General features: G+C 44.0%; 2 long non-coding RNA genes across 3 annotated transcripts; both read right to left on the bottom strand.

Annotated features, from left to right (window-relative positions):
- Positions 1-13,491: 13,491 nt before the first annotated feature.
- LOC140454328 (uncharacterized) lies at positions 13,492-32,791 on the bottom strand. 2 transcript variants are annotated; one of them, XR_011952662.1, is made up of 3 exons: positions 32,410-32,791; positions 26,988-27,094; positions 13,492-13,913 (listed from the first exon to the last, which is right to left on the bottom strand). It is a non-coding gene; the product is annotated as an uncharacterized lncRNA (long non-coding RNA). The 2 variants fall into 2 exon arrangements; XR_011952663.1 differs by lacking the exon at positions 13,492-13,913 and adding an exon at positions 14,466-14,641.
- A 1,929-nt stretch (positions 32,792-34,720) lies between these two features.
- Positions 34,721-56,564, bottom strand: LOC140454327 (uncharacterized). Its single transcript, XR_011952661.1, has 3 exons — positions 56,411-56,564; positions 53,867-53,966; positions 34,721-34,814 (listed from the first exon to the last, which is right to left on the bottom strand). It is a non-coding gene; the product is annotated as an uncharacterized lncRNA (long non-coding RNA).
- Positions 56,565-72,089: the final 15,525 nt, after the last annotated feature.

The raw sequence follows: 72,089 nt of genomic DNA, 5'->3' as shown, positions 1-72,089 counted from the left end.
AAGGCCTGTTTCCACACTATGGTGATTCTAATACTAAAAATTAGCCAAAGTGCCCTCTGTTCCTTCATCTAGATCGTTAGCTGTATAAGGTGAAATTTGGTGCTCCCAACACTGAGCCTTGTGGCAATGCTTGTCACTGACTGCCATCGTGAGATGGCAGATTTTATGCTTACTCTCTGTTGTCTTCAATCGATGCCAGCACGTTGCCTCTGACACCATGGGTCCCCTTTCTCTATAACCTCCAGTGTAGCAATTTGTCAAAGGACGTCTTGAGGTGTAGGTAGATAATATCCATTGGCTCTCCTAATCTGCTCAGTACTTCCTCAAAACATTCTAGTATGTTTGTCAGGCATGACCGCCCCTTGATGAAACCAGGCTAACTCTGCCCTATTTTACCATCTACATCCAAGTATTCAGAAATCACATCCTTCATGATGGATTTCAGAATCTTACTCACAACTGAGGTTAGGTTAATCAGTCTGTAATTTTCTGTCTTCTGCCTTAATCCCTTGTTAAACGGGGTGTCACGTTAGAGATTTTCCAGTCCACTTTGCCCTTTCCTGATTCTATTCATTCCTGAAAGATCACAACTAACGCTTGCACTACACCTTCAGCTATCTCCCTTACAAGGCTTGGATGTAGTCCATCTGGTCCAGATTATTTATCTGCATTCTGGCTGTTCAGTTTTCTAACCCGTTCTCTTTGGTGATGACCACCATACTCTGTTCTTCCCCTCACTCTGTTGATTTTTTGGGGAAAGTAATCCTGTCTTCCACTGTGAAGACTGACGCAAAGTTCCTCAGCCATTCCTTTGTTCCCCACCACGACCTCTCTGGCATAATTTCCAATATCTACTTTTGCCTCTCTTTTGCACTTTATATATCTAAGTGGCTCGCTTACCTCATTATTTAATTTTCTCCCTCCTGAAACATTTTTGTTGCCCTCTGTTGGTCTTTATAAGCTTCCCAATACTTTGGTTTCACACTGCCCTTCACCACATGATATACTTCTCTCCTTTGCTTTGATGCTATCCCTAACTTCCCTCGTCAGCCATGGTTGCCTCATCCTCCCTGTACCATGCCTCTTTGTCCTTGCAATGTATCTCTGCTGTGTCTCCTAAATTACTCTTAGAGCCTCCTACCATTGCTGTTCTACTGTCTTTTCTGCAAGGCTCCTCTCCCAGTCAATTCTACCCAACTTCTCCCTTATGCCTCTGCAGTTGCCTTTATTCAGCTGAAGTACTGTTGCCTCTGATTCTATCTTCTGCCTCTGAAATTGTAGTATAAATTCAACCATGCTATCATCGCTGCTTCCGCCGGCTTGCGTCAATTTAAGATCCCTTATCTAGTCTGCCTCTTTGCACAACACTAAATCCTGTATTGCCTGTTCCCTCGTGGATTGCACCACAAGCTACTCAAAAAAAATTCTTGTAGACATTTCATGAATTTCTTTTCTTACAATCCACTACCAATCTGATTTTCCCATTCCCCCCTGAATATTGACATCGCCCATGATCACTGTAACCTTGCTTTTCCTACACATCTTTTCTATCTCCTGATATATCTGATGGCCCAGCTCCTCACTACTGTTTGGAGGCCTGTATAAGACACCAACTGTCGTTGCTTGAACATTGTGCTTCCTCAATTTTACATATGCAGATGCTGCACCATCTGACCCTATGTTATTTCTTGCTATTGATTTAATTTCATTTCTTACCGATAAGGCAACCCCACCTCATCAGCCCACCAGTGTATCTTTTGGATAGGGTGCATATCCTGGAATATTTAGCTCCCAATCCTGATCCCCTTGCAGCTATATCTCCGTGATGCCCATCACGCCATACCTGCCAATTTCGTTCTGGGTCACGAATTCATTTACCCTATTCCTCATACTGCATGCATTCAGATATAATGCTGTCAGTCCCGTATTAACCATCTCTCTTCTCATTGTCATTCATATTCCAGTGTGCTTGAAGTTTGTTTGTTAATCATTTCTAGATACTCTATGCTATTTATGTCTGTGATGGAGATTTTAATAATCTATCCTGAATTCTGCACTCTTACCTCCTCTTTTAATTCAGGTTTCTAATTACCCCTATAACTGATTCCCGTTCCACCACTCCTATTCCATTTACATCTCTGTCTATCGCCCTAGTTAAGTGATTCATTCGGACTCTGGTCCCAACATGGATCCGATAAAGGCTGTCCCATCAGAACAGGTACTTTCTTACCCAGAAATGATATGCGTTTATTCAACACAAAATACAGGGTCAAAATGATTTTCTCGACAAACCAAAATATGAAATGTACAAAGAGATAAGATTGTTAAAATACACTCATGATATCGAGCTATATGAAGTGAAATGTGGATTACTAAACCATGGAAGTGGGGTGCAAACCTTTTCAGTCATTACTTGACCCAAAGCTGAGATGCTGATTTCCCCTCTGACAGTGATCCCCCTCACTGAGATTCTCTCGCTCATTCTCTCGCACAGTGTCTCAGGGGGTTATCAGTTCCTGCTACCATTGGCACAGTCCATTTAAATTAATCCACCTTCTCTCTGGAGCCAGTCAATTGGGCTATTGGATTCTGTTTAGCTGTCAGCCACTCAACTCTGTGATATTATAGAAGATAAATGATCTGGGATCATAACCAGTATCACCATGGTGCTCACAGGGTATGGCCCCCAAACAAAGAGCTTTTGGTTCTGGGGAAATGTTGAAATAAAACTTCCATGTTCTGTCTATGTCTCCTCATGCTGTCTCCTGATCTACCTAATTTCATCCCCATTTCACACCCCTTCATTTCTCACTCACCCTGTCACTCCGTTTTCTCTCCTCTCTGTTCATCTCCCTTCACATTCTTTCTTTCTATTTCATTCTCTCTCTCTCTCTCTCTCTCTCTCTCTCTCTATCTCCAATAACTCTCTCTGCTTTCTGATTGCATAGTTGGAGAGCTCGTGAATGTACGAAGGACTGAATGGCTTCCGTCTGTGCTCTATTAATTCCGTGGTGCTCTGACCCACAATAAAAATATTAGTTGCCTGTAGAGACAATCTGATTCAGTGAAGGACACAGGTCACAATCATCCATTATCTCTTTCTGTTCTCTGGTATACAGCGACTTCGAAATATCTGTTCAAATAAAATAGATTGAAATTCGAACAGTCGAGAGGACGTTCGCCAGATGATATTTCAATCAGGATTTAATAAACAGTTGCCACATACAAAATGTGGATTTGGCTGATAGCTACTCCTCCCAATTAACACCCCCTAGCTCCTGCCTGATACTGACATAACTTGCCTTACTCCAATTCCATAGCTTCTCAAAAGGTCCTGACTTATCCATGTTCTTAGCTATCTTAAAACTGAAGGAGTTTCCAAAATGATTCCACAATGCTGTCCCTGAAATGTCAGTCAACTGTCCAGGCTCATTAGCCAATACGAGGTCCAGTACGGCCCTTCCTGGAGTGGACTACCCACATACCGATTCAAGTAACCCGCTTGGATGCACCAAATTCTGCCCCGTCTAAGCCAATTGCTCTAAGGGAGTCCCAGTTAATATTGGGGATTTTGAAGTCACTCAAAATGACAACTCTGTTTTTATTACACCTTTCCATTACTGGTCCACACATTTGTTCTCAAAGCCTCGGTGGCTGTTGAACGGACTATAGTATCATCCGAACACAGTAATTGCATCAATCTTATTTTTGTACTCTACTCATATTGCATCAGTGGATGAGCCCTCCAGTACGACCTCTCTGAGTGCAAATGCAACATGATCCCTGATTAGTAATACAGCTCCTCCACCTCTTTTACCTTCCTTTATATCTCATCTAACACAACAATACCCTGGAATGTTGAACGCCCAGTCCTGTCCCTCTCCAAACTAAATGCCTGTAATAACTGCAACATCATGGTTCCACGTATTGAATCAGGCTGTAAGCTCATCTGCCTTACCCATAATAATCATTGCATTGACATAAACACACTTCAGCCCAATGCCATCAGATCCTGAGTCGATAGGATATACACAAGAAGGACAGGATGGACCTTAATTGGCAGCAATCTCCGATATGGGGATCATTGGGATTTTCAGGTCGGTAGGATGTTCGCAAGAAGAACGGGATGCACCTGAACTGACAGCAATCTCCTGGCAGGCAGGTTTGCTGTTGTCAAACAGGAGGGTTTAAGCTAGTGTGGTCGTTGGGGGGAGGGGGTAACAGTGGGAACCAGAGCAGTAGGTCCACAAGCACACGACTGAGGCGGGGTTGGTGACTAATCCCAGTACCACTAAGACCAACAACAAACAGACAGAGGTTACTGAACACAATGAGCCTGGCAGTCTGAAGTGCACTGATTATAATGTGAGGAGTATGACAGGCAAGACACATGAACGTGGAGCTTGGGTGAGTATATATCACTGCTATGTTAATATTACAGAGATTTGTTTGAGAGAGGGACTTGGGAATCCCAATGATACACATATTGGAAGTGCTGCCTCCTCGACCAGTTCTTTGCCCATGTATTTAACTCTACCTCCATCCTATTCCTAACCTCATTGGCGCATTGAATAATCTTGTCGCATGAAAATGTAAATATCACTTCAGTACAACTCCGGCAATTACGTTGTCTTTAGAATGGACAGACTTGACAATAAATACTTAAGAGTGAGTTCATTAACTGGGAAAGAGGAGTCCTCTGAATCAGTCCAGTGATTACAGGATCTGATATCTATCACCTCCACCAAACCTGCTTGACAACAACCTCCATTTTTCCAGAGCGGCGGGGAGAGGAGGAGGAGTGAAGCGAGGGCTGATGGGAAGGTTAGGGCTTAATTTATATCTGGGCTGTGGCTATACCGAGATATGACACGTATATCTCCCGAACGCCCCCCTCCACTAACCAGAAGAAAATGATCCTGTAAGGTAAGGCTTTTATATCTTATCCATCCTTTTCGTTTATTTAAGTGCATTGTTTGGTTTTAGTTCGTTCATATAAAGTTAAGCTTACAATGGCAGGGGACCTCAGACACGTGCCATGTGACTATTGCTTGATGTGGGAGCTTAGGAACGTGTCTTGTCGTTCCTGACTCTTACACTTGCAAGAAATGTGTCCAGCTGCAGCTGTTGTTTGATCACATGATGGCTCTGGAGCTGCGGATGGACTCACTGTGGAGTATCCGCGATGCTGAGGAGGGAGTGGATAGCACATTTCGTGAACTGGTCACTCGGCAGGTTAGGATTGCAGAGCGAGACAGTGAATGTCTCCAGCTACCACATGATGCAGAAATAACACATCCCCCGACCCACCATCGTTATTGTATTGAATTTGTGGTGTTTTTATTTTTAAATGTTTTTATATCTCTACTTATGCAACTTGTAACCAATAGATGAACAAAATTCAATTTAAGGCAGATTCATATTTCGCAGAGTCCCAATTAGCCAATCAAATCACATCCTTCCTTGTCAAACTTGCACATTATCATCTGAAAGAATTCTGCCAGACTGGTCAGCGAGACCTCTCCTTGATGAAGTCATGCTGACTCAGCCCTATTTTACTATGCACCTCCAAGTACTGCATTCCAAGGGCCCAGTTCTGCAGCGAAATATCCCAGGCCAAGCCATCTCCAGCTGCTTCATCAATGTCCTTCCCTCCATCATAAGTCCAAAAGTGGAAATGTACAATGACAAATGTGCAATTAATACCACCCACAACTCCTCAGTTTAAATTTACCATAGCACAATCCATTAGAGATTGGGCAACTTTAGATTTAGTCCTAGCAATGAGAAATTCTAATTGCCAGGCCCCAAGGGATCTTTCCATATCGCCACAAATTCACCTGCACTCCACACATATCATTTACTGCATCCGCTGCACCCGATGTGGCCTCCTCTATATTGGGGAGACAGGCCGCCTACTTGACGAACGTTTCAGAGAACACCTCTGGGACACCCGGACCAACCAACCCAACCACCCCGTGGCAAAACACTTCAAATACCCCCCCCCCAACTCCACCAAGGACATGCAGGTCCTTGGACTCCTCCATCGCCAGACCATAGCAACATGACGGCTGGAGGAAGAGCGCCTCACCTTCCGCATAGGAACCCTCCAACCACAAGGGATGAACTCAGATTTCTCCAGTTTCCTCATTTCTCCTCACCCCACCTTGTTTCAGTCCCAACCTTCGAACTCAGCACCACCTTCCTAACCTGCAATCTTCTTCCTGTCCTCTCCGCCCCCACCCCCACTCTGGCCTATCACCCTCACCTTAACCTCCTTCCACCTATTGCATTTCCAACGCCCCTCCCGCAAGTCCCTCCTCCCTACTTTTTATCTGAGCCTGCTTGGCACACTTTCCTCATTCCTGAAGAAGGGCTTATGCCCGAAACGTCGATTCTCCTGCTCCTTGGATGCTGCCTGACCTGCTGCGCTTTTTCAGCAACACATTTTCATCCTAAATTATTCACAAGGTTTAGAAATAAAACATGCAGAGCTGGCAGAGCGTACGTAAAAGGAAAGTTCAGCTCTGTGTTCAAAATGCTACTTCAGGCTCCCTCAGAAATGACCTTAACTACATCACTCTGTACATTCCCCCCAAAATAAGAACAGCAAGAGATTGTCCCACTATTTCCATCGCTGTGAGCATCATGTGGGGAGGAATACAATCTCCAAGGTTACACAGCATCCTGGCTTGAATCAATATCATTGTCCCTTCACTGTCACTTGTTTAGAATTCTGTGACTCTCTTTGAAACATATCAGTTAGTGTCCCTGCACCACGAGGATCACTGGGGTTCACCACCATATTCTGAATGGAAATTAGACATAGGCAATAAATGCTGGTCTTGCTAACGGAATTCACCTTACAAGAACAACTGACAGGAATCTGCTCAATTAACGGCATCCATTCTAACTTGTCTGATTTCTAACGCAGTTTTAATGAAGCTTTTACTTTGACCTAAGAATCTGATCTTTCTGTAACTCCATGAAACTTCCACGAGTGCTTTCGCAATGCTGATTAAAAAGCACATTTGCAAGTTGTGCTCATCATTCTGAAAGGGAGAGCCTTTTTGCACTGGAGAATGCTTTCATTATTTGTCAGTATCTCACGGCAATAGCAACAAAGAATCTAAGATCAGGAGTAAGTGATTGGACAACTTGAATCAAGTCTGCCGTGTGATAAGATCATGGATGATCTGATTGTGGCTATGCCTTATAACTTTAATTCATAATTCATAGCCGATAAACTGTCTGACGGTGTCTTAGAATATTCATTGTCTTACCTTTCATCACTCTCTGGGAGGGAAGTTCCCACAGACGAAGAACCCTTTGAGATGGCTAAAACAATCACCAACTCCTTCACTGGGATATTCTCCAGTTTCCAGGAGTCCATCCATTTTTGTAAATCTCTCGCACAAATTGAAATATTGTTTCAGCATTCAACTTGAATAGACTACTCAGAATATTATGGGTTTAAAAGGGATCATGCGTCATTTGCCTAAACCCCAACTGATCGAAAGACAATCTGACAATGTTCTTCCAGAGATAAATGCTCCTCACAGGAATCAGTTGAGTGAATCTTCTCTGGACTGCTTTTCATGTCATTGGGCCCTCAGCTCTCCTAATGTGGTCTCACCGTGCCCTACAAAACTGTAGGATATCTTCCCTACTCCTGAATGTATTCTCTTTCAAAAGGTTTGAAAATTTATATCGCTTCCCTATGATGTGCACGCAACGTGTTTTTTTTTTGTTATCCTGGTGTCTGATTCCTCTGTGCCTCAGCTTTGCAATCTCTCCATTGGATTAATGCACTGTTTTTCATTCAAACCACCAATCTATTCAAACACAGACACATGTTTCCTGCTATGCCCCATATACCAATTAATCATTCACTTGACCCACTTCGAACTCTCTATAATATAACGAAGTGGAGGTCAACATCCATCTGATAATTAAAAGCAATGCACCCAGCAAAGAGGGTGTGACAAGTGATGTAACCCACCTCCTTTGTGACAACCCAGTTTCTTATAAAGGAATGGTTCAATGAAATGGAATCCTTTCACGCATTCTGTAATTAACAAGTACTATTTGCTTGTCTAGGGGTGACACCGTGGCTCAGGGGCTAGCACTGCTGCCTCATAGTGCCAAATACCCAGGCTTGATTCCAACCTCGGGCAACTGTCTATGTGGAGTTATCACTTTCTACTCGTGTCTGCATGGGCTCACACACGTGCTCCAGTTTCCTCTCACAATCCAATGATATGCAGGTTACTTAAACTAGGCATGCCAAATTGCCCATAGTGTTCACGGATGTGTAAGTTAGGTGCGTTAGTCAGGGGTAAATATAGTCAATAGTGTAGAGGAATGCATTTGAGTGGTTTACTCTTTGGAGGGTCAGTGTGATCCTTGTTCGTCCGAAGGACCTGTTTCCCTACTCTACGTATTCTATGATTCTAACTTTAACACTGAACAAATCACTGACAAACTGAACAATCTCTCTGTAACTAATTACGTTTTCCCGAAAAAAAACAAGATTTTCCTGATACGCGGTTTCACTAATGTGGATTCCACTCATAAATCCATTATGACTCAGAGTAAAATTAAAACTTAGTCTCTCAAAGTTCATCCAGTATGGACGGTCTTGAAATTTCTGTATCTTATTCCCTCGTCTTTCTCTGTCTGAAATGCCTTCTCAGTTGTTTTTTGGTTTCAAGAATATTTGCTCAGCGTGTTGTGTACCTTTATTGATGGATAGAGCTTTTTAGGCAGAGCATGGAGATTTTTTGTGAGATCCCAATATTTCTTTCACAGATGACACTTCCCTGTCATCGTTTTTTCAGCTAGCAGTGGACTCTTCCCCTCGCCCAATTGCCACTCTGTTATATGTATCTCCTTGACACAAGAAATTCTTAGTATATGATTGCTTTCATATTGTTAACGCTAAAATGGATCCTTAATCTCCAAGTGCCGTTTTAAGTTAATTGGCAGCATTTGAACTGTTGCCTGGATAAAAATGCTGTTTGGGCCTGAAAACTGAACGGGTTTGATCCATTCTGTCAATTTGGGCACCTGCAAACTGCTTACCCACAGACATTTGTTCTTCTGTTTAATCACCGAAAAGCACCTTACCTTTTCAAAGGTCATCATGGTATTGCCCAAAACTTTGCAAGTTCGCCGTTTTTACGCACCAATAGACTGATATGCACACTGATACCTCCACCTCGATAATAATAGTCCGATCAAAAAATCCTGATGAAGATTTTTAAATAATTCTTATTTCAAAACCAGTCAGCTGTCGATTCTTCTCCATAATCCTGTCTTCTTTTCTTATTCTTGGGGATTCTGCTTCCCAGGTCTTTGGTTGATAAAGGTCCCTGTCAGAGAGCAGATCTTTCTGCTGCCAGGCTGGACTTGTTAGCGGCTTGCTGCTCTTTGTCGCTCTGACCAACTGTTCAAAATGTTTGATATTTATACCCCAAAAGATTGGATTGTTTCATTGGTTTTAATATTTTAAAAACACTAAATACAAACTTGATTAGCATTTGTCATCTTGGCACATTATTTAAACTGATTGGCTGAATTTGAATTTGAATTTGTCTGATAGCAACCCAGATACTACTTACTGTTTGACCAAATATTACATTTTTAATTGTTCCAGTACTCTGGCCAGCCTTTCAACTCTCTTGAAGGTATAGTACACTTAGAAATTCATAACACTGTCCACCCTATCTAACCCTCTGATTATCTTATATAGATCAATTCAGACAGCTCTCATCCTTCTTCTCTCGAATGAAAACAGCGACAGCTACCTCAGACTTTCCTTATAAGACTTTCTCTCAAAATCAGGCAACATTCATGTAAATCTCTTTTGATCCCTTTCCAAACGTTCCACATCCTTCCTGTAATGCAGCAAGCAGAAATATACAGTACTCCAAGTGCGGCCACATCGGAGTTTTGTGCACCTGCAGTATGATCATGTGGCTCCAAAATTCTGTCCCTCTTCCAATAAAAACTAACATACAGTACGCCTTCTTAACAAGTCTATTAAACAGATTGGCAACTTTCAGTGATCTACGTACATTGACACCGAGATCTCTCTGCTCATGGACACTGCCAAGAATCTTACCATTGGCCCAGTACTCTTTATTCATTTTGCTACTTCCAAAATGAATCACCTCACACTCTTGCACATTAAACTGAAGTTGCCACCTCTCAGTCCAGCTCTGTAGCTTATCTATGTCCCTCTGTAACCTGCAAAATCCTTCAGCACTATCCACACTTTACCAACCTTATTATCATCATTAAATTTACTAACACATCATTTTATGCCCTCATCGAGGTAATTTATTAAAATGACAAACAGCAGTAATCCCAAAAGGTTCCTCTGTAGGAACTACAGTTTTTAGTGTAGTCTGTGAAAACAGAAAACATTGCTTTTGTGCCTCTGCCATTTTTGAGTTTTTCATCGTTATCTTGTCAGTTTCATCCTGCAAAGAGCCATCACTTAGTGTCACTCTGCGATTCTTTTTTATGTACTAGGAAAGCTAATGGTATCAGTATTTATGGTATCAGTTTCCGTTCATTTCCTGTCATAGCTTCTTTTAATGTTGTGTGTTAACCCTTTGCTGATTTGTTTTTGTTTGTTTTCATTAATTCACAGGAAGAGGGCATTGCTGCATAGGCCGGTATTTATTGCCCATACTTGGTTTCCCAGAGGGCAGTTAGGAGTTATCTACATTGATGTGGGTCTGGAGTCACATATCGGCCAGACCAGCGAAGGATGGCAGTTTCCTTCCCCATAGGACATGAGTGAAACAGGTGAGCTTCTCCTGACAATCTATTCATGTTCACCATCAGTTTGTTAATCCCAAATTTGAATTCAAATTCCACCATCTGCCACAGCAAGATTCGAATCCAGCTCCCCAGAACATTATCTGGGTCTCTCGATGAGCAGTTCAGCTGTAATGCACTAGGCCACCGCCTTACCCAATCCCCGGAGCATGACTAACTTGTACAGTATGATTTGCCCTAGTTTTTGCCCTCATGCCGTCATTGAATTCCTTATCTAGACATGGATAAATTTTCTCTGTCATGCAATTCCTCTTCTCTCACAAATATACTTTACTTGAGACGTATTTCGTATCCCCTTAGGTATTTGCCAAATTTCTTCATCTGTCCTGCCTTTGACTGTTCCGCCCCACACCAACACCTTCCTTAGGCCACTGTAAGTATTATTACCCAACACTAAGGCTCTCGTATGTGACTCTGTTCTCACCAGTATATTGTGGTCATTCTTTCCAAGAGGATCCTTTCCTGTAAGATCGTTTTTCATTCCTTGCTTATATCAAATCTAAAGTACCCTGCTCTCTGTTTGGCTCCATGACACGTGTTCTTAGAAACAATCCTTCATATACTCTATGATTTGTACTTGGAGCCTACCCTTTGCCAAGTTGATTAATTGATTCAATATGCACGTTTATCCCACCGTTGTTACCTTGTCACGAACCCTCATTTCTGACCTCAGATGTACTTTGGGGTGACGGTGGCTGAAAATTACTCTTCCAAAGAGGTTTCTTCAGTTGCTTTTTATTTGCACCTGGACTGATTTTAATTTGTTCCCTTGTGCCAATATCATTTCTTAATATAGCCTTGATATCATCCTGAACCAATACACCAATTCCACCTCCTTTACCTTCATGTCTATCCTTTCGGAATACGGAGTACCCATGGACAGTTCACTGTCCAATCCTGATCTTCCTGTAACCATGTTACAATCATCCTTACCAGGCCATACCCATTTATCTCAGTACCTACTGCCAGCTCATCAATCTTGTTCCAAATACTGTGTGCTTTTAGGCCTAACGATTTTAAATAAGTCTTTTTCGATTTATTTTTCCCGGTTAATTGTTTGAGTATGAGCTTCCTGATCTCAAACACCTCACTCCTTCACGAACCCCATACATTCCATCTTCATTTGTTAATCGCTGACATACATCTCTATCATTTATTCCAATCTCCAACTCACATTTTGGACTGATTTGATTCCTTCTCGCAGCATGGTTATGAGACTGGCCGTGCCTGATGTCCTACTCACCTCTACATTCTGCTCTGTTCCTGACCTGCTGCTTTGTTTCCCAGCCTCCTGGTTTATTAGTTTAAATCCACCCAATTTGCACGAGAAAACCTCCCCACTAGGTTGTTGGTGCTCATTCAGTTAAGATGCAATCTCTCCATTTCTTAAAGCCCCCACCTGTCCTGGAAGAGGGCCCAATAATCCAGAAATCTGAAACTGTCGCCCCTGAACTAGCTCTTTCACCATATGTTAATCGTTACCTAATCCTTACCTCTTTTACACGAGGCACGGGGTGTAATTCAGACATTACAGAGAATTGTTTTTTTCTCTCTCTCTCTCTCTCACACACACACATACACACACACACACACACCCTTCATTACTTTGAAGAAGAATACCTGGAACCTTATAAATAATCAGAATGATAAGTGGAATGAAGAAATTAGTTAAAGGTAGGATGCGAGAAATTAGAGTAATGAAATTACTCCTGATTGATCAGAACAGACGAAGATGTGAACTTATTGCAGTGATCAAAATTATGAAAAAAAGGGTAAAATAAGAATACTTCGTTTCTCGTAGCGGGCATTACAGCATCCCATTTTCAAGATCATCGGCACAAGACCTTGGAGTGAGATAAGGCAAAAGCTGTTTACTGAGAGAGTTAGGATTTGGAATGCCCTACCTGGGAGATTTTTAAAGAAAACTCACGAGGGAACTGGATATATATTTGAACGTTCCGAAATTAAAGGGCAACAGTGATAGAGGTGGCAAATGGGAGGATTTGGGAGACATTTCACAAGCTGATGCATACACAGTGGCCAAATAGCCTCCTTGTGTACATTAAAGTTCTGTACTCTATCATGTACAGATGCAAGTCAAAGCCAGTATCAGATTATTTCCATCTGTAAATGTTGGCAAATATCTGATCATTTTGCTGCAGCATAACCATTTATAATGCAAGTATTGCAAGTTCAGCTTGATGATGAAGTCTAATTAGTACTCAGCACACGAATATTTTAAATTTTGTATCCCAACAGATAAAACAAATATTTCCTTTGCTTTGCCACAAAACTCTTTCGAAAATGTCTGACTGTTCACTCACATGGATATGTTCTTCATTCTTTTTCACATTTCACATTAATACCATTCATTCTGAAAATTGCAAGGTTTCAAATTGTTGTTCACTTCAATTTAATAACACAAATCATTTATTTAATCTAATATTCTCTGTTCATATTGAATTATTGTCATTTTTCAATTGTTGGAAAAGAACTGAAGCTCGCACATTCAGTGAGAAATTAAACTGATCGATTATGTATGAATATGTAAGAACGCAATTTCTATATGACTGTTCAATCGTTTTCTCACTCGAAAAATACAATCCTTCAGACGCCAACAACTTTCCAAATGTTGGAGCAACGATGTATTCATTTGAATACTGACAATGAGTATGTAATTGTAGCGAGTTTTGAGAAGATTTGTAGCTCAGGTTGAAGTTTTGGATGTAGGCTTCTTTGCTGAGCTGGGAGGTTCATTTCGAGATGTTTTACCATCTTCATCTTCAGTGGGCCTCAGGGGAACCAACGCTGAATATTCCTGCTTTCTATTTATATGTTTGAGTTTCTTTGGGTTGGTCATGTCATTTCCTGTGGTGAAGTCACATCCTGCTCCTTTTCTCAGGGGTGATAGTTGAGGTCTAACTCGGTGTTTTTGTTGATAGACTTCAGGTTGAAATGTCATGCTTCTACGAATTCTCGTGCGTGCCTCTATTTGGTTTGTCCTAGGATGGATGTGTTGTCCCAGTTGAAGTGATGTTCTTACTCATCCGTTTGTGAGAATACTAGAGAGAGGATGATGTATTTTTGTGGTTACTTGATGTTCATGTATGCAAAAGCATGTAATTGTGATCAGCATTATAGTCAGATAACATGTTCTTTGTTCGGTATTAAATAAAACATACAATCTTTATTTTTGTATCATAAAATGTTGGCAGGAAAGTATATTTTAGGTTGATGTTATATTTATGGAACTAATTGTTTTCAGAGGTGATGCAATTATTGTTTGGTTGAATAATGATATTTCACACTTTTGTGAATCACAATTCACGAACAGAGCAAATATCTGATTTTTTTCAGATCAGATTGCAATCATAACCTACATTGAAAAAAGACTTTAAAAGATTTGAATTCAGTCACAGCTGCCTGTGATACTGGGTAACACATTTGTCTGCTCTGAAATGAATCCAGAGAGGTTCCACCTGGGTCACGGCAGTCATTCAAACATTATTTCACAACAAATTATTTCGACTCCATCTTCGGTCTGAGCCTTGACTGTGGGCAGATGAATGGACATGGAGTGTCAGAATCACATTGGACAAGTTAATTATGGTGATGATATCTGGCCTGCCTCCCAGACTCCAAGCTATCTGGACCAGACACTGGGTAAAGATGTTAACAAGGTGACAGTATTCTGCAGCACATTGTGTCTCTCAAAGAAAGCTCCAAAACCGTGTCCAATAAATGTCACCTTCACATTCACCAGTATACAATTGTACAAAATTGTACATCTCTGTTGATGGAGAAAAATTAATACATGGGTCAACCAACAAAATCTATCTGAAGAACACAGCAGCAAATGACAGGTCCAGAATCACCTTAATAACAGAACCTGACGGATTCTGTCTGGTGTAGGTCATCACACACATATTGTACTGGTACTCAGGTGATTGTAAGAATGCACCCCAGAAGTGGACGTCTTGGCCTAACGCCCCTACAGAGCGTGCTGATCTCACACACATCACTCTCTCACACATTCAACAATTGAAAAGAATCCACATGCTGAGTGAAACATAGAACAGTACAGTGCAGACCCTTTGGCCTTGACGTCCTGCCGACTCTTTATCCTACTCTAACATCAGACTAACCTACATACCCTTCATTATGCTATCATTCAATTGCCTATCCAATGGTCTCTTAATATATCCCCAATGCAGCTGACTCTACTACAGTTGCCAGCAGTACATTCCAACCATCCACCATTCTCTGTGAAAAGAACCTACCTCTGACATCTCCATTCAACCTTCCTCCACTTACCTTTAGGTTTTTCTCCCTCATGATAGATATTTGCACCATGGGAAAAAATATCTGGCTATCCACTCTATCTTTGCCTCTCGTCATCTTATACACCTCTATCAAGTCATCTCTCATCCTCCTTTGAATTCATCAAATGCAACTTTCCTGAACTAAGTAATGGAGAAAGTGAGAACTGCAGATCCTGATGAACTGCTGATGCCCAAAGCTTTGACTCTCCTGTTCCTCAGATGCTGCCCCACTGACTGTGCTTTGCCAGCGCCACACGTTTCGACTCTGATCCCCAGTACCTGCAGTTCTCACTTTCTCCATTACTTAGAGCTCTCCCCTCTGCACACTGAACAGGGAATTAATCAGCAGAAACCCATTGCATGTGAAGCTGACTGTTAAGTTCTGGAAAGTTGCATTTGATGAATACATTTATTAAAAAAGAAATTACAATTCATTCCCAGAGTTACAGTTTTTGTTCATGAATTGGGCAGCGTGAGAACAAACAATGAATGACTAAAGAACTCCGCATTATAGAGTATTCTACGTGTTATATTCCAGGCTGCATGTCGTTTACTTTAATGCTGGGAATATCGGATAAACAGATGTGATAACGGAATGAGGTGAAATGGGGAAGTGTGACATTTTTGCCTTCACAGAGATGTGTTTGAGGGAGGTCAGAGCTGACAACTCAATATCCTGTGATACAAGATGTATAGGCAAGACAGGAGAGGTGGTAAAAGAGGAAGTGGGGTTGCACTACTAATTGTGGAGTTAGTTACTGCAGTAAGAAGGATCTAATGAGGCTTGGTGGTTAGAGCTCAGGATCAAAACCATGAAGACACACCGCTGGGGATATATTATAGACTCCCAAACAAAAGAAAGTACAGGAGCTGATATAGAACCAATTTACTGAGGTGTGCTAATACAACAATAGGATCATAATATTCAGGCATTTCACTTCCAAACATTCATTCGGGCATTGATAACATTTTTAAGTGGGGACAGATGCCTTGAAATTTATTCCTGGGAGCTTGTTTTGTCAACGTGTAGAAGATACAACAATGGGCGGGGCTGTGCTGGGCCTCACCGTGAGGAACGAAGCCAGTCAGATGTTGCAGGCAGGGTTGGGTTGAGCATGAAAGGACCAGTGACCGTGACTCCTATGTCTTGAGTTTGCTCAGGAAAAGACCCAATAATGTTTGAAAAATAAAAGCTTTTTTGCATTTGGGAGACTGATTTTATGAAAAAATATGACAGGATCTGGCTAAAGTGCAGATGCTTCTGGGTGCAACTGTAGCAGAACAGCGTGGGGCGCGAGTTAGGGGGTCACTTGAGCAAAATATAATTGATGACAGTGTCGGCCCAGCATGTTACACCGAAGATGAATTTTAGGAATACAAGCCCAGAGAACCTCGGGTGTTGACACATTTCCGAACAGAATTAAAAAGGAAAAAGAAGCTTAAAGCAGTTACAAAGTGAGCAGGTCAACGGAGGTCTGAAAAAAATATAGGAAGTGTAGGGCAAAACTTAAAAAGTCAGTAGAAGAGCAGAAGTGGTGGCGGGGAGCTAAAACATTCGAGGGTAGAGAAGAGCAAGAATTCAAAGACATTCTTTCGGGTTATTAAGGGGAAGAGGATAACGCGGGAGAGAATGGGGAATATTCGGGACCAAGGGGGCAGCCTGTGCACGGAGCCAGAGAATATGTTAAACACTGACTTTCTTCCGATCTTCAGTTTGAAGAAGGAGTTCCTGGATTTAAGGAGAGTGACCGTGTGATCCTTGAGTGAATTGATACAGAAGCTGACAATGAATTGGAAGTTTTTGCGGGATAGAGAGTAGGCAAATACACAGACCAGGATGAGCTGTATCTTAGGCTGACGTGAGGAGATTACAGTCTCTTAACTTTTCATTTCTGTTTTGCCTCTGGCCACAGAGAAGGTGTGATAGGACAGGATAACATCTAATATTGGATACAACTTTCAAACAGAGTGCTAGAAATACCGCATGGGGTTAAAGACCACCAAGTCTCACATCAGTGAGAGTGAAATCATTTTCGAAAATTCTTCGGGCTGTTGAGGCTGGCTCAGTAAATATCTTTAGGATTGAGGCAGACTGATTTTATGGGGAAAATATAGACAAGTGGAATGGGGGATTATCAAAATTGATCTCACCTAATTGAGTGGAAAAGCAGACTCAGTGAGCGGATAGACATATTGTTGTCCCTATGTCGAATTGTATCATTTTTACAATAGCCTTGTATTCACTGGAACTTCACACTCTCTCGATGTGGAGTGGGACTCAGTTTGGAATGCAGTCGACGGATTCAAAGAATTAATAAATGCAGTACTCTTAAACAGAAATGATCAAGGGACTGTGACAACGCAGATTGGCTGTCGGGGTGAAGATTAGTATCAGCGCAGTTAGCACTACCAGAAGGAAAATCTCAGTAAGACATCTTCCAAGGCCAATCAGTGATCTTGGATGGAGAGCAGGTAGTCAGCAGCCAGGTGTCAAGGAGTGCTTAATGCCCAAATGCTACATCACTGCAGTGTCTCCCTCCTTCCCTAACCAAAACTAAATGTGAAGGGGTAGAGAGACATGCGGTTGGTAGCAGAGTCAGTAGTAATGTTTGGCTCAAGAGGTTTTGGACAGCAGCAGCTCAGCAAAAACTACAGGCAAGCTCAAATAAAGTCCTTTCAACTTTAGTCTTGCAGCAATGGAGATGGCAGTTAGGACTGTTGAACGTTCCTCCTACGGGATGTGGGGAGCTCAGGGAAATTCCCACAGTCCCTGGTAACTACACGTGTGGAAAATGTACCCAGCCGCAACTCCTGGGAGACCGTGTTCGGGAGCTGGAGCTGGATGCACTCAGGATCATCTGAGATATTGAGAACTTCATAGATAAGAGCTTCCGTGTTGTGGTCACACCCAAGACTTGCCCCAATCATGTTTCTGTAATGACTATAATATCCCAGTCCTGCGTTAAGATCCATGCTATGAGTACATCAGGCTTACCTATCTGTCCTGTTGCATTTAAATAAAGGCAATTTAATCCAACAGGAGTCCTTGCTCCCTGTTGTGTTCAAGACAAAGAGGAAGTTGGCGACCACCTGGAATGGCGAACGGAGTAGGCAGAGAATGCACGAATCCCCTATGGCAATTCCCCGCGAAAACAAGTACACCGTTTTGGATACTGTTCAGGGGAAATACATTCCAGGGGAAAGCAGCAGTAGCCAGGTTGATGGCACTACCATTGACTCTGGGGCACAGTGGGAAAGGGTAACAGTTAACAGGACCTTAGAGATAGGAGAGTCGATTGTTAGAGGGACAGATCGGAGATTCTGTGGCCTCAAAGGGGAATCCAGAATGTTGAGTTACCGCCCAGGTGCCAGGGTCCAGGATGTCTCCGAGTGGCTGCAGAACATTCTCAAGGGGGAGGAGGAGCAGCCAGAAATCATTATGCACGTTGGCACAAATGACACGGGTAGATGTAGGAATGAGGTCGTACAGAGTGATTAGTGAGAGCTGGGAGAAAAGTTAAAAACCAGGACCTTGACGGTGGTAATCTCCTGATTACTTCCATTGTAGTGAGCTAATGAAAGTAAGAACAGGAGGATATGGCAGATAAATAAGTAACTAAAGAATTGGTGCAGGGGTGGGGGGCAGAGAGATTCAGATTTTTACATTGTTGTCGTTTCTGTGACAGAGTTGACCTGATCAGGAGGGACAGGTGGCGCATGCACTGGGAAGGGGACCAGTATCTTGTTGGCGAATTTTGTTCATGCTACAAGGGAGGATTTAAACTATATTGGCGAGGAGCAATACCGTCATGATCAGGGAGGCAAGAACGAGGCTGGTAGGAGATACAGTAATCAGAAACAATAAAGTGAAGAGACAGGTCAGGCTGGAACATGATAAGGAGTAAGGAATGCCTGTTGGATTAAACTACTTTTATTTCTGTGCAAGAGGGTTGGCAGGTAAGACCAATAAACTAATGGCGTGGATAGGAACATGGGATTGGGATAATTTCGCCTTTATAGAAACATGGCTAAGTGAGGGTCAGGACTGACAGCTTCACGCATCAGGTACAGGTGCTTCAGGCGGGACAGGGATGGTGGAAGGAGGGGAGGAGGAGTTGAATTTTTGATTAAGGGGATTATCACAGCAGTAATCAGAGATAAAATAACTGACCAATCATCCAGTGAGGCTTCGCGGGTGGAGCTCAGAAGTAGGAAGTGGATGATGATTCCGCCACCGGGGTTGTACTATAGGCCTCCAAATAGTCAACGTGAATTTGAGTAACAAATATGCAGGGAGAACGGAGACATGCAGGAGCAATATGGTTGTCATAAGAGTGGATTTTAATTTTTGTAACAGACTGAGACTGCCAGAACGGGAAGGGATTTGATGGAGTGGAATCCGATAAGTAAATTCAGGAAAGTCTCCTCCAGCAGTATGTAGAGGGTCCTACTTAGGAAGGGGCAAAACCCGATCAACTCTTGGGAAACAGAGCAGGACAGGTGACTGAGGTGACAGTGGGGAGCACTTTGGGACTAGTGACCATCTTCCTATTAATTTTCAAATAGCAATGGAGAGGGACAAAGCTGGTCCACAGGTCAAGTTTTAAATTGGGACAAGGGGAATGTTGATGGGATTGGACAGGATCTTGCAGGGGTCGACTGGAGTAATTTGCTTGCAGGTAAATGGCCCGCTGGCTAGTGGGAAGCCTTTAAACGTGAGATAGCTAGAGTTCAAGGTCTATATGTTTCTGTGACGGTGAAGGGCAAGGTTGGCAGGAATGGGGAACCCAGGATGACAAGAGATATTTAGGCATTGACTGGAAAAAAGAGGGATGCGTGGCTCAGACACAGGCAACTGGGATCAAGGGAGTCCCTGGCGCACAATAAGGGATATAGGAGTTTACCTTTGATGGAAATCAGGAGGGCGACAAAGTGGACATGAAAGAACCTTGGCTGAGAAGATTAGGATAAATCCAAAGAGGCACTTTAAGGATATGTGAGAAGTCTGGTTGAATTTATAACACAGATAGCAAGCTGAAAGATTAAATCCAATCCCAAGATCCTGTGCTTAAACAAAGTAGACTACAACAGGATGAGGCAGTAATTTTTCAAAGTGCTCAGCAAAATTATATATTAGTGAAAAGGAAGGACTGTAGGAAAAGGAGTAATCTGCCATTTGTGTCTAAGGAAATAAGGGAGTCTATCAAATTGAAATAGAAGGCATACAAATTGGCAAAGACCAAGGAGAAACTAGGAGATTAGAAAAACTTTAAAGATCAACAAAAAGCTAGATGGGATTTTGACTGGGTCTACAAATGAGCAGCTATCCCCAGGGCAAGAATAGCAGTTTACACTGCTCGAGGAAACCTATTGCGTGGGGAAAGTATGGCTTATTTAATTTTTGAAGTACTTATCTGAAGAAGTCTGTCAGCATAGAGATGAACCTGATAAAGTTAAAAATTACATCGTGCTTGGAAAGCTAGTGCTTCCAAATAAACCTGTTGGACTATAACCTAGTGTCGTGTGATTTTTAACTTTGTTCACCCCATTCCAACACCGACTCCTCCACATGAGAATCCTGACAGACAACCCCACCGAAACTGAAGCACCTGTCCAGTACTTGACTGAGCCACGGAGGTGTTGGGCAGGGGTGTGTTGTTTAAACACAAAGTGCTGAATTGAACTAGACTTTTTAAACGGCCGTTGCCACGGAGATAATCCTGACAACCAGCCTCCATTCAAAGCCACAAAGCACTCTAACATAGACTTGGCTGTGTCTCAGTACTTTTTCCATTCACACTGACATTTGAAATATTCGCCCACGGACAGAATGCACACCTTTCCTTCCAGATGAAAAGGCCAATGATATTCAGATCGGCACGGATCAAGTAACTATCAGATCTGAACAGGAAGTTCAATTTGAATTTCTCATCTGCAAATCCACCCTTTCCGGACCCTACAACAGAAAAATCAATTCACCATTGTTTATACAGGATGGAACTTTATAAGACAATGATAGTATTAAATTGTAGTTTCCTTGTTCCCCCAAAGCTTTAAATCTGTCTCACAATTTCTCTCTCTTGTTAACTGAAATCCAAACCAATCTCATTCCTCCTTTCCTCCACACCCAGTTCTCACAATCTCTCTCCTCGCCTTGAATTCAGTTTCCGAGCTGCTGTCTACAGACTAAGAACCAAATCAATGAGTTTGACTTGGAGCCTCCAGGGTGTTGGTGAATCCTCCCCCCCATCTCCCAGAACCCCCATTCTCTGATGAGAACCATTCTGCACACACTGGCCAAATCTTATCTGATTGAACTAAAATTAACCAAATTAGAACTCTAACTGGAGGCTCATCCTTGTCATTTTTCATAACAATCCTGACTATTCATAAGAGTTCTGACAACTTGGTGCAAAATGCTCCCCCATTGATACTTTGACCACTCGTTATGATACCAGGCAAAGGGCTATTCCCCTGGGTCGTGTCCTCAGAGGAAAGAAGGAAGGGAGCTGCTAATGACAGATTAATCCCACACATCCACAGCCTCCCTCCCTGGCACTGACCCGCCCTGCACATTCACCAACTGGCCAGCACTGCGCCCGTGCACTGATCTCCCTTCCTACGGAACATGCTCTCGATCACACAGGAGCCTGGATGATTGATATCAGCTGCTGCCCAATAGAGTGGAGGGGGCGGGGCTGGAACACGGGAAATAATGGGATTGTAAACAATAAATGAATGTGGAGGACACTGGGGGATGGACAAGTCAGTGAGGGACAGGATCAGTGCAGCAGCAGGAGGGGGTCCTGGACAAACTGTGTAATGGGAGAGTCTGACAGGAGAGAAACTACAGGAAGGTTCTGTTTGGAGACTCAGGCAGGGACAGCTGGGAGACAGTATGGCCTGGTGGCTTGGGCATGTTTTCTAATCATCCTCTTCACAGCCGCTGTTTCCAAACTCTGAACCCGATCCTCTTGTTCCAGAGGAAAGTACACTACCATCATTTCATAGTGGGCTAGTGGAAAGAAAGGAAGATTTACTCAACCTCACTCACATGGAAACTCCATGAGCTCCTCGTACTTACTGTCTACGGTGGGGATGGAGGAGACAGAGCAGGTGGGAAGGGGTAGGGATATAGGGACTGCCTTTCAAAAGGAACTCACCTGTGTTGGTGTTATTAACAAGACTCAATACACAGTCACTAACACAAAGCTGGTGTACGTGAACATTATCCAGAATATTATCTCCTATAACTGGGCGACGCAGACCCCAATGTACAGAGTTTAAGTCCTGGATATTAGTAATGGCTTTGTGTGTGAGAAATCATGTCTCATGAACTGGACTGAGTTGACTGAAGAAGTAACAAAGCGGATTGATGAGGGCAGAGCGGTGAACATGATCTTCATGGACTTCAGTAAGGCGTTCGACAAGGTTCCTCATGGGAGATTGGTTCGCAAGGTTAGATCTCATGGAATATTTGGCGAACTAGCCATTTGAATATAGAACTGGTTCAAAGGTCGAAAACAGAGAGTGGTGGTAGAGTGATGCTTTTCAGGCTGGAGGCCGGTGACTAATGGAATGTCACAAAGATCGGTGCTGAATCCACTACTGTTTGCAATTTATATCAATAGTTTGCATGAGAACATAAGATGTATTGTTAGCATGTTTGTAGATGACACCAAAATTGGCAGTGTAGTGGACAGTGAAAAAGATTACTTCAGAGTACAACGGGATCTGGATCAGATGGGCGAATGGGCTGAGGTGTTCAGTTTACAAAAATGTGAGATGCTGCATTTTAGGAAAGTAAACCTTAGCAGGACTTTTACAGTTAATAGTAAGTTCCTGGGGAGTTTTGCGAAACAAAGAGACCTTGGAGTGTAGGTTCATAGTTCCTCGAAAGTAGAGTCACAGGTGGATAGGATAGTGAAGAAGGCAGTTGGTATGCTTTCCTTTATTGGTCAGAGAATGTAGTATAGGTGTTGGGATGTCATATTGTGGCTGTACAGGACATTGATTAGGCAATTTTTGAAATATTCCAGCAATTCTGGCCTCCTTCTTATCGGAAGGATGTTCTCAAACTTGAATGGGGTCAGTAAAGAATGACAAGGATGTTGCCAGCGTTGGATAGGGTGTTTTCCCTGCAGCGTCGGAGGCTGAGGGGTGACCTGATAGAGATTTATAAAATCAGCAAGTCATGGGTAGGGCAAATAGACAAGGTCCTTTCCCCGTGGTTGGGGTATACAGAACTAGGTGAGAGGGAGGGGTGAGTAGGCAGAGAGGGTGGGCTGAGGGTGGGGGGAAAGAGAGGATGTGGGGATTGAGAGTGGTCACACAGGTGAGGACAGAGATGGGGACAGGGGAGGACAGGCAGAGGCAGGGGAGAATCAGAGAACGGGGAGTGAAACAGAGGGGGAGGGAAACAGAGAGGGGGGAGCAGAGAGTTATTTTATAGATCTACAACTCAACCCTGTTCCTGTTTTCTCCTCCTCACTTTCAATCCCTCTGAAGAGCTCAGAACTGCACAGTTCCTGGAAAGTCGAGTTTCAGGGAGACTGGGTGCTGAAGACTGCATTTGGGACGCTGACCTTTATTGGTCTGTGCACTCATCAATAAAGGGACCCTGGTTCGATTCCACTCTGTGTCGTGTTTGCACATTCTCCCTCTGTGTGTTTGCACGGGCATCCTCTGGGCGCTCTGGCTTCCTCAAAAAATCCAAAGAGGTGCAGGTTAGGTGGATTAACTGTGGGTAATGCTGAGTCACATGGTTCAGGTGGGATGGTATTCCGATGGTTGGTAAGGTCTCATGGGCTGAATGGGCTGCTTCCACACTGTATGGATTCTGTCACTGAGTATAAGAGTTAGGAGGTCACGTTGTGGCTGTACAGGGCATTGGTGAGGCCAGTTTTAGAATACTACATTCAATTCTAGTCTCCCTGATTTCAGGAAGATAGGACTCAGCCCCATAATAACAAGTTCCTGGGAAGTGTTGACGAACAAATACACTGTGCAGAGTGGTTTGATAGTTCCTTGAAAGTGGGGCTGAAGGTAGACAGGTCGGTGAAGGTGGTGTTTGGTATGCTAGCTGTTTTTGGGCAGTGCATTGAGTATAGGAGTTGGGAGATCATGGTTCGGTTGTACAGTTTATCGGCTCAGCCACTTTTAGAAAGCCCAGACTGCTTTACATTCTAGTCTCCCTGCTCTCGGAAAGATGTTGGGAAACCTGAAAAAGTCCAGAAAAGATTTATAAGGGTGCTGCCAGTATTGAAACATGTGAACCATTAGGAGGGGCTGAGGACATTTTGCCTGGAGTAGTGGACATTGTGGGATGGCATTATACAACGTCTTCTAAACTACAATGTTTCCTGCAACTGTCACCATTTCAGATGCTGCCAGACCTGCTGAGGATCTCCAGCAATTTTTTTTTTTTTATTGCAGATTTCCACGATTTTGCTGAGGCACTTAGAGTCATAGACATTTAAAAGTCTTAATATTTTGTTGACTCGCACCCCTGGGATGGCAGGACTGATGGATGAAGAGGACTCAAACCTCGTTTAATTCTCCTTTCCTTTGTCTTTCTGAGCTGATGCCTGCATCACGAATACTCTATCTCCCATTCCCTGACCTGAATCTGGCCCATATATGCCACTCTTTAGCTCTCAACCCCCTGCCAGACTAGTTACAATCTCACCAATGGAACTGGCAATCACCCCACCAAGAGATATCTCCAAGCCCTGCCCGGGGTAACCAGTCAGGCTGGTACAAGTCTCACCTAGCCCAGAAACGGTTGTAGTGCCTGGAAAATCTAAACCCTTCTCTGGTACACCATTTATCCAGCCACACATCCAGCTGATCTATCCTCTTGTTCCTGCTCTCACGAGCACATGGCACTGGGGTCAAGTCTGACATTATTACTTTTCATTTTAATATATCTCTGATTTTCCTTTCTACATATTTCAGGCCCTCATCCCTCTGTTTCGCGATGTCGTTGGTATCTGTGTGTTCCACAACCATTGGTTATTTACCCTCCAGCTGCAGAACTCACTGTAGTCACGCCATGCTATCACAGATCCTAGCACCAGGGAGGTAACATGCCATCCTTGATTCATGTCTGTGGCCACAGAAGTACCTGCCCTTACTCTGACGATTGATCCCATGTCACTATTGCCCTGCAACTGTCTTTCCTCCTGTTCGGTGCAGCAGAGCGATCTGTGGTGTCATGACCCTGGCGGTTGCTGATTTCCCCGAGAGTCCACCCCACCCATTCACCCCCAACAGAATTCCAACCGGTATACAGTATCTGTTTGAGAAGGGGATGATCAATGGGGACTCCTGCCCTCCCTTGCTGAGCCTTTAACTTGATGTGATGGTCACCCATTCCCTTTGTGCCTGTGTAACCCTCACCTGCAGTGTGACAAACTCACTAAACGTGCTGTCCATAATATTCTCAGTATGGTCCACAGTGAGTCCACTCACAGCTCCAGGTCTGAAAAGCAGTTTCCCAGTAGCGCAGATGGACACACTTCCTACACACATAGCCGTCAGGGACACTAGAAGCGTCCTTTATTTCCCACATTGTACAAGAGGAGCCCACCATGGGTCTGAGGGTTCCTGTCTCAATGTCTCTCTAGATTCAGCTAGTTACTCCCATGAAGAGAATTTAAAAGAGCTTTCAACCTTCCTTCACTTCAAACATGTCCATTATAATCAATAGCTCCAATCTTTACTTAAGCTGATATATTTTACTTTAAAAACTGTTAACAAATACTCCGCAGTGTCGCTTACAAATTGGCTGTTCCCATTGGGACCATGCGAAATTCTGAATGGCCTGAACTAAAACTGAGCTTCAGCGTCACCTTCTCCCTGTCTCATCTCCCTCTGTTTTCACCCAACTCCAAAACATTCTCATTGAGCCAAGCAGCACTCAGCGTCAACATGGCCTTCATCAATTTCTGGATGAACAGATAATTGTCAGAATCTGTAAAATTCCACCTAAAAAGTTACTGGAATATGAGTCCATAAGAAATTTTATTGGGAAATTTACAGGGAATTGAAAGTAAGGAGTTCACAGGTTAAAGTCATGAAGTGGTTGACTGGGTCTAAACATGACAGTTCCTGCAAAGAGTCGAGGTGTAGTTTGGATAAATCTATGTTCCCTCTCAGACCAATATCTCCTTCCCGGGCTGCACAGCCCAGAACACAGCACATACCCCAAGGGTGATCCGACCATGAATTTGTACATCTTTCTGCTATTTGCTTGACAAAAATATGCGAGTCTGGAATAGTGTGGTTCTGGAAAAGCACAGCAGTTCAGGCAGCATCTGAGGAGCAGTAAAATCGACGTTTCGGGCAAAAGCCCTTCATCAGGAATAGAGACAGGGTGCCTGCAGGGTGGAGAGATAAATGAGAGGAGGGTGGGGGTGGGGAAAACGTAGGAAAGAGTACAATCGGAGAGTGGGGTGATGCTGAAGGTGATGGTTCAGAGAGGAGGGTGGAGTGGATAGGTGGAAAAGAAGATAGGCAGGTAGGACAAGTCATGGGACAGTGCAGAGCTGGAAGTTTGGAACTGGGGTGAGGTGGGGGAAGGGGAAATGAGGAAACTGGTGAAGTCTACATTGATGCCCTGGGGTTGAAGTGTTCAAAGGCAGAAGATGAGGCGTTCTTCCTCCAGGAGTCGGGTGGTGAGGGAGCGGCGGTGAAGGAGGCCAAGGACCTCCATGTCCTTGCTCAGTGGGAGGGGAGTTGACATGTTGGGCCACAGGACATTGATTTTACCTAAAAATATGAGCTACTTTTCGACAGACAGAACAGACAAACCTTTCTCGTTCCACAGTTAAATGCCAATGATATTCAGATCCTGATGACTCCGCTGACTGTAGAAACATGATTTTGAGATCTCGGTCTCAATTATTCTCAATTAATATCTGATAAAAAATTCACAAGACAAAGCTCACAGTCAGTGCAAGATGAATATTAACGACAAATATTTCCCTGGTATGTGTCTGATGTGTAAATGCTCCTCTTCAAATCGCCCCGCCCCCACCCAGGAAGAGGACATGTCCATGCGCCTCGCTGTACCTTGCCCCCAATAAAGATGGTGGCCATAACCCAGGACCTATCATTGCCTGAGGGCCACAGACATTTTCCCATTTGCTGCAAATGTGGGAGCAGGAGTTTCTAATTCAGGACGAGCGACCTGAACAGAGTGTAATTAAACCCCTCCTAGTCTATACTGATACATTTTATTCGGTTTCCGCTGACACTCCGTCTTTCCTGTTTCCACCTCCTTCACACACGAAGGGTCATTCTGGCACCTGTGACCCTTCCTTAGATCCGATTGTAGGAATTCTAAATTTTCCCAGCCACCGTGCGGAAACAGGGCCATCGGCCCAACAAGCTCACACCCACCCTCCGATGATTATCCCTCCCAAACCCATTCCCCGACCCTATTACTCTACATTTCCCCTGACTAATGCACCTAAACTATGCATCCCAGAACACTACGGGAAATGTAGCTTGGCCAATTTACCGAACCTGCATATCTTTGGACTGCAGGAGATAGGGGATAAAGAGTAAATAATAGGTTGAGATGGAGTGCAAAGAGAGACAGGAATATTTGGAAAGACAAAGGAGTGTATTACGATCTGGCTGGGAGGGTGCATAGCTGTTAATGGAGGGGACAAGAACCTGTGTCTGGCAGCATCTCAGTGGCGGTGGTGGAAATGGTGGCTGTTGATCCACGTTCTGTTGAAAAAAAGACCCTGAGCTTCCAGTTGCCTGCTCTTTAACACACAAGAATGTAACCTTGCCAACCTCTCTGTCTCAAGCTTACTGCAGTGTTCCAGTGAAACTTGATGCAAGCTGGCAGAACCCTCCAGAACATACCAAATTGCCTCCTCTTTCAAGGATTCACAATATCCCCTCCCATGTGGTCAACAATGCCCTCCAGTGTATCTCCTCCACTTCCTGCACCTCTACTCTTGAACCCCACACCTCCAACGCAACAAGGATAGAACCCCCCAGTCCTCACCTTCCACCCAGATACAACACATCATCCTCTGCCAGTTCCACCACCTACAATCAGACCGCACCATCAGAGATATATTTCTCTTCCCACCCCTTTCAGCATTCCACAAAGACCATTTCCTCTGCGACTCCGTCATTAGATCCATGCTCCCCACCAACCCACCCTCCCCTCCCAGCACCATTGATTGCCAGTTCAAGAGGTGCAAAACCTGTGCCCACACCTTCCCCTCACGTCAATACATGGCACCAAAGGATCCTCACACATCCAGCAGAGATTTCCCTGCACATCCAGATACCTCACCTATTTTATCCTTTGCTCTCGATGTGGTCTCCTCTACACTGGGGAGTCAGGACGGCAACTTGATTCAGAGAACATTTCTTGAACACATGCACCAAACAACTCCACCACCCTGTGGCCGACCACTTCAACACCCTCTCCCACTCCACCAAGGACATGCAGGTTCTGGGCTGCCTCCATCGCTAAATCCCAGCCATCCGACGCCTGGAAGAATAACACCTTATCTTCCACCTTGGGACCCTTCAACCACACGGTATCAAGGTTTGCTCACCTCCCCTCCCCCCACCTTCTCTCAGATCCAACCCTCCAACTCGACACTGGCCTCTTGAACTGTCCCACCTGTCCATCTTCCTTCCCAATTATCCACTCCAACCTCTCATCATTCCCTCCCATCTACATCGACCTATTGCCTTCAGAGTTCCCATCCCACCAACCCCACACACCCCTCTTATTTACCTCTCAGCCCTCTGACCTTTGGAGAGCTGATGAGTTAAGCAGCCTCCTTTCGGCATTAACAATTCTGTGAACATTTCATTCTGAGCCCTCTAAGGGAATATCAGGGCAGGGTTTGTAAAGAGGTCAGATTGAATGAGGGTCTCAGTGAACAAAAGTGAGGCACAGATACAGACAGGTTTTGGGGTGGATCGAATCAAATGTTATCAATTTGCACGGCTGCCAACATTACAGCAGTTACAAATGGGAGTGATCAAGAGAGTGGAATTAGAGCAGCAAATAAACCTTAACCATTTGTGCAGCTAAAGGGGATGCTGGGTAAAGATACCACAGTTAGTGCTTATTTCATTCCAGACACACCAGCCAGGGCACACATTCTTGCTGTGTCTACCATATTGATCTCTTTAAGATTTCTGTTCATTTGAAGTGTTTCATGTTTTGATAGTCCAGAGAAGACAGTTTCATTCTCCTCAACCTCTTCTGCCAAGGCAATGCTGCTGTTAGAATTCAAGTCACAATGGCATGTCACTGGCTGCTTCAAGGACTGGAACTGGCAATTGAGACTGAAAGGTTACTGTATAAAATATCTTCGATTGTATTGCCAGATTGCCAGACACATGAGGGGCTTTAAGAAAAATAACTTAAATGATGGGCACTGAGTGTCAGAGTGCCTACTGTTGTGGGGACATTCTGTTCAGATACAATCTATTGGTAATTGTTAGAATTGACTTATCCTGGCTCCAGAGAAGTGGGCAGAGCATGATAACGGTCATCGAAGATGGGAACAAATTTCCCAGAGGTTACAAATCGTAAATGACAGAGTAGGCATGAGTTCTGCTGGTAAAGTGTAAAAATTTATTCAAAATGGCTCCAATTTACTTTCAGAAAACAAGTGAGAGAAAAGCACATTCCTGAGGTCTTTGCATTAGTCCAAATTTAGACATTCAGGAGAGCTGAAGGGAGAGCTGGTGTTGGGAGTTGTAGTAATGATAGGGAAAAACTTGTTTCACAGATAGAGAGAGAGTTCACGATGGAAAACTCAGCTTTAACATCACATCAACTGCAGAGTCGTCCAATTCTGCAGGTCCCGACCCTTATCAGTAATATAAAAGGGGAAAGCAGCATTCCTAGCTCAGAGAAATCATTCCCATGTTAGGCAGCTGGTCGAATATTTAACTGGTCATGTGATCTGGGAAGACACCAATGTAACGGGACCAGGGCGAAGCTGTGTAAATGTGAAGAAATTTCCTTACCCCTCCCAGTGGGACACTCACTGACACAGTCACACTTGGGAGAGGCTGTTCACCTGCCTCACGTATGGAAAGGGATTTACTCGATCTTACAATCTACTGAGGCACCAGAGGGGGTACAATGGATTTAGATCCTTCACCTGCTCCATGTGTGGGAAAGGATTCACTCAGTCCTCTGATCTGCTGAAACACCAGCGAGCTCACTCTGGAGAATGACCATTCACTTGCTCCCAATATGGGGAGAGATTCACTAAAATGCACCACCTGCTGAGACCCCAGTGAGCCCACACAGGGGAGAGGCCATTCAGATGGTCAGTGTGTGAGAAGGGGATTCAGTGATTCATCCTGACCCCCTGAGACCCCAGTGAGCCCACACAGGGGGAGAGGCCATTCAGATGGTCAGTGTGTGAGAAGGGGATTCAGTGATTCATCCTGACTCCCTGAGACCCCAGTGAGCCCACACAGGGGAGAGGCCATTCAGATGGTCAGTGTGGGAGAGGGGATTCAGTGATTCATCCTGACCCCTGAGACCCCAGTGAGCCCACACAGGGGAGAGGCCATGGTCAGTGTGGGAGAGGGGATTCAGTGATTCATCCTGACCCCCTGAGACCCCAGTGAGCCCACACAGGGGAGAGGCCATGGTCAGTGTGGGAGAGGGGATTCAGTGATTCATCCTGACCCCTGAGACCCCAGTGAGCCCACACAGGGGAGAGGCCATGGTCAGTGTGGGAGAGGGGATTCAGTGATTCATCCTGACCCCCTGAGACACCAGCTGGTTCACACTGGGTAGGAGCTGTTTCCCTCTCGGTGTGACAAGGGATTTGCTGAGACTCAACACGACTGAGAGCCCAGTGAGTACACACAGGGAAGTGGTCATCCCCCTGCTCCGTGTGGGGTAGAGTTCACACATCACTGCAGGACTCGGATTCTGCAGTTACTGTCCATCAGAGTCAGGAGTGGACCTTGTACATGATGACACTGCTGGAGTATTGATGTTGTTGTTGTTAACCACATTAACTGGGCTGGAGGTGACTGAATTTATATTGCTACTTTCTGAACCTCAGGATGTCTCTCTGGGCAGTAAGTCTCCACAAACAGCAATGTGACAAGGAGCAGGGTTCATCTGTATTATTTAAATTGTGATCATAGCACTGCTGCTTCACAGCACCAGGTAAAAGGTTGGAGTCCAGCCTTTGTCAACGGCCTATGTGGGGCATCCACATTCTCCCCATAATAGTGTGGGTCCCCTCCATGTGCGCTGGTTTTCTCCCACAATTCAAAGATATGCAGGTTAGGTGGATTGGTCATCATAAATTGCCCACAGTGTTCAGAATTTGCAGACTAAGTGGATCAGCCATGGGAAATGCAGTGTTACAGGGATGGTGTGCTGTGGGCGGGATGTTCTTCAGATGGTTGGTGGGATTTGATGGACCAATGCTCTCCTTCCACACTGTAGGGATTATATTCTATGATTGAGGATAAAGAATTTTCTCAGGGTCTCCTTGGAGGAGGAGCATGTGGTGTGTTTCAATGCTCTCTATGCCATTATATCGAGGTGGGCACCACAGGGGATACAGTGCTTTATCGCCACCGCCACCGCCACCCCCTCACCCCCACCTCTACTTTGATTTAGTCCCTTCCCACTCTGTCACTTGTAATGGTTTGCTTTGCCCAAAATGGGCTTTGTTTGTAAATATTCAACTGATAACACTGGTGTGCTCCTGCTGGTGATTATACGTTAACAAAAAGCAAAATAATGGAATAATGATGTTGGTGCTGGGAAGGTTGCTCAGCTGTGAGAGATAACACTTCTGGTTAGGAGAAATGGGAGAAAAATGCTTCACAGCTCACAGAACGAGAACTGAAAGTAGTTAAATCAAACCAAAGGTTCAGAGAGGGAAGGAATATTTCCCTGGAGTTTGAGTAACTGAAAAGTGATGGGGTCCGGGAGTAGACAGGATTTTGTTTAAAGGACATTTGAAATTTTAAAAACTGTTATATGCAGATAGTTTCGATTCTTTAAGTTTTATTTATTGTGGAATAAACTTGTACTTTTAAAAAAAACAAATTCACAAACCTTGCGTTAAAGACAAATGTTACATAAAATCCATCAAACCATCCCTCACTGAAAACAGAGGTGGAAGTGAAATCTCCTGCAGAATCCCTGCCCTGACTACTTCTTCCTACCCGGGCTCCATGGCTATATACATACCTGGGAGATAGCAGCAGGAGAAGGCCATTCGGCCTTTGAATCTGGCTCCACCATTCAATGGGAAACAGCTGACCATCCAGCTCAGTCTCCTGTTCCTGCTCTGTTCCAATCCACTTTCATGACTTAACCTTGAAGAACTATATTTCAGTCCTCCTTGGGCTTCACTGCCTTTTATACCAGCGATGTTGCTGTGTTATTGCGTGGGTGTAGGCAGGGGTAATGTGATGGTGCTCTTCCTGGAGGACACACTCAGCGTCCCTCATCATCCTGCAGTAACATCAACTGGGTTTCAGCAACTAGAGATAGAACCCATTTCCAGGATATGGGCATCACTGGCTCAGCCAGCATTTATACCCCATCACTAGGTACCATTGAGAAGATGGTCGTGAGCTGCTGTCTTTAACCATTCACAGTCCATTTGGCGCAGATAGACCGACAATGCTGGGAGGGAGATTGTTGCAGGATTTTGGCTGAGTGATTCTCCATCTTTGGTTCTTCAAATGCTGGTTAATTTAATCACAATCTGCACATGATTTTGAGATTTCAGTCTGCAAATCTTCACCATCTAGCACCCTGTGTAAAGGAATATGTATAGATTAGAAATTCAGAACAGACTATTCTAGTTTCTCTGGAATATCTTTTTCCCCTTTCTTCCCCCAAAGCTGTAACCCTCCAGCCCACTTACTCTCTCCTACCATTCTGACTCTGCTGCCCCTAATGTACACCCTCCCCATTCTCATGGAGTTACTGATAAACAGATCCATGCCACCACTTCCTGTCCCTGGTTAGACTCTGCACCCTTTCTGGGTTCACTTCCTTTCCCTTCAGTTGCTGCAAGTCAATAATGTAAGAGCAGAATGAAACAGACAGAAATAGAAAGGGAGGTGGCAGATCCTGGACAGAAGAGGAACCTTCAGTCTGGGAGAATGGGTCAGATTCTTCCTTGTTTCCCATTAGTTTATTCCCAGCATTACAATGAACTGGGGATGGAGAGTGGTCCCACAAAGGGTGTAGTGACACTTTGACCCCCCAACTGATCAATAATACAAGCAGATACGTTCCTCCTCTAGCCAATCACAGTGTGAAATACTTTCCCCTAATTACCCCAAATCATGTGCTCCAAAACCCGCCCACATTCTGTACATATACAGTGCTGGGTTTTCCAGTACACCCGTGCTTCCTGCCTCAGGAATTATGAGAGTTGCAGTCCCCATGAAGTCACTGGAGCCCTGTCTCTGGAAAGTGAATGAAACGTGTTGGGTGGAAGGGTCTTATGTATAGGATCCCCATTCAGACAGACAGGACATATGGCTTGTCACTGGGTTTTACTGAGACATCTGGTTAGACAACCCAATTTTTGACGTAAGGAATATAGATTCAGTCAATTGCGGGGTGGAGGGATCAATAAGGGGAAGCAGTTTTAGGCAGAGGTGGCTCAGTGGCTAGCACCACTGCCTCACATCTTCAGAGACCCTGGTTTGATTCAAGCCTTAGGTGACCGTGTGGAGTATACACGTTCTCCCAGTGGCTGCATGGTTTTGTTCTGTGTGCCAGTTTCTTCCCAAAGTCCAAAGATGTGCAGGTTCTGTGGATTCGCCATGCTAAACCACAGTGTCCATGCATGTGTAGGTTAAGCCATTAACCATGGGAAATACTGGGAATGGGTGAGTCTGAATGGGCTGCTTATTATAGGATTGGTGTGGACTCGATGGATGAATACCCTGCTTCTGTACTGTAGGGATTCTATTCTATTCTCATGAAGAAGAATGTACCTATCTCGACGTGTTGTGCATCTGAGGAATTCCCTATTCAAAACAAAGTGGATGCCAGGACAATGAGCAAATTTAATGGACAGATACAGATTTTTAATTTGCAATGAGCTGAAGGGTGAGAGAGAGAGAGAGAGCAGTCGGGAAAATCCAGCTGAGACCGAGGTGAGCTCAATCATCATAGTATTAAATGGTGGAGCTGGTTCGAAGGGCTGCATTGCCTCTCCTGTGCCCAGGGCTTATCTTCTTACGGTAATAACTGGAAAGCGGAATCCAAAACTCACCACCTTCACCAAAGGAGATTTTCGGAAAATGTAGGATAGTCAAGTGGAATAGTATTCAAAACTGAGATAGTGAGGAAGTGTGTAGAAGATAATGATTTTGCAATTTTAAACTGAGGGGGAACAGTGATTTATGGTTATAGACTGTGTGGTACATTCACACTGTCCAGAATACTCTGTTGTGAATATCTATTCTGTAATTTATTACAAAGCCAAGGTCACTGATAATGAAAACCAAAACACCCAGGAAACATCGCCTCACCTCGTAATCTGACAAAAGCCGCGTGATAAATCTGGTTGAATTTAGAACACAGATGGAAAGCGGGGAGATTAAATCCAGTCCCAAGATCCTGTGCTAAAACAAAGAAGACTACAATAGGATGAGGCAGGAGTTGGTAATGTAGACTGGGAGCAAAGACTTTACTGTGGGATAGTTTACAGATAGTGGAGGAATATCAGAGCAATTTTTCGAAGTGCTCAGCAAACGTATATATCAGTGAAAAGGAAGGACTGTCGGAAAAGGAGTAATCTGCCATGGGTGTCTAAGGAAATAAGGGAGTCTATCAAATTGAAATAGAAGGCATACAAGTTGGCAAAGACCAAGGAGAAATTCGGAGATTAGAAAAACTTCAAAAGTCAACTGAAACCTTGATGGGATTGGGTATAAATAGTGATGGGTAGCAATGCCCAGGGCCAGAATAGCAGTTTACACTGTTAGAGGGAAACCTATTGTTTGGGGAACATATGGCCTCTGTTATTGTTGAAGCATTTAACAGTTACCAGAGAGATAATCCCGATCAAGTTAAAAATCACAGCACACTCCAAAAGCTTGTACTTCCAAATAAACCTGTCGGACTATAACCTGGTGTTGTGTGGTTTTTAACTTTGTCCACCCAACCCCAACTCCGGCTCCTCCACATCAGAATCCTGATAGACAGCCCCACTGAAACTGAAGCGCCGGTCAGGTACTTGAGGGAGCCACGGGGGTGTGGGGGAGGGGTGTGTGGTTTAACCACAGAGTTGAACTGAACTAGACTTTTTAAACTGTTGTTGCCATGGAGATAATCATGAGAGACAGTCTCTATGCAAAGTCAGAAATCACAAAGGTAGAAGAATGGCAGCTGTACATCGGACCTGATGCTGCCTAAAGGCGTTTTGCACGTAAAATACCCAGGTAACTACCATGTCTCATCAATAAAGACTCAAAGAAGACCTCTCAGAGTTCTGTGCCTTGTAATTCCTATCCAGCAGGGTTCAGGAAGATGAGCACACAGCAGTCAGTCTTCACAGTGGAGTATACGAAGAACATGCCAGTAATTGATAAGGAGACTGAGGAAGGTGAGGACCTAGATAATAACCATTATCGTGAAAGAGTTAGACTGGGCAAGGTAATGGAGTTAAAGTTACACAAGTCTCATTGCCCTGATGGAATACATCCCAGGATACCAACAGAGTTCATGGGAGAAATAGCAAATGCACTTAGTTATAGCATCCTACAGCAGACATAGGCCCTTTGGCCCAAAATGGCCCATGCCGATCAGAATGTCCATCCACGCTGACCCCATTTCCCTGCACTTGGCTCATCTTCCTCTGACCCTTTCCTATCCATGTATTTGTCCAAATGCCTTTTACATGTTGTTAGTGCACCCGCCTCAACCACTTCCACTGGCAGCTCATTCCATATACATACACCCTCTGTGTAAAACAGTTACCCCTCAGCTTCCCTTTTATTCTTTCTCCTCTAACCTTAAACTGATGCCCTCCAGTCCTTGGTTCCCTGGGAAAAAGACTGAGTGAATTCACCTTACCCATGCCTCTCATGATCTTATACACTTCTATAAAATATTCCCCCTCGGTTTCCTCTGCTCTAAACAAAAAAGCCCTCACTTGTCCAACCTCTCCCTGTAACTCAGACCCCTGAGCCCTGACATCATCCTTGTAAATTTCTTCTGCACCTTTTCCAGTTTAATAACTGAAACCTACACTGCATTCATCACATTTCCAGTGTTTCCCCACGGCGTTGGAACAGACATGACAACACCAATGGATAACAATCAATGATCGATAATTTACCCCATTACAACAATCCCATTCTCATAGCTTTTTCCATGATGCAGGAATCCTTTTGTCTTCTGGTTTCATGGTTAATTGCCCTCATACAAACCCAGTGGCTTAACTGTTCCTGGGAAATGTGCCATGATTTTTTAGACTTTCAAAAACCAATGAAATCTCTCTCCACAGTCCCCACGCTAACATGGACTTCACTGTCTCAGTACTTTTTTCCCAGTCACACTGACATTTGAAATATTCGTCCACGGGCAGAATACACACCTTTCCATCCAGATAAGGCCAACGACATTCAGATCGGCAAGGATCAAGTAACTATCAAAACTGAACATGAAGTTCAATTTGAATTTCTTAACTGCAAATCCCCCCTTTCAGAACTACACAACAGAGAAAACAGAAAGTGCTGGAGATCCTTAGCAGGTCTGGCAGCATCTGAAGTGCTGACGGATGCAGGAAACATTGCAGCCTTGAAGAAGTGGTTAGATTATCACACCAGGCATGTGCGCTTGATGGCCAGTATGTAGAAGATGGGGGCATTGTGTTCAACAGTTTTATAACAGAGACTCTGACCTCATTTGGTTCCATGTTTCTCTGCGATTCCCTCTTTTTCGGAAGCATGTAGGAGTGGGAAGCAGTGGAGAATGTAAATGATGGGTGACCTTCCTCGTGAGAGGATTCGTGTACAGGAGCAGGGATCCCTTTCTGGAAGGGCCTTGGTGAGACCACACCTGGAGTACTGTGGACACCTTTGTTCCCCTTTCCCAAGGAAGGCTCTCCTGGTTATTGAGAGAGTAAAGGAAGGTCACCAGCCTGAGTCCTGGGATGTGGAGATAGTTATGGGCTGTAGATGCTGGAAGTCAGAGTCCATACAATGTGGATCTGGGGAAGTGCAGCAGGTCAGGCTGCATCACAGGAGCAGGAAGGCTGATGTTTTGGGTCGGAACCCTTTGTCAGCCCTGATGAATAGTCCTGACCCGAAACGTCACCTTTCCAGTCCCATCGTATTCATGCTGGTCATCAAGCACCTATTAATTCTAGTCCCACGTTCTGGCAATCAGCGTGTAACCGATATTGTAGTACCTGGTGTGATCATCTCAACACTTCTTCAAGGCTGCAATGTTTCCTGCATCTGTCACCATTTCAGATGCTGCCCGACCTGCTGAGGATCTCCAGCACTTTTTGTTTTTATTGTGGATTTCCCCCATTTTGCTCAAGCACTTAGAGTCAGAGAGCTGTACAGCTCCATATTGTGCTGACTATAATTCCTGGGATGGTAGGACTGATGGATGAAGAGGGACTCAATCCTCATTTCATCCTCCTTCTCTTTGGCTTTCTGAGCCGCTGACTACATCACTAATATTCTACCTCCCATTCCCTGTCCTGAATCTGACCCATCTAAGTCTACACTGGTACAGGACCCACCCAGAAACGGTCCCAGTGCCTGAAGAATCTAAACCCTTCTCTGGTCCACCATTTCGCCAGTCACACGTCCAGCTGATCTATCCTCTTATTCCTGCTCTCACTAGCACATGGCACTGTGAGTAAGTCTGACATTATTTTATTTCAGGAGCTACATTTTACTGTATCCCTGAGTCCACTCAAAACTCCAGGTCTGAAAAGCAGTTTCCCAGCAGATGCAGGTGGGCTCACTTCCTGCACACATAGCCGTCAGGGACAATGAAAGTATCCCTTCTTTCCCACATTGTACAAGAGGAGCACCCCACGGGTCTGAGGGCTCCTGTCACAACGTCTCTCTAGATTCAGCTAATTAATCCCATTCAGAGAATTTAAAAGAGCTTTCAACCTTCCTTCACTTCAAACATTTCCATTATATATCAAAAGCCCCAATCTTCATTTAAGCTGATACGTTATATTTTAAAAACTTAACAAATACACTGCAGGTATCACTTACAAATTGGCTGTTCCCATTGGGACCATATGAATTTCTCAATGGCCTGAATTAAACCGGAGTTTCAGCTTCAACTTCTCCCTGTCTCACTTCCCGCTGTTTTCACCTAACTCCAAAACGCACTCATTGAGTCAAACAACACTCAGTGCAGCCCTGTCATTTTCATTGTCTGGTCACACCTACACTGCCCTCAGCCTCCTGTCCTGTTCCAATGCATCTCAATGGGATCTCAGGAACTGCATCTCATCTTTCAGCTCAGCCCTTTGTAACCCCAGAGTCAACATGGACCTCAGCAGTTTCTGGATGAACAGACAGTTGTCAGAACCTGAAACATTCCACCTGAAAATGTGCTGGAATTTGAGTTCACAAAGAATTTTAATGAGAATTTTGCAGGGAGTTGAAAATTAGGAGTTTACAGGTTAACATCATGAAGTGAGTGATTGGGACTAAATCTGACAGTTCCTGCAATGAGAAAAAGGTATAATTTGGATAAATCTGTGCTCCCACTCAGGCCAAATCGCCCATGGGGGATTCAACCACAAATTTGAACATCTTTCTGCATTTTGCTTCACAAAAGCATTGGAGATATTTTCCCAGAGACAGAACAGACAAACCTTTCTCCTTCCACAGTAAAATGCTAATGATATTCAGATCCTGATGACTCCGCTGAGTGCAGAAATCTGCTTTTTTGAGATCCCGTCCTCAATTATTCTCAATTAATATCCAATAAAAAGAATTCACAAAACAAGTGCAGGATGAATTGGAAAGACAAATATTTCTCTGGTATGTGTCTGGTGTGTAAATGCTCCTCTTTCAAATCACCCCTCCCCCACCCAGGAAGAGGACATGTCCATGCACCTCGCTGTACCGTGCCCCCAGTAAAAATGGCGGCCATAACCCAGGACCTATCACTGACTGAGGCCCACAGCCGTTTTCCCATTTGCTGTAAACATGGGACCCAGAGTTTCTAATTCAGGACTAACACCATATACAGACGTGTAAATAAAACCTCCCAGTCTAAACTGAATCATTTTCTCCCGGTTTCCGCTGCCACTCCCTCTTCCCAGTTTCCGTCTCCTGCACACACCAAGGGCCATTCCGGGTCCATTGACCCTTCCTCAGAACCGATGGCAGCTGGGAAAATTAGACTCCTGACAGTGTGGAACCAGGCTAATCGGTCCAACAAATCCACACTGACACTCCGAAGGGTATCCCACCCAGACCTATTCCGCAACTCTGTTATTCTAAATTTCTCCTGAACAACGCACCTCACCTACACATCCCTGAACACGACGGGAAATTTAGCTTGGCCAATTCACCTAACCTACACATCTTTGGACTGCAGGAGATAGGGGTAAAAGAGTAAATAATAGGTGGGATGGAGCGACCCTTCCACAACATGGCAACATTTACTCATCTCCTCTCCCTGACCTTATCTCAGATCCAACCCTCCAACTCAGCACCGCCCTCAAACTGTCCCATCTGTCCATCTTCCTTCCCAATTATCCACTCCACCCTCTCACCATTACCCCCACCTGCATTTTCCTATCGCCTTCCCAACTACCTTCCCACCAGCCCTACACACCCATCCTATTATCTGTCCTCTTCCCCACCCTCACATTCCTGAAGAAGTGCTTAGGCCCAATATGTCAATTGGCCTGCTCCTTGCATACTGCCTGACCTGCTGTGCACATCCAGCGCCACACTTTAACACAAGCTGGAAGAACATCACCTCATCTTGTACCTGGGGACCCTTCAGCCCTCTGGCCTCAATATTGGATTCCATAATTTTAGGTCCTAATTCTCCTACGTACTAATGTCCTAGCCCCCATCCCATAGACCAGGCCCTGTTATTATATCGCCTGCAATTACAACCACCTATGGTTAGTCACTAACAGTCTCCATAAACAGCTATTCACCCTCCCCCAGCCAGATCGTTATCCACTCCTTTGTCCAAGTGCTCCCATCGCGTTCTTTGGAATCTATCACCACCTATCATTTACTCCTTAACCCCTACCTTCTGCATATAAACCAACATTGTTTCTCAGGAACATCAGTTCTGACGAAGGGTCATTGGATCAGAAATGTTCACTTTGACTTCTCTTCACAGATGCTGCCAGACCTGCTGAGTATTTTCAGGATCTTCTGGTTGTTATTTCTGATTTACAGCATCCGCAATTCCTTTGGTTTTCATTTACTGGGAGTTGGTAATTCAGGTCCAGCAGCCAACAGCGTGTGTTTATCAACCCACCCAGTACACAAACTCAATTTCTCTCCCAGTCTCTGCTGTCTCTCCCACTCCCTTCACACTCACTGGGTCCCCCCTCACAGTGACATTGCTCCTGCACAGCTCATGGTCACGTGTTGGCCTGCTGGCCACACCCCTCATTCAGTCCCATTGGCGGGAGGATTACACCAACTCCCCTATTGGTCTGAAGCTGCCATCAATCAGCCAGGTCCCATTGTGACTTGAGTGGTCGGAGGCTGAGGGGTGACCTCAGAGGTTTATAAAATCATGAGGGGCGTGGATGGGATACAGAGACAAGGCCTTTTCCCTGGGGTTAGGAAGTCCAGAACGAGGGGGCATAGGTTTAAGGGGAGAGGAGAATGATATAAAAGAGACCCAAGGGGCAACTATTTTCATGTGTGTGTATGGAATCTACTGTTTGGGAAGTGGTGTAACTATACAAGCTGTCACCATCTGAAAGGCAGCTGGATGGGTATATGAATGGGAAGGGCGTAGAGTGATATGGGCCAACTGCTGTCAGATAGGACTAGATTAGGTTGGGATATCTGGTCGGTGTGGATGGGTTTGACTAAAGGGTCTGTTTCCTTGCTGTACAAAACTGTGTCTCTGCCCTGGGATGAGCTTCATCATTCAGTGAATGGGGCAGTATCACAGAGCACAGGGGCTGGGGGCTATTCAGCCCATTGGGGCTGTACTTTCTTCCTCTGGAGATGCTGCCAATCTGCCCTTACTCCACTCCCATTTACCAGTAGCCCTCCACATTTATCCTCAAATAGTTAAATTCCAAATCTGTTTTGACAATAACAAAAGCTGCATCCAGCTGTGATTCAAACTGTTCTAGATGCTGAGAACCTACTGAGTAAATTACCCTTCACATTTTTAACCTGCATCATTTGCCAATTACCTGAAAGTAGTTCCTAAAAATTGTGACAATAATTTCTCTCAGTGTCTCTGTAAATTAAATATCCTGGAAACAAATCTGTTTCTGGTTGAAATCACTGCTTAAGCTTCTCAGCTCCAAGGAGAATTGTCAGGTCTTTTGCGAACTCTCCATAAAAGAGAAATCTATCTTAATTTGAATTTATTAGTGTCATAGAGATGCACAGCACAGAAACAGACACTTCGGTCCAACTCGTCCATGCCGCCCAGATATCCTAAATTAATCTTGTCCCATTTGCCAACACTTGGCCCATATCCTTCGAAGTTTCCTAAACACGTACCCAATCAGATGCCTTTTAAATGTAAATTGTACCAGCCTCCACACTTCCTCTGGCAGCTCATGCCATACACGTACCATATTCAGCTTGAAAACATTGCTCTTTAGATCGCATTTAAATCTTTTCCCTCACACCTCCCGTCTGTGCTCTCTGGTTTTGGACCTGGGAATAAGACCCTGGCTGTTCACCCTAACCATGTCCTTCACGATTTATCAACCTCGAAGGTCACCTCTCAGCATCCGATGCTCCAGTGAAAACAGCCCGAGCCTATTCAGCCTCTCTGTATGGGTCAAACCCTCAACCCTGGAAACACCTTTGCACATCTTTTCTGAATCCTTTCATGTTTATAATATCATTCCGATAGCAGGGAGACCAGGACTGAAAGCAGAATTCCAGAAATGGCTGAATCAATGTCCTGTACAGCTGCAAAATAACGTCTCAACTCCTATACTCAATGCATAAGCCAATAAAGGCAAGTTAACCAAACGCCTTCTTCACCACCCTGCCTATTCCACTTTCAAAGAACTGTGAACCTGCACCTCAACATCTCTTTGTTCAGCAACACTCCCCAGGCCCTTCCCTGATTTGTTTTTCCAAAATGCAGCACCTCACATTTATCTGAATTCCACTCCATCTGCCACTCCTCAGCCCAGTTGATTGAAGTCTCATTGTACTCGGAGGTAACTTTCTTCCCTGTCCACTGCATCTCCAATTTTGGTGTCGATGTAAAGTCACTAATCATAGCTCCTATATTCACATAGAAATCATTTATATAAATGATGAAAAGCAGTGGACCCAACACCAATCCTTACACCATATTGCTCATCACAGGCCTCCAGTCCGAAAAGCAACCCTTCACCACTATCCTCGGTCTCTAATTTTCCAGCCAATTTTGTTAACCAGTCTGTTATGTTGAACATTGTTGAACGTCTTTCTGAAGACCAAGTTAGTGATTTCCATGCACAAAGCCATGCTGACTATCCCTAATTATTTCTTGCCTTTCCAATTCCATCCAAATCCTGTCCCTGAGAAGCCCTTCCAACAACTTGCCTGACTTCAGGCTCACTGGTGTATTGTTGCCTGGACTTTCCTCACCACCTTTCTCAAATAATGGCACCCGTCTTACAGCACCTCACCTGGCAATCACTTCCCGAACTTCCCACAAAGTTCTGGGACACACCTGATCAGGTCCCAGGGATTTATTCAGCTTTATGTATTATAAGATATCCAGTACCTCATTCTCTGTAATATGGACACTTGTCAAGTTATCACTATTTATTTTTCCAAACTGTCTCACTTCCACATCCTCTAAGTAAAAGCTGACATGAAATCCTCCCACCTCCGATGGTCCCACAGACAGCCTTGCTGAGCTTTGAGGGTCCCTAATCTCTGCCTGGTTACTCTTTTGTCCTAGGTATATTTGTCGAATCCCTTTGGGTTCTCCCTTAAACCTATTTCCCAAAGCTATCTCATGTCCCCTTTTAGCCCTCATGGTTTCCCTCGACTATACTCCCACTGCCCTTTTACTCCTGGAGGGATTCACGCAAACCCAGCTGTCTGTACCTGCCATATCCCTCCTTCATTTTCTTGACCAGGCCCTCAATTTCTCTCGACAGGCAGCATTCCTTACCCCTCCCAGCCTTGGCCTTAACAGGAACATACTGTCTGTGTACTCTCGTTGTTGCAGACCTGTGGATGCAATGGCAGATGAGGACAGAGAAGCAATCATTCTCAGTAAAGAGGTGGTGTTGGGAAAGATAACAGCCTAAAGGTAGATGGGTCGTCTGGCCGTGATGGAGTGCATCCCAGGGGACTATAACAGGTGGCAGAGGCTAAATAGCAAACGCACTCGTGATAATTCACTAAAATGTGCTGGACTCTGGGACGGTTCTGACAGATTAGATAGCTGCAAATGTGATGCCAATATTTTAAAATGGACCTGTTAGCATAACTTCTGTAGTGGGGGAAATGCTCGATCTCTCAAGGAAGAAATAGTGAGCTATCTGGGTCGAAATTGTCTCAGAGCAGACACAGCATCGATTCATGAAAGGTAGACAACACTAAGCTGAGTGGTAGAGCAATGTGTGCAGAGGCCAAAGTAAGTCTGCAGAGGGATTCGGATAGGTTAAGTGAGTGGGTCAGGGTCGAACAGATGGAGGACAATGTTGGGAAATGTGAGGTCATCCATTTTGGTCGGACTAACAGCTAACTGATGAAATGGTGAAAACTTGCAGCAGGCTGCTGTACAGAGGGAGCTGGGTTTCCTTGTGCATAAATCATAGGAGGTTGGTTTGCAGGTGCAGCAGGTAAATAAGACAGTGAAGGGAATATTGTCCTTCATTGCTAGAGGGATGGTTATGCTGCAGCTGTACAGGGTGCTGGAGGGGCCACACCTGGAGTACTGTGTACAGGTTTGGTCTCCTTACTTCAGGAAGGATGTACTGGCACTGGAGAGGGTGCAGTGGAGGATCACTAGTTTGAGTCAGGATTTCAGAGGGTTGACGTATGCGGAGAGATTGAGAAAACTAGTTCTATACTCATTGGAATTTCGAAGTATGGGGGGTTGGATAGGAAAACAATTGAAATTATGAAGGCAGTAGATAAACTAGAAGCAGGGAGGTGATTTCCACTGGGGACGGAGCAAACTAGGGAGCAGAGAGTCAAAATAAGGGGATATCAGATTTAGGACTGAGTTCAGGATGGACTTCTTCAGATAAATCTGTGAATCTGTGGGATTTGCTGCTGAGTGCAGCAGTTGACGTTATCAACTTGACTATCGTTAGGTCAAAAGGTAGATTTATGAAAAGGAAAGGAATTAAGGGTGATGGTGAGAGAACAGGAGAGTGGAGCTGAGGCCATGAAAAGATCAGGCCTGACCTTATTGAATGGCAGAGCAGGCTCGAGGGGCCAGGTAGCCTACTCCTGCTCCTATTCCTTCTGTTCTTATGTTCCCACTTTCCAGCTGTCCCTTTACCTGGGAATAGCAAAGAAATATTGAAAGTTCTCGCCTTGTACTGTCAAAATTTGCCTTTGTCCAATTTAGAACACCGTTTAGATCTGGTTTATTTTTTTCTGTAACTATTTTAAAACTAGTAGAATTATCAGAGAATCCTGAGAGTGTGGAAGCAGGCCATTCGGCCCATCAAATCCACCCTGACCCTCAAAGCCTCCTACCTTAAACCTGTAATGCTGCATTTCCCATGGCTAATCCACCTAGCCTGCACATCCCTGAACAATATGGGCAATTCAGCCTGGAATATCCACCCAACCTGCATATCTTTAGATAGTGGGAGGAAACCACAGCAAACAGACGAAACCCACGCAGGTAATAACAACAAGGTGATCATCCCTTTCTTATTTCCCAGGTCAACCTAAATAACTTCGCTGGACGTAATCTCAGAATATCCTCCCTCAGCACAACTGTAATGCTACCCCTAATCAAAAAGACCACTCCGCCTCCTCTCATGTCCCCCTTTCTATCCTTCCTCTTGCATCGATACCCTGGAACATTACGCTGCCAGTCCTACCCATCTCTGAGCAACGTTTCTGTAATACTCATGATATCCCAGTGCCACATTCAAAACCATACCCTGAGCCCATCTGCCTTCCCTGTCAGGCCTCTTGCATTGAAGTAAATGCAGTGTAACTTGTCAGTTCTACCTGGTTCTGTGCCTTACCCTTGCCTGCCTTGACTGTCTGACTTCTGAACTGTACCAGCCTCAGACTTACCTCTTTTCTCACTATCTCTTTGAGTTTACCCACACTCCCTCACTGGTTTAATGACCCTGAGTAGCACGAGCAAATCTCCCTGCCTGGATATCAGACACCTTCCAATTCAGGTACAATCCATCCTTCTTATGCACATCAACTCTACTCAAGAGGAGATTACAATGATCAAAAGATGTGAATCCTTCTGCCCTACACCAGCTCCTTAGCCAATCATTCATCTCCTCCATCCTGCTATTCCTAGTCTCACGAGCATGTAGCACCTGGGGTAATCCACATATTATGACCGAGGACCTGGTATATTATATTCCAGGCTAATTTGCTATATTCTCTCATCAGGATCTTTTCCCTTTCTTATGTCATTGGCACCAATGTACAATGACCTCCCACTGGTCATTCTTTCCTTTGAGAATATTCTGCTACCTGTCCGAAACATCCTTGACCCTGGCACCAGGGAGGTACCACCCCATTCTGATGTCTCACTGTCAGCTGCAGAAACAGCAGTCTGTGCCCGACTAGAAAGTCCCTTGACATCCTTTAGCGTTTGGAATCTGATCGACCTCACATTATAGTGGAGCCAATCTCAGTACCAGTAACTTGGCTGTCAGTGCAACATTCCCTGAAAGTCTATGACAACCTACATTATCCAAAACAGTAAACTTGTATGAGATGGGGAAAGCCACAGGAGACTCATGGCTTAAAAAATGTGTTTTTGGAAAAGCGCAGCAGGTCAGGCAGCACGAAAGGAGCAGGAGAATCGACGTTTCGGGCAGAAGTCCTTCTTATGCCCGAAACGTCGATTCTCCTGCTCCTTGGATGCTGCCTGACCTGCTGCGCTTTTCTAGCAAAACATTTTTCAGCTCTGATCTCCAGCATCTACAGTCCTCACTTTCTCCACAGGAGACTCATGCTCTACCTACCTCCCTCTCCTACCTTTCCGAGAGGTAACCCATCTACCTGACTGTATCTGCAGGTTTCCGGCCTGAAACTGCCACCTATCACACATCCTGACTCTTGTAAATTCTTCATTACCATTAAGCACCGCTCCATCTGATCCATGTGATCCAAGAGGATTTGTATCACTTCCTGCAGGCTATCAACAGGATCATTCAAACTCCCCCTACTCTCCTCCAGGAAGTGCACATCACTGTACGAATGGCCGTCTCTGCACCTTAATCTGTCGACCCAGAAAAGGGCAGAGTCTTACAGCTTTACAAAAGACTACTCTCGAATACATTAGAGCCTGTAATTTATATTTAAAACATTCAACCAAAAGATCATAACAGAGGCACTTAAAGTAGTAAACACTCACCCTACTGAATGTTGCGGATTTTAAAAAGTAAAACAGAGTAAGATTTACCTTTTAAGAGACTGAAACCCACTGAGCTGATCCCCGGCTGCGAGTCACAGACATACAGCACGGAAACAGACCCTTCAGTCAAACTCGTCCATACCGACCAGATATTCGAACCTAATCTCATCCCATTTGCCAGCACTTGGTCGATATCCCTCTAAACCCTTCCTATTCATATACCCATCCAGATGCCTAATAAATGTTGCAATTGTACCAGCCTTCACAACTCCCTCTGGCAGCTCGTTCCATAAACGCAACATCGTCGCATGAAAAAGTTGCCCCTTAGGCCCCTTTTATATCTTTCCCCTCTCGTGCTAAATCTATACCCTCTAGTTCTAGACTCCCCCACTCCAGTGAAGATACCTTGTCTATCTATCTGATCCATGCTCATGATTTGATAAACCTCTGCGATCACTCCTTAGCCTCTGACACTCCAGGGAAAACAGCCCCAGCCTGTACAGCCTCTCCCTATATCTCAAACCCTCCAACCCTGGCAATATCCTTATAAATCTTTTGTGAACCTTTCAAGTTACACAACATCCTTGTGACAGGTGGAGAACAGAATTGTGCACAATATTGCAAGAGTGGCCAAACTAATGTCCTGAACAGCTGCCACATGACTTCCCAACTTTCTTACTCAATACTCTGACCAATAAAGGAAATCATACCAAACACCTTCACTATCCTATCTACCTGCACCTCTACTTTCAAGAAGCTGTGAACCTGCACAGCAAGGTCTCTTTCTTCAGCAACACTCCCCAGGACCTGACCATGATAGGTATCAGTCCTACTAAGCTTTGCTTTTCCAAAATGCAGCACCTCGTACTTATCTGAATTAAACTTCATCTGCCACTCCTCAGCCCATTTGCCCGTCTGATCAAAATCCTATTGAAATCTGAGGTAACCTTCTTCACTGTCCACTACACCTCCAATTTTGGTGCCATCTACAAACTTACTAACTATACCTCCTGTGTTCACATCCAATTAATTTATATAAATGATAAGAAGTAGTGGACCCAGCACCGATCCTTGTGGCACTCCACTAGTCACAGGCCTCCAATCTGAAAAATAATCATCCATCACCACCACCCTCTGTCTTCTGCCTTTGAGCCAGCTCTATATCCAGATAGCTACTTCCGGGAGATCTAACATTGCTAACCAGTCTCCCATGGGGAACCTTGTCGAACACCTTACTGAAGTCCACATAGATCACATCTACTACTCTTCTCTCATCAATCCTCTTTGTTACTTCTTAAAAACCAGATCAAGTACGTGACATGATTTCCCATGCAGAAAGTTATGCTGACTATCCCTAATCAGTCCGTGCTTTTCCAAATACACGCAAATCCTGTCGCTCAGGGCTCCCTCCAACACCTAGTCTAGCACAGCATCTGTAGCTCCCGAGCTTGTCCAAACCACCTTCGTTCAATAGTAGCACCATATTAACCAACTCGCAGTCTTCTGGCATCTTAGCTATGACTATCAATAATACAAAAATCTCAGCAAGAGGCCCAGAAATCACTTCCATCGCTTCCTACAGAATTTTTGGATACCCCTGATCAAAGCCTGGAGATTGATCCACCTTTATACGTTTCCAATATCCAGTACTCTGTATTATGGACAATTTTCAAGATGTCACCATTTATTTCCCCACATTCTACATCTCCCATGTCCTTCTCCACAGTAAATACTGATGCAAAATATTGCATCTTGATAAAACAAACAAGGGCAGGAGTTACACTCATTAAAAGTAAGGCTTTGAGTAGTGATATGGAACAAAGAGACCGAGGGGTTCAGGTCTTTGAGCTATGTGTCACATGCAGACAGGGTGGTTCAGAAGGGCTTTAGCACATTTGCCTTCATTGCTCAGATCTTTGAATATCGGAGTTAGGACGTTATGTTGAGATTGTACAGGATGTTGGGGAGGCCTCTTCTGGAATACTGTGTCTAGTTCTGGTTGTGCTGTGATAGGAAGGATATTATTAAATTGGAGCAGATTCGGAAGAGACTAACCGGGATGTTGCCATGAATGGAGGGATTGTGTCACAAGGAGAAGCTGGATAGGCTGGGATGCTTTTTCACTAGAGCGTAGGAGGTTGAGGGATGACCTTAGAGGTTTATAAAACCATGAAGCGTGTAGACAAGGTGAATGGCCGGGGGTGGGTGGAATTCAAAACCTGGGTGCATACAATTTGAAAATAGATGAGAAAGATTTAAAAAGTAAATTGGGGATTTGTTTTTACTTTTACATGTGTGAAGTGAACTCCCAGAAAAAGAGGCAGCTGTGAATAAAATTACAATGTTTAAAAGACATTTAGACAAGTCCATAAACAGGAAATGTTTGGATGAATGTGGACCAAGTGGAGGGAGGGGCGATTAGATTTGTTGGGAATTATGGTCGACACGGAGTGGTTTAACCACAGGGTCTGTCTCTGTTCTGTATCACTTTATGACGCTATCTCTGTGAATTCCTCCATGCTCACAACTCCCCAGATCACTGTCACCTCATCCAGACTAAACTCTTCCTTATCTCTAGAAATCCTCTCTAGCCTCAGAACCATTACTATCTCTGTTATCACAAACATCTCAATCTCTGTAACATCCTCCAATCTCCTCCTGTCTCATCACCCTCACGATCTCTAATCTTGACAACCTCCACAAATCTGTCCTTCTCCACAGTAAACACTGATGCCACTCGTTTAGTATCCCCCCAACAACCCCATCTCCTGCGTCTTCACACATAAGCTGCCTTGTTGACCTTTGAGGTGGCCTATTCTCTCTCTAGTGACCCATTTGCTCTTAATGTATTTCTAAAAACCCTTTCCCTATTCGCCAAAGCGGTCTCCTGTCCCCTTTTTGCCTTACTGATTTAACTCTTAAGTATACTCCTCTTGCCTTTATACTCAAAGGATGTTTGTGATTTTTGGATTGGAATAAATGTGAAATATTACACCTTGATAAAACAAACGAAGGCTGAACTTACCCTGATTAAAAGTTGGGCCTCGGATAGTGATATGGAACAAAGAGACCGAGGGGTTCAGGTCTTTGAACTATGTGTCACATGCAGACAGGGTGGTTCAGAAGGGCTTTAGCACATTTGCCTTCATTGCTCAGATCTTTGAATATAGGAGTTGGGACGTTATGTGGAGGTTGTACAGGATGTTGGGGAGGCCTCTTCTGGAATACTGTGTCTAGTTCTGGTTGTGCTGTGATAGGAAGGATATTATTAAATTGGAGCAGGTTCAGAATAGATTTACCAGGATGGTGATGGGAATCGATGGTTTGAGTTATAAGCAGAGTCTGGATCGGCTGGGTCCTTTTTCACTGGAGCACAGGAGGCTGAGGGGTGACCTTATTAGAGGTTTATAAAATCCTGAAGACTTTCAGTAATGTGAACAGCAGGTGCCCTTTCCAGGAGGGGGCGCGATTCAAGATTGGGGACATACGTTTCTCACGTTAAAAAGGATGGCTTTAAAAAGAAGTTCGGGATTTTATTTTTTGTTTTTGCACAAAGAGTGGTTCACATGTGGAATAAACATGCAGAGGACGTGGTAGATGTGAATGCAATTACAATTTCAGGGTGGCACAGTGGCTCAACGGTTAGCAATGCTACCTCTCAGCGCCAGGGACACAGGCTCAATTCCTGTATTGGGTGACTGTCCATGTGGAGTTTGCATATTCTTCCCCATGACAGCGCGGGTTCCTCCAGGTGCTGCCGTTTCCTCCCACAATCCACAGATGTACAGGGTAGGTGATCTGGCCGTGCTCAATTGCCCATAGTGTTCAGGGATGATTGGGTTGAGTGAATTAGTCAGGTGTAAATATAGAGCAAAAGGGGAGGGGAATGGGATTCTAATAGGAAAAAAAAACATTTGGACCCGTATATCAATAGGGAATGCTAGGATGGACTTGGACCAAGTGGAGGCAGGTGCGATTAGTTCAGTTCGAATTTATGGTCGACACGGACTGGTTGGACCACAGGGTATGTGTCGATGCTGTGTAACTTTATGACTCGTCATCTCTGTAAATTCCTCTATGTTTGGAACTCTCCCTATCAGTACCACCTCATCCAGCCTTACAAATCCTCCTCATCTCTATAATTCCACTCCAGCCTCAAAATCCAAAAACCTCTATCACAAATATCTCTATCTCTGTAACATCCTCCATCCTCACAATCCTTTCCAACTTGCATCTCCTCCAGCTTCATTATCCTCCCCATGTCTAATCCCCTCCAGTCTCTCAAAGCTCTGCTATATGTGCCTTTCGTTATTTCCAGCTTTTAGGATGCCCAATGTTTATTTATCACTTGATAATAGCCCTTTACAATTCCTGCGCTGAGCTTCTGAATTTCCTCTTAAACCTCTGCGTCTCACTTTCCTCCCAAGAAAATCGACCAATCACGTGTCATCTATTCTAGTATCACCTCTTCTGACCTGATATCCAATGGAGCCTGTCGTATTCCTATAATAAACATCTCAGCAGTCCACAGAACAGAAAAACGCTTTGGTGGTCCATCGAGTCTGTGAGAAAGAAAATTATCACCGAAAACTACCACCATACTACTATCCTCATCTATTTTCCAGTACTTATGGAAAAGTGTCAACTATCATGGCATAGCAAGTGCACACTAAATACATCTCAAATGTTTTGGGGATTTATGTCTCCCACCCTCACAGACAGTGAGGTTTAGTGCAACTGGTGCTCGATGATGACATCACCCACAGGAACACAGAGCAGCTGGGTCTGTGCAAACCAGAGATCGCCCATACATTGGGAAGGATGGCAGGGTCCCTGAGAGGGGACACAGGAGAGTTACCAGGATGGTTCAAGGATTCGGGGATTTTAGTTGCAGGGACATGGGTGTTGTTAATACAGATCAAGAATATCCATCTACAATAGATGGACTCTCTTTCTCAACCTCTCCCCTTGCCTGGGCTGGGGTTACCTTCAGGTTAAACCACCACCAGACATCTCTCCCTAATGAGAGAGCAGCCCTATGGTCTGGTAGGACAATGCTGACTTTACCTTTTAGACAGTGATGCCAATGTGCATCGGGGGTGGAGAGAGGGAATGTTGAAGGTGGTGGATGGGACACCACTCAGGCACAGTGCTTTGTCCTAGAGGATGTTCGCTTTCTTTAATACTGTTGAGGGCTGCACTATATTTAGGCAGGTTTAATTGAGTTTGAATTGAGTATATAGATGTGGAGATTTAGTAATCAGTGGTGGGGCCTTTAATGGAAGGTGGTGAATTGAAATAAATATCTCACTACAATTTTGGTTTAGACAGTTATCTTTAGTATTTAATATTGGTAGCAGAGAATGATTCAAAATGTAAGGTTTTGGGGTATGACAGATTTGAATGGACATCGGTGTGGCCACCAGGAAACCATTTGGATGCATTATTCCAATACAGTCTCAAACCTGGAAATGTTAAGAGCCTATGATCAATCTGATAAGGAAATGTCATATCATATTATATTTCTTGTACACTTTGTCACATTTAAAGATTTCAGACTTTTGTTTCTGTAGAGATTTTTGTGTAATCTTGTTAGAGGCATCACTCAAATACAAATGGCATTATAGACTGTGGGAAAATCAGGATATACAAATGTTCTTTGGTCCTCCACTTTGGGCTTATTTCAGTAAGTATGGCTTTACAAACAGCTGATGTTATACTCTGTCTGCTGTAAATGGGAATTTTACTTGGATAAATTCTGTTATAAATATGGGTAAAATTTATGATGGAAGGAATAAACAGGGAGTGTTTTGAGCAGGAAGAGATTAACCTAATGACAATAATAGTATTATTTATTTTCTAAGGTTAGCATTAAAATCACCCTTTGGATTCTAATGTGGGGAGAAGGTAAATATTATTAGTGGTAGAGGATCCAGATTGCTCAAATCCAGTGGTTGATGGCCAGTTTCATCTCTCTCCAAATGCGTATACTTACCTCTGCCTGATAAACATATATAGGGCTTTTTGCCCAAAATGTCGATTTTTCCTGCTCGTCGGATGCTGCCTGACCTGCTGTGCTTTTCCAGCACCACTCTAATCTAGACCCCCATATATACAGAAGAGCCCAAAATTGGAGTGTTGCCTTTCAGTCGTGTTTGAAAACAGTTCTATTCCAAAAGGATGTTTGAAGCTTAGAAGTGTCTCGCCAATTGTAGCTGATGCTGGGTTAATTATCGACTTTTAAATTTGAAATTGTTAAATATTAAGCAGGGGCGAAACCAAGTATATGGAATTGGCCGCAAATTGGCCATGAATGACTGAGCAGGCTAGAGGACCCTACTTCTGATCCTGCGTTCTAAATTCTCAGGATTTCCTGTTGAAATTTTCAAAACAATTTTCCAATTATGTTGTTTGCAGAAGAAATGGTGCTCCAGTTTCCTCCCACAGTCCAAATATGTGCAGGTTAGGTGAATTGGCCATGCTAAATTGCCTGTAGTGTTAGGTGAAAGGGTAAATGTAGGGAATGGGTCGAGGTGGGTTGCTCTTCGGAGGGTCGGTGTGGACTTGTTGGGCCGAAGGGCCTGTTTCCACACTGTAAGTAATCTAATCTAATCTGATGCAGGCAAGTGGAGAATGTTCCAACACAATCCTGATGTTGTCTATAAGGCACACAAAAAGACATTGGGGAATCAGGGGTTGGGGAAAACTGAGATTGTTCTCCTTGTAGCAAAGGCAATTGAGGGGAGCTGAGAGACAAGTGCTTACAAAACATATACATCAGGATGTTAAACCTTACACTCATTAACTCATCATAAAAGGATGACTGGACATATATTGAAGATTTCGGGGAGATCTATTGACAGGGTGGTTTGATTCAAAGGAGAATTTTTATGCAGAAAATGGAATTGAGCTGGAACAAAATACTCACACACAGTGCAAATATCCAGGTCCTGATGAATGGAGTAATTCAATCAGAGTTTGGCGTTACAATTACTGAGATTCCCATCTGAATATCCACCTGTAGTATCCTGTAATACAAGTTTATAAAATCTGTCACCGTCAGTTCAGGTTAGAAACTCACACAATCCCCTCCTCCTGGTCCAGGATGACTGGACACATTACCCCTTGTGGAGGTCAGCAGTCAGTTCAGGGGGAAATCTGTGTGGGTTTCTATGAGTTTCCACCTTGGGACTTCATGTGACTGAACAGGACAGATCTTTGATACATGGGACAGAATGTTCCAAGGGTCAGTGAGATGTGGAGAGCAGGATTTGCTTCCTTTTCTTTCCTTCTGTGCTACCGCTGTGGTTCATAAATAAGACATGAGGAGTGAAAGGCTCATGCAGCTTGATGGGCAAGTTGTCTCCATTCTGACCAATGGGCAGCAAGATCCTCCCAGTCATTCCAAAGAGTCTCTCTGAAGACAACAACTCAGCATGCTTCCCACTGTCCGGTGCTCCCTGGAAAGGTTTAGAAGAATGAGGGGGGGAATCTCCAAGAAAATGTAGAACAGTAAACTTCCAAAAGGATTATAAACTGTTTACAGAGATGGATTTGTTGGAGAAGTAAACACCAAATTGGCAAATGGAGCATAACTTGGGATAATGTGAAGTTGTTCATTTTGGAGGAGGTAATAAAAGAACAGAGGACTATTTAAATGGTGGAAACTGTAGAAAGCTGCAACACAAAAGAGACGAGGAGATAATTGTGCAGGAAACACAGAAAGCTAGCACACAGTTACAACAGGTCATCAGGAAGGGAGATGAAACGTTGTTCCTTGTTTGAAGGGATTTGCAGTATAAGAGTTTGGAGTATATACCTGAGAGCAACTTTATAAAGTGCGAGTGAGACCACATATGGAGTAATGAGACACGTTTTGGTCCCTTTAGTTAAGGAAAGACATCACTTCATCGGAGGCATTCAGAGAAGATTGACTGGGATGATCCCTGGTTTGCAGGGACTCTCTTTTAAGAAAAGGCTGAAGAAGTTGGGACTCGACTCACTGGATTTGGGGGAGAATGAGAGGGGATCTTATTGAAACATATAGGCTTATTACGGGGTATGACAGGGTAAATACTGAGAGGATGTGTTCCATCATGAGGGAACCTGGAACCAGTCTCTGGGTCAGTTGCAGAATCAAGGGTTCTGTTTTAGATTTGTCAACTTTAATGCAACACAGATATGGGTAAGGGGTTTCAATAGCAATGGATCTGGGGTGAGTTGGAGAAAAGCAACATTTTAGAGATTGGAGTTCCTGGTGTTTGCGATTATGTAGATGTCTGATCAGAAGATCACCTTGTGGTCAGAATATGAGAGCAATATTGTGAAGAGTGTAGTTCTGCCTCAGGCATTTCCTAGTGAGAAGGAGGGGCTCAGCAGTAAGGGAAAGGAATTTATAATAGCAACTGAAGGCAATGGGTTTAACCATTGCAGTGTTTCATTGGAGGAAATTGCAGCCAATCGAGTTGTAGGCGTTTGGTAAGCAGTTTGATGAATGAGTAACAGTGGAGCAATGGAGAGTGATGATAGGGGAGAGAGAGCTGGGCATTGTCAGTGTACATGTGAAACCAATACGATGTCACCTCCTGGCAGTGTGTAGGGGAGACACAGGAGGGGACAAAGATACATCCTGGATGGACACCACCAATGAGGAATTCAGAAAGGAAAGGGAGAGTGGAGATGGAGCAGGATTTTCCAACAACCTTGAGGTCAAATATTAGTTCTTAGCAGAATTGGAGAGAAGGACATAACCAGAAAAGACAGACAGAACAACGAACCATATTTGTGAATTGGTGAGGGGGAGTGATGAGGGGGAGCCCGACTCCAAAACTGCTATTTCTACATCAGTGACATCACCCAACTCCACCCTAGTCTCAGCTCATTTACTGAAATACTCGTCCATCCCTGTGTTATCTCCAGACTTCATTATCCAAACACAGTCCTGGCCAGCCTCCCACATTCAACTTACATATAAGCTCAAGAGTATCTAAAACCCTACTGCCCAAGTGCTCACTTGTACCAAAGCTTGTTGATTCATCAAAAGGCTCCTATTAACAAGCAACAATTTAATATTCTCTCCCTTGATGTAATTCCTGGCTGTGAACATCCCTGTCTCCCTGCACCACGCAACCTGTGAGACCCCGATAACTCATTTTCTTTCAGACTCCCAAAGATGCATTTATTCATTGCTTCACCGGTTTGGCTGTTTTGACAGTTGCCAAGGGAACACTGTCTGGAATTCGCACTCTGACCCTCTCAGACTTGCTTTCCTCCTTTAAGGTATTCCTGAAAACCTGCTTATTTGGCAATACTTTTGATCACCTGACCTAATATCCCCATCTGTGGCCTTATGTCAGAAATTCTCAATTTCTGTGAAATTATAAAAATTATAAAAATACAAACTGTTGTTGATTTGCACACACATTGTCAACTCTTCACTGTCGCTGAGTGAATAATCTGTAACATCTCTTACCCAAGAACATTGTGGGAGCACCTTCACCACACGAACTGCAGCTGTACAAGGAAGTCAAACATCACCCTCTCCACAGGCAATGGGGCTTTGGCATTAATCACTGGTGTCTGTGGAGAGAGAAACACATAGTTGATATTTCAGGGAGTGCTAAATGCATTACAGGAAGTGAGAATGTTGCAGAATTTGATGGTCAGAATTGAAAAAAAAGAATTATTCACTGGCAAAGATACTGTGGAAAATTTAGTCCATTGAGAGAGCAGCACATTGTCAGGGGTTGGGCAGCAGAGGAAAATTAACTTACAAAAGGTCTGTGAAAGTAACAGTAAAACACTAAACAAGCCAAACAGCCTGTGCCCAAAGACTTTAACTCCCCTTCCCGCTCCCCCAAAGATATGCAGGTCCTGGGCCATCTCCACCGCCAAATCCCAGGCATCTGATGCCTGGAGGAAGAACGCCTCATCATCTGTGTTCAGATCCTCCAATCACATGGGATCAATGTGGATTTCACCAGTTTCCTCATTTCCACTCCACCCACCTTATCCCAGATCCAGCCTTCCAACTCGGCACCACCCTCTTGACCTATCCTACATGTCCATCTTCCTTCCCACCGATCAGCTGCTGCCTGACCTGCTGTGCTTTTCCAGCATCACACTCTTTGACATTGAAAACATCCTGACTCTGACACTGTGTAAATCCTGCCCTATCACTCCCTACCAAGGAAGGCTGCGCATGCGTCCCCCTACAGCTTGCCCCTCTCAAAGTTGGCAGCCACACACGTGTCCCGTGGATCACTGCCCCCAATAAAGATGGCGGCGATCACTCACGCCTTTCACTATTTGAAGCATTTTGCCATTTGCCACAAACACGGGCCTGGGATTTTCTAATTTGTGTTTTCCGATGTGCACTAAATTCTGTAAAACGTCTCAGCCCGTTCCATTAAAATTTCCTTCTCTTCCTGGTCAATATGTCTTTCCTTAACCATGCCCTGCACCTTCACACATTTCCAATGCCTTGGTCACAACATCACAGTGCTGCCAGTGAAGCTTATCACGTGGTATCACTTTATTCCTGATGAAGGGCTTTTGCCCGAAACGTCGATTTCGCTGCTCCTTGGATGCTGCCTGAACTGCTGTGCTCTTCCAGCACCACTAATCCAGAAGCTTATCACGTGGGTGAGTGTAGCCACGCCCCTCATTCACTCAGACCAACCGGCACTACCTTGTCTTCCAGCCCCATCCCCATCCTCTTATTGGTCCTGCACTGAGATCAATCACCAGAGGCCCTTTGTGGGCTGGAGCATGCTCAGTGCTTCCTGCTTTTGCTGCTGTTCATCAGGTATAAGAGAGTGTTCATTCCTGTTTCTCCTAATGTCAGACATTAACAACAACGACCTGCATTGGATGGAGCCTTTCGCACTGACAATTCTGCGAAAGTGCTTCACGAATGCTGGAAACATTGATTAAAGAGAACAACTTTCAGATACATCTTTGAGGAGGAGTACAGAGGGGGTTGGGAAGGATATTGAAGAGGTTTTTAGATCAGACAAACCGTCTAAAGAGCAACCCACCCAGACCCATTCCCCTACATCTAACACTACAGGCAATTTAGCGTGGCCAATTCACCTAACCTGCACATGTTTGGACTGTGGGAGGAAACCGGAGCACCCGGAGGAAACCCACGCAGATACGGGGAGAATGTGCAAACTCCACACAGACAGTTGCCTGAGGCGGGAATAGAACCCAGGTCCCCCGCGCTGAGAGGCAGCAGTGCTAACCACTATACCACCGTGCCGCCCATCTGCAGCTCCAATCATGGAGTGATGTCTGTGGAGAACAGCTTACAACGGAGACAGTTCGTGGCTGACCATAGTTTAACAACCCCATGTCCGAGCCCCCCCTACCCCACACACCAGGCCTTGTTCTCACAGCCTGCCATTACACACTCCCAATGGTTAACCACTAACAGTCTCCAGTAACAGCTAGTCGCCCTCCCCCAGCCAGATCGTTATCCACTCCCTTCTTCTCGCTCTATCCCCACCTATCCTTTACTCCTTACATCCTCCCCTAAACCCTACCTGCTGCATGTAAACCAACATTTTTTCTCTCATTATCAGTTCTGAGGAAGGGACACTGGGTCTGAAACTTTAACTCTGATTTCTCTTCACAGATGCTGCCAGACCTGCTGAGCTTTTCCAGAACCTCCTGGTTGTTGTTTCTGATTTACATCTCCCACAGTTCTTTTGGTTTTTATTTCCCGGGAGTTTGTAATTCAGGTCCAACAGCCTCTGTCCCAGTCTCTGCTGTCTCTCCCAACCCCACCCAGTGACACGGCACCTGCACAGCTCATGGACAAGTGTCATCTTGCTGGCCACACCCCTCATTCACTCCTATTGGCTGCAGTACCACACAGACTCTCCTCCCATTGGTCTGGAGCTGCCGTCAATCAGCCAGGCCCCATTGTGATGAGAGTGGAGGGCTCCTCCCTCTATCTGCCCTGGGATGAGCTTCATCATTCACAGTGAATGGGGCAGTATCACAGGGCCTGGGGGCTATTCAGCCCATTGGGGCTGTACTCTCTCCCTCTGGAGATGCTGCAAATCTGTCCCAATTCCCCTTCTATTTGCCCACAGCCCCGCAAATCTTTCCTTAAAAATTAAAATTCCAAGTCTCTTTCAGAATGCCTGCTGAATCTGTGTCGTTCAGACTGTTCCAGATGCTCAGAACTTACTGAGTAAAATAGTGTTCACATTTTCACTTTGTATTATTTGCCAATTACTTGAAAGTAGTTACTAAAAGTTGTGACAGTGTTAACAATTCCTCTCTCTCCACAAATTCAAGACCTTGGAACCAAATCTGCACCAGGTCAAAATCACTGCTTCACCTTCTCAGCTCCAAGGACAATTATCTGTGCTTCAGCTTGCTCTCCACAAAAGAGGAACGCATCTTAGTTTATTAACGTCATAGACATATACAGCACAGAAACAGAACTTCGGTACAATACGTCCATGCCAACTAGGAATCCTAAACTACTGGAGTCCCATTTGCCAGCTATTGGCCTGCATCCATCAAAACCCTTACTGTTCACGTACCCAATCGGATGCCTTTTAAATGTTGTGATTTTATCAGCCTCCACTACTGCATCTGGCAGCTCATTCCATACACACACCACACTCAGCTTGAAAACGTTGCCCTTAGATTCCTTTTAAATCGTTGCCCTCTCAACCATGTGCTCTAGTTTTGGACCCACCTAACCTCAGGAAAAAGAACCCCGGCTGCTCACCTTATCCACACCCTCGTGATTTTATAAATCTCCATGAAGTCACCTCTCAGTCTTGGAATCTCCAGGGAAATGAACCCCAGCCTATTCAGCCGCTCCCTGTAGCCCAAATCCTCCAAACCTGGCAACGTTTTTGTAAATCTTGTCCGAACCTTTTCACGTTTCACAACATCCTTCCCTGAACAGGGAAATTCAAACTGAAAACAGAATACGAGAAGTGGCTTAATCAATGTCTTTTAAATGTTGTAATTGTACTAGCCTCCACCCCTTCCTCTGACAGCTCACTCCAAACATGCACTGCCCTCAAACTGTCCAACTCTAGCAAAGTCCTTGCAAACATTTTCTGAAATGTTTCAAGTTTCACAACATCATTCCTGGAACAGGGAGATTGGAACTGAAAACAGAATTCCAGAAGAGCCTTAATCAATGTCCTGTACAGCCACAACATGACGGAGAGCATAACAAACACTGCATTCACTCCCTTCCCTTCATGTGACTCTACTTTCAAGGAACTATGAACCTGCACTCCAAGGTCTCTTTGCTCAGCAACACTCCCCAGGACCTTACCAGTAAGTGTATAAGTACTGCCCTGATTTGCCTTTACAAAATCAAACAGCTAACATTTATCTAAATTTAACTCTATCTGCTATTCCTTGCTCCACTGGCCCATCTGATCAAGATCCTGTTGTATTCTGAACTTACCTTCTTCGCTGTCAACTACACCTCCAATTTTGGTGTCTTGTGTAAAGCTACTAACCATACCTCATATATTCACATCCAAGTCATTTATTTAAGGACCCAATAATCGATCATTGTAGCACACTGCTGCTCACCGGCCTCCAGTCCACAAAGCAAATCTCCATCATCACCCTCTGTCTCCTACCATCAAGCCAGTTTTGTACCCAAATGGCTTGTTCTCCCTGCATTCCATGTCATCTAACCCTGCTAACCAGTCTGCTTTGTGGAACCTTGTCGAATGTCCATATAAACAACGTTCACAGCCTGGTTTAATCAATTTTCTTTGTCACTTCAAAACACTCACTCAAGTTAGTGAGACACGATTATGCACGTACAAAGCCACAGTGACAACAGTCAATGATTATTCCTTACTTTTCCAAATAGATGGATATCCTGTCCCTCGGAATCCCTTCCAACAACTTGCTTGCCACTGACTTCAGGCTCACTATTCTCTTGTTCCATGGCCTCTCCTTATCACCTTTTTAAAATAATGGCACCTCACCTGTCACTATCAATGACACAAATACCTCAGGAGAGGCCCAACAATCACTTCCCTAGATTTCCAGAAAGTTCCGGGATACATCTGATCAGGTCCCAGGGCTTTATCTACCTTGATGCGATTCAAGACGTCCAGTAACACCTCCACTGTAACATGGATACTTTTCAAGTTCTCTCTGTTTATTTCCCCAAACTCTCGAGCTTCCATATCTTTCTCCAGTAAAAAGGACGTGAAATATTTGCATATCTTTCCCACCCCCCGGTGGTTCCATAAACAGCCTCGTTAATCTTTAAGGGGTCCTATTCTCTGGTCCAGTTCATCTTTTGTCTGTGATATATTTGTTTAATCTCTTTGATTTCTACTTAAACCATTTCCTGAAGCTATTTCATGTCAAACAGCATCAGCAGCAAGCAACAGAGGTAAACAAATCCCACAACCAATAGATCAGATCGGAGCTCTGCAGTTCAGCCACACCCAGTTGTGAACGGTGATGGACAATTGAACAACTCTCTGGAGAAAACATCACAGATATCCCCACCCTTACTGATGGAGGGGTCTCACACACCCACGCACCAGATAAGACAACAGCATTTGCAGCAATCTGCAGCCAGAAGTACAAAGTGGGATGATCCATCTCAGCCTTCTCCAGTGGTTTCTAACATCACAGATGTGAGTTTTAAGCCTGTATGATTCAGTGTGAATAACATAAAGAAATGGTTAAGTAGTGCAAAGGCTACGGGCCCGACCAATATTCTGGCAATAATACTGATGGTTTGTGCTCCAGAACTTGCCACCCACCAAGCCAAGTACCACTCCAGCACTGGCATCTACCGACAATGTGGAACATTGCCCAGGGATGTTCAACACAAAAACACAGGGCAATCCAACCCAGGCAATTTCCCTCTGTCAGTCCACACTCGATCAGCAGTAAAGTGATGGAAGATGTCATCAACAGGGTACCCAAGCAGCAGCTGCTCAGCAACAGCCAGCTGAGCGACACTCATTTTAGGCTCCACCAGGGCCACTCAGCTCGCGATTGTGTTACCGCCCTGATTCACAATCTGACAACTAACTGAATCCTAGAGGTAAGGTGAGTGTGACAGCCCAGTCCCACTCCAAGATCACTATTTCTAGCAGATTCTACCCTTGTCTCAGCTCATATACTCTCATCCACCTTGTGTTATCTCCAGACTTCAGTATTCAAACACACTCAGGGCCAGCTTCCCACATTCAATCTCCCTGTAATCTTAAGAAAAACAAAATCTCTGCTGCCCAAGTACTCCCTCGTACCAAAACTTGTTGATCCATCAAAAGGCTCCTATTCATAATCAACAACATAAAGCCACAGAGACGTACAGCATGGAAACAGACCCTTCAATCCAACCCGTCCATGCCGACCAGATATTCCAACCCAATTCCGTCCCACCTGCCAGCATCTGGCCCACATCCCTCAATTTAAAATTCTCACTCTTGATTTAATTCCTGGTTGTGATCATCCCTAGCTCACCACATCACACATCCTTGAAGACCTCGAGAACCCATTCTGTTCGAGACTCCCAATGATCTGTTAATTCATTACTTCACCTGTATGGCTGCTTTTACAGTTGTCAAAGCAACATTTTCTGAAATTCGCAGCCAAAACCTCACAGCTCTGCTTTCCTCCTTTAAGAAATTCCTCAAAACCTGCTTATTTGGCAATGCTTTTGGTCACCTGACCTAATATCATCAGTCTCTGACCTTATGTCTAAAGTTCCCAATAATATTTTGGTGAAATTATAAGCATGATGATAAAACTACAAACTGTTCTTGATTTGGACATTACCTTCAAATAATCACTGTTGCTGTAATGAATACTTTGTAATGTCTCTTACCCTTCACCACACAAACTGCAGCTGTACAAGGAAGTCAAACATCACCCTCTCAACAAGCAACAGGGCTTTGGCATTAATCACTGGTATCTGTGGAAGGAGAAACACAGTTGATGTTTCAGGGATTGCAAAACAGATTACAGGGAATGAAAATGGTGCAGAATGTGATCGTCAGAAATGGAAGGAAAATACACCTGCTTATTGGAAAAAAGAATTCTTGACTGTCAAAGATTTTTCAGAAAAAAATTAATAAGCAGCACATGGTCGGGGCTGGGCGGCAGAGAAAAATTAACTTACAAAAATGTCTGTAAAAGTAATCGTAAAATACTAAAATACACACATTGTTCGATACTGAGCAAGCTAGATATTGACAAAGTGGTCATAAGGGAGCCCAGGCATGAAGCAGAGCTGTATAAGCTATTATGATTCCACATAGAGATGTATAGCACCGACACAGACCCTTCGGTTTAACTCATCCATGCCAACCAGGTATCCGAACCTAATCTATTCCCATTTGCCAGCACTTGGCCCATATCCCTGTAAATGCTTCCTAATCATGTGTCTATTTAGATGCCTTCAACAAGTTTTAATTGTACTAGCCTCCACCACTTTCTCTGGCAGCTCATTCCACTCACTGCATGAAAGAGTTTTCCTTGAGGCCCCTTTGAATTTTTGCCCCATTTACCCTAAAGCAATGTCCTCTACTTTTGGACACCACTACTCCAGGGAAAACACCTTGTTCATTTACCCTGTTCATACCCCTCATGATTGTATAAACCTCCATAACATCACCACTCAGCCAATGGCACTCCAGGGAAAACAGCCCCAGCCTTTTACGCCTCACCCTGTCGCTCAAATCCTCCAACCCTAACAACATCCTTGTATGTCTTTTTTGAAAACTTTCAAGTTTCACAGCTCCCTTCTGATAGGAGGCAGGCCAGAACTGCACACAATATTCCAAAAGTGGCCTAACGAATGTCCTGTACAGCAACATGACCTCCCACATCCTATACTCAATGCTCTAACCAATAAAGGAAAATACACTGAACACCTTCTTCATCATCCTATCTACCTGCAACTTGACTTGCAAGGACTATGATCCTGCAGTCCAAGGTCTCTTTGTTCCGCAAGCGTCTCCAGGGCCTTGCCATTCAGTGTATAAGTCCTGGGCTGAAAAACGTATTGCTGGAAAAGCACAGCAGGTCAGGCAGCATCCAAAGATCAGGAGAATCGACGTTTCGGCCATGCCCGAAATGTCGATTCTCCTGATCTTTGCATGCTGCTTGACCTGCTGTGATTTTCCAGCAACACGTTTTTCAGCTCTGATCTCCAGCATCTGCAGTCTTCACTTTCCCCTAGTGTAGAAGTCCTGCCCTGACTTGCTTTTCCAAAATGCAGCACCTCACATTTATCTAAATTAATCCCTATCTGATCAATATCTCACTGTAACCTGAGGTAACCTTCTTCACTATGCACAATACCTCCAATTTTGAATGACCTGCAAATTAATTACGAGAGCAAGTCATTTAAATGAATGATGAAACAAATCCAGAAATAAACATCCATTACTCTGAGTTTGAATGTGCTCTGTGTTTCTCATTGGAGTGAAGAAGGATGGAATGTGACTTGATAGAAGTATAGAAGATGTTGAGAGGCATAAGAAGAGTGGACAGCTGGAGACTTTTTCCCAGGGTGGAAATGGCTATCATGAGGGGGCATAATTTTAAGGTGATTGGAGGAAAGTTTAGGTAGACATCAGAGGTAGATGGGTGCATGGAATGCACTGCTAGCAGTGGGAGTAAAATCAGATGCATTCGAGACATTCAAGTGACTCTTGGATAGGCACATGGATGATAGTACAATGTAGTTTGACCTTAGAGTAGAACAAAAGATTGGCACAACATTGAAGGCCAAAGGCCCTGTACTGTGCTGTCCTGTTCTATTTTCAATGTTCTATGTTCAAAGTCATACGTTATTGACAATGGCAAAGAGGGAAAGGCTAACTGGAATTCAATTCAGAAAACTCCAGAAAAGGATAAAGACAAAGCAATGTGGAGCGGCATAGAATCAATGACATATTAATCATTTCATGATCAGAAGTTAAGATCATGGACCAGATACCAATGCAAATTAAGAGATGATAATGGAAGCATAAATCACCTTCTCAACATCTTTTCCCAATTGTCTTAATTGGAAAGATTTTTTAAAAACTGAACTGCAGTGCTTATTTATTAAGTTTTTAATATTTTTGATCTATGCAAAAGCAGCATCAAGGCTACCTCATTGGTGTTGATTAAGATGCTACCACCCACTTCCTTTTCTCAAGCAACATTTTTTTAAGCTTGCAGAAATGTATTATCCTTTAAACATTTGTGTAAATCCTGCCCAATGACTCTGTCCCAGAGAAAGGCTGCACATGCACCTGGCTGCACCTTGCCCCCTACAAAGATGGCGGCCGCACACGTGTCCACTGAATCGTTGCCCCAAATAAAGATGCCAGCACTCACTCAGGCCTGCAGCCCCGTTTACTACAAACACGGGACTGGGTTGTTCAAATTTGTGTTTTCCGACGTGCACAACATGTTTGTAAAAACTCTCCGCTCATAGCAACAGTTTTTCTCTCGTTTCCTTCTGTTTGTTTGTTTATTTATTTCCTTACCATATCCTTTTGCTCCATAACTTCCCGATCATTCATTACAGTAACTGGAGGCCGCGCGCGAGGGTGATCACGTGCTTAGTCTAGTTCTGCCCCTCGTTCACTTTGATTGGTTGGAGGACCAACCTCCCTAAAGGTCCTCCAGCTCCGCCCACCGTCCTTTCATTGGTCCGGTGCGACATCAATCACCCAGGGTCCCCTTGTTGGCTAGAGCATGCGCAGTGCGTCCTGCTTTTGCTGATATGTTGGGAGAGTTTACTGAGGGGAAGGATCCATTTGTGTGAGCTCTGCAGTAGATTTCCTTTATTCATGGAGGGAATTGCCTTCCTACTCACGACTGTATAGCTGTGATTGATGAAACAATGCCGAATGAACCAGTACATAAACACACCATTTTCACAACATCTGAGATTTTTAGCACATTGTATCACCTTCTTCTTTGGAGATAAAAAAAAAGCATGAAATGGAGCCTCAAGGAATTGGAGCAGGAGGAGGGCATTCATCTCCTCCAGCTTGTTCCCCCCATTCTATCAGATCATGGCTGGGCCAACCCAGACCTCAACACCTCTTTTATGCTTGATCTGCATAGCCCTCAACTGCTCAATACTTCAAAAATCTATCTGCCCTCTTTTAGAATAATTTGAGATAGAATCATAAATTCCCTACTGTGTGGAAACAGGCCCTTCGGCCCAACAAGCCACACAACCCTCTGAAGAGTAACCCAACCAGATCCATTCCCCTACCACATTTAAATTTCACAATTGTTTGGGTTAGAAAATTCTAGCCATTCACTGAGAGAAAATAATTCTTTACATTTTTTACAAAATGAATGTTCCCTTATGTAATGTCCCCTGGTTTGAGACTTCATTGGTGCTAGAAGATCTAGTCAACATCTACCCTGTCAAGCTCCTCAGAATCTTGTTTTTATAAGATCATCTATTATATTATGTGGGTGGCACAGTGGTTAGCACTGATGTCTCACAGTGCCAGAGACCTGGGTTTAATTCCTGCCTCAAGTGACTCTCTGTGTGGAGTTTGCACGTTGTTTGCGTAGCTTTCCTCTGGGTGTTCCGGTATCCTCCCACAATCCAAAAAACAGTGCAGGTTCGGTGAATTAGCAATGCTAAATTGCCTGTAGTGTTAGGTGAAGGGGTAAATGTAGGGGAATGGGTCTGGGTGGGTTGTACTTCGGCGGATCGGTGTGGGCTTGTTGGGCCAAAGGGCCTGTTTCCACACTGTATGTAATCTGTTTGTTGAGATTCTATTGGATAATGACCTAACCTGTTTAGCTATTCTTGATAGGTCAACCTTTTTGTCCTTGAAGCAGCTAGCTGAATCTTTTTTTGAATGGTCTCCAATACTGGTTTATCCCTTCTTAAATATGGGAGCTAACATTGCGTACAGTACTCCAAGTGAGGTCTCAGCAACAGCCAGTGTGGTTAACCAATCCTCACTCCATGCAAATACGTCACCCCTGAAGCAGTGAGCTCCTGTATTATGCAACTAACTTTTCTGTAGCACCTTATCATTTGCATTTCTAAAATCCAAATCCAGAACATCATTGGATTGCCCTTTCTCAGCCCTGCTTGTTATCTCCTCAATGAACTGTCGCAAATTTGTCATAGTGTCTCTTTCACAAAATCCAGTCTACCATGTTTAATGATAAGCTTTTCTCAATATTCGACTCTGCCGTATTACAAAAACAGATATTAAACTAACTAGTCTATAGTTTCCTGATTTCTGTCTCCCTTCCCTTCTTGAACAGGCGCATCAATCCACTGGATGCTTCCTGTATCCCCTGATTCTGGAATATTCCAATCGATGCCTTGAATATCTCTGCAGTCAGTTGCCTTAAAAGTGTTTGATCCAGGCCATTAGGTCCTGTCTGCCTTCAGTCCTATTCGTTGGTCAATACTTTGTCCCTTGTAACAAAGACTGTTGTAACATTTCAAAAGCCTCTGATTTCAAAAGCACAATGTGATCCAATTTGTCTTCTAATCTGTGCTGTACTAATTCTTTCTGATTGAAATGACTGGGTTGGCATGTGCGCAGGTTGTAGCAGGATCTCTGACTGCCACAAACCGATTTGGGGGAACAGCTCCTGTGTCAGTGACAGTGTTGTTGGACTAATAGAGGGAACAACATTCAGACTTCACGAAGCAACTGCGAACCAGGGCTGCAAACCCACAATCCGAAGAACTGCAGGTTCGGTGAATTGGTCATGGTAAATTGCCATAGTGTCCAGCGATGCACAGTTTCGGTGCATTAATCAGGGGTAAACATTGAGGAATAGGTTTGGTTGGGATACTCTTTGGAGGGTTGGTGTGGATTTGTTGGGCTGAAGGGCCTGTTTCAACAACGTAGGGATTCCATGTTCTGAGTAATTTTGGGGATCTAACAGAATCCTGGTATTCAGAGGGTTCTCTGTTAGTTAAAATAGTATTGTACATTCAGCTTACATTACCTTCTGAAGCAGTTTGAGGTAAACTGCTCTGTGCAATTTCACAGAACAGATGCTCTGGAACCAATCATGGAACAGTTATTTTAGACATGATAATATGATTGATTAATGAGCTCAATGTAAAAGACCCTTTTGGTAAGATGCAATGCAGCATGATAGAATCTAGCTTTAGGGTGAGGAATTTGGTTCTTCAACTAGTATCTAAACTTAAAGGCAGTCACAAGGGGATAAGATAGTAGTTCACTAAACTGGAATGGGACTATTGTTAGAATGTTAAAGCAGAAGAAAATATTCAGTTATTTTATTATTCTCAACATTATATACAAACTTGTAAAAAAAATGGACGATGAACAGTGGTGCATAGCTGAGGGAATTATGAGTGACATCAAATTGAACGAAAAGATGTACAAAACTGCAAAGATGATGGTAGACCAGGAGGTTTAAAAATTTCAAACTATCGAAGGATGAACAAAACAACAGATGGAAGATATTTTGTCCCATGTCAGAGAGACTGTTGTAACATCTTTGCTCCCATTAATACCTTGCTTATTTCCCAGCATTAGGATGGTAACAGTATCTTCCAGATTAGTAAGATAATTGTGCAAATTAACCCACCAGTTATTCAGCCTGAAACACAGTGCTCTTGTGATGCTGTGGTAGTGTCTCCAACTTTGAGCCAGAAGGCCTGGAACTGTCCCACCTGCTGCAGAGGTGTCATAATGCATTGAAATAGGTTGATTGCGAAAGCAATACTGAGACAAACTTCAGTAATTGAATGGACAATGTTGATGGTCTCTGGAAATTCCAAACATGACTGTTTTGTATCTTCACCTGAGGCCTGATCTCAATTAATCTGCCTCATTTAAATGGAATTGCCTTTTCTTGTGTTGAATATAATTGAAGTTTGTCCTGTCTGCATGCCCCCTTGTGCAAAACATGTTGCAATCTGTCAAAGAACAAGATTGAAAATTCAGATCAGATGATAACCTGTTCAAGGGCTTAAACCAGTGGCCTTTTCCACTGGGACAGTAGGTGCTGGAGAATTGATCCCATTTCCCATTAAACTGAGACAGGAGGTGGTGAACCTGCTGGAATGTCTTTCACTGAAACATTTTTTAATTAAAATAAATTACTTTGGTTGCGGTGCAATTGAATTTAGAGATTTAGTGGGGAGTATCGACTGTTATCTCTCTGTTTGTTACATCGCAGAAGGAATGAGACCAGCCCAACACCAGCCAAAACTGCGGAGAAACTGCCAGATATTAAAATGCGTAACTCTGCTTCATTAGCCAGTCTGTCTGAGTCATCCAGACTCAAACATCATGACTTGAGGTGGACTTTTTGTGTTCACTGTGGATGCTTTTACAGAGTTCAAAATTAATGCAAAACATATTTCTTGAGAACTGAAAACAACAAATACTGCAGATCACGGAAGGGAGCCGATGGCTGAGTGGTATAACTGCTCGACTGTTTATCCAAAGATCCAGGTTACATTCTGGAGAACCAGGTTCGAATTGTGTCACAGGAAATGGTGGAATTTGAATTCAGTGAATATCTGGAATTAAGAATCTCATGACCATGAATCCTTTGTTTGGTTACAGAAAACCCATCTGGATCACTAACGTGCTTGAAGTAAGAAGCTACCATCCTTACCTTGTTTGTCGTACATGTGACTCCAGTCACAGAGCAATGAGCTTGACTTTTAACTGCCCATTGGGCAATTAGGGATGAACAATGAATGCTGCTGAGCCAATGACACTCTCATCCCATGAACTTCTTTTTAAAAAAAAATCGATGGAGAGACCAAGCTAACATTTTGAGTCCAGATGATTCTACATCAGATCTCTGATTGAGTCATCGAGACACATCGTTAGCTTGCTTGGTCTCCAGGGATGCTTTCTGACCTGCTGTCAGCTCCAGCATTTGCTGTTTTCAGTACAGGTTCCACCATCTGTAGTAATTTCCTTCTCTACTTCTTCATTATGTTGTTTATTAAATGTCCACTAAATTGCAGCTACTACTCAACACCTTACCTACAGAGTACTGTGGCCCTGGTGTCAAAAGCCTCCATTAACTTGTTCAATTACACCATAGTTTAGGACAATTGCAAAATGCCACTGTGACTGAAAAGAATAGAATCATAGTCACCAACATGGAAATGAACCCTTCGGTCCAACTCATCCTTGTCAACCAAATTTCCCAAACTATGCCAGTGCAGTTTGCCGCATTTGGCTCATATTCCTCAACCTATCCTATTCATGTACCTCTCCAAATGTCTTTTAAATGTTGTAACTGTACTTGCATCTACCACTTCCTCTGGCCGTTTATCCCATGTAGCAACCAATCTCTTTGTGAAAACGTTAGCAACTGATAGTTTCACTGTTGACTCTGGTGTGTGAATCACTGGGGATGATTGTTGGTTCAGGACCACCCCTGTCTGAGCACGGCTTGAATGTAGCTTGGGCCTCCTTGTGGGTAACCACATGCCGCTCAAGGCTTTGTGTTTGCGCAGCGCAGCTGTCTATGGGTGGGGGTGTTGTGGAAATGAGGAGGAGGCATGAAGGAATTAATGAATTTATGGAATGTGGGTGTCACTGGCTGTGCGAACATTTATTGCCTCATTCTAATGCCCTTGAGAAGGTGGTTGTGAGCTCCCTTTTTGAATCACTGCAGTCCGTGTGGGTTGTAGACCGTGTGGTAGTGCTGTTGGGAGGGAATTCCAGAATTCTGGCTCAATGACACTTCAGGACTGCTGAAAGATTTTCAACTCCAGATGGTAGTGGCTTGGAAGGGAACCTGCAGGAGGTGATGTTCCCATGAATCTACTTCCCTTTTCCTTTTATTTGGTATTGGTCATAGGTTTGGAAGATGCTATTGAAGTGTTATGAATTGATGTAATGTATCTTGTAGATAGTACATAGTGCTGCTCTGGGCATCAGTGGAGGAGGGAGTGAATGTGGTGCCAATCAAACAGTCTGCTTTTTCCTGAGACTGTCAAGCTTCTTGAGTGTTCTTGGAGCTGCACCCAAACCTAGCCAAGGAGTGAATATCCTATTGCACTCCTGAGTTGATTCTTGTAGATGGTGGACAGGCTTCAGAGATTTGGAGGGTGGTTTACTTACCGTAGTTATATGGAAAGTCCACTTCAACTTCTAGTCAATAGTAAACCCCCAGAATGTTGATGGTGGGGGATTCGGTGATGGTGGGTTTGAAGAAAGAGGCTGCAAGGTTTTTGGTGAAGGGGCTTCAGGCTGAAAGCTAGGGAGGGGGGAATAAGGTAGAGGCTAGAAATGGATAGGTGGGGAAAGATGCTGCAAAGGAGACATCACGGTCTTTTCTCTGTGCTGGGCCCAGCTGGTCTGCTGATACTACAGTAGAGATATTGTGCCTCACCTCACCAAATCAAACAGCCTCTCACCATAGTCTTTCCAATACCATGCCCATTAAACACCTTGTATTCGTCCATTCCTCTTACTTCCTCCTTTTGAAATAAGAACATTAGAGCATCAGAATTAGGAGCAGGAGTATTAATCCAGCCCCTTGGACCTGCTCTGCCATTTGATACAGACATGGTGAATCTAATCTTGGCCTGAGCACCACTTTCCTGCCAGCTCTCCTTAACTCTTCAACCCATTACTAATTAAAAACCCGTGTGCCTCTTTTTAAAATTTACTTCATGTCCCAGAATCCACATTGTTCTGAGGTAGTGAATTCCCAAGATTCACCATTCTCTGAGAGAAGTATTTCCTCCAACTTTCCCTTTATTGTAAACTTACGACGACTCATTGTAGATTGAATCAGCTTCTCTACATCTACTTGATCAACCCCTTGACCATTTTATAGACCCTCAATGATACCACCTCTCATTCTTGGGCTGCAATGAATATGAATGGAAATAGTGTTTGTAGTTCAGCTTGTGACATTTTAATAACTGTGGCAGAGGATGTTGGTTCAAAACTGAGCTGGACAGTTAGTGCTTTTTAAATAAGAAATAGTTGATGAGATTAAGTACATTAATATATTGGAGTTTTGTTTTTAGGAAGACTTACTGCTGGGAAGATTTGGTTAAGGGAATATTGCAATCAAAGCTGTGGAAGATTAACCTCCACCCATGTGTGAGGTCGTACACTGTGGTCAAAAGACTAAACAGACCACTTCCTCTTTGGAAATATGTCCTTAAA

This window comes from Chiloscyllium punctatum, chromosome 29, assembly GCF_047496795.1.
Source record: "Chiloscyllium punctatum isolate Juve2018m chromosome 29, sChiPun1.3, whole genome shotgun sequence".
Taxonomy (NCBI): Eukaryota; Metazoa; Chordata; class Chondrichthyes; order Orectolobiformes; family Hemiscylliidae; genus Chiloscyllium; species Chiloscyllium punctatum.
This window is presented reverse-complemented; position numbering and strand designations above follow the sequence as displayed.